Source organism: Lithobates pipiens, unplaced genomic scaffold (assembly GCF_037356315.1).
Source record: "Lithobates pipiens isolate NorthernLeopardFrog02 unplaced genomic scaffold, aLitPip1_a1.2 Scaffold_10, whole genome shotgun sequence".
NCBI classification, from domain to species: domain Eukaryota; kingdom Metazoa; phylum Chordata; class Amphibia; order Anura; family Ranidae; genus Lithobates; species Lithobates pipiens.
This window is the reverse complement of record NW_027507686.1, coordinates 6,276,769-6,348,857: the sequence shown is the minus strand read 5'-3', so window position 1 is coordinate 6,348,857 and position 72,089 is coordinate 6,276,769. Positions and strand designations below refer to the sequence as shown.

The 72,089-nt window shown below is 44.9% G+C and overlaps 1 protein-coding gene across 1 annotated transcript; it reads left to right on the top strand.

Moving 5' to 3' along the window:
- The first annotated feature begins 26,107 nt into the window (after positions 1-26,107).
- Positions 26,108-66,832, top strand: LOC143927235 (arylamine N-acetyltransferase, pineal gland isozyme NAT-10-like). Its single transcript, XM_077451235.1, has 2 exons — positions 26,108-26,379; positions 65,332-66,832. The coding sequence occupies exons 1-2, from the start codon at positions 26,275-26,277 to the stop codon at positions 66,211-66,213; spliced, it is 987 nt and encodes a 328-aa protein (XP_077307361.1). The 5' UTR covers positions 26,108-26,274; the 3' UTR covers positions 66,214-66,832.
- The last annotated feature ends 5,257 nt before the right edge of the window (positions 66,833-72,089 follow it).

The following is a 72,089-nucleotide window of genomic DNA, read 5'->3' as shown; positions in this document are numbered from 1 at the left end:
GAACGGTCCTTACACTTGTGGTCATTGGGAAGAACGGTCCTTACACTTGTGGTCATTGGGAAGAAATATCCTTACACTTGTGGTCATTGGGAAGAATGGTCCTTACACTTGTGGTCATTGGGAAGAACGGTCCTTACACTTGTGGTCATTGGGAAGAATGGTCCTTATACTTGTGGTCATTGGGAAGAACTGTCCTTACACTTGTGGTCATTGGGAAGAACGGTCCTTACACTTGTGGTCATTGGGAAGAACGGTCCTTACACTTGTGGTCATTGGGAAGAATGGTCCTTACACTTGTGGTCATTGGGAAGAATGGTCCTTACACTTGTGGTTATTGGGAAGAATTACCTCCTTACAGAGAGCTAAAAAGATGGATGGTGTGAGTGGGAACTTATCTAAGAGGAAGAAATTGCTCAATGCTGAAGGAACCCCTAGCAACCTCTGGAGGAACCCTAAGGTTCCTCAGAACCCTGGTTGAGAATCGCTGCTATAGACAGTGACAGAACTACCAGGGTGGCACGTGCAACTGGGCCCTGGTCTTTCGCCACCATCGGGAGGGAGGGGGGGGCCTAAGACTGCAGGAAGATGGCCCACTGGAGAACATGTGGAAGGGTCCCGCTACACTGCTGCCGCCCCAAAATTGTCCGACTTGCTTGTGATTTCCTTACAACTTCCTTGTGACTTTTGAGATTTTACCATTCAGTCTATGGCATTCAAATTGCGCCAAAGTTGCAGAAAAGTAGCGCCAGGAACCTTTTTCATCCCTTCAGCTTGAGTCCCATTGATTAAGACAGCACCCATTGAAATGAATGTGTTTTGACATGTTATGCACGAGTTGGGAAGTTGCACGATAATTTACAGCAGTGTGAATCAGGGCTTATAAAGAGGCCCCGCGACTGGAGTAAAGGGCTCTGGAATCAGAGGGGAAGGGCCGCAGGATGAAAGGGAAAGGGCCATGGGCTCAGGGGTAAGGACTCAGAGGGAAGGGCCCTGGGCTCTGCGGGAAGGGCCCTGGGCTGGGAGGGAAAGCCCCTGGGACTGATGGAAAGGGCCCCCTGCAGTCAGGGAGGTTTCTTGCACTGAGGTTCTGGTTACACGTCTGTGTATAGGCCACCAATGGCAGCTGGTAAAACCTGAAGAAAAATACCGGGAGATGGGCTGCTGTGATCTGGGAAATGTCACTCAAAGAGTGCTGGGCTTTGTAGTAAGTCCACGACAGCCGGGGACTAGATTTTAGGGCTTGCCGGCCCACTGTTATTCAAAACAAAAGCAAAGTTCAATGAAATAAAAAAATTGCCCACGCAGGGGTTTTCACCATCTGTACAAATGAGACAAAAGTTATAATTCGCCTCCTGGCTCTCTCTTGCAGCACTGCTGCTCAGACCTCAACTTCAGACCTACGGGTCAGACCCTTAGTGCCAGGACCTGGTGGGTCACCTGCTGGTGGCACTGTGCTTCCCAGAGCAGAAAGTTGTAGTTCCAATGTCCACCAGCGGGTGTCTCTGAGCAGCCAGCAGTTTCTAGTAATCAGTCTCCACCTGATGTTGGTTGCTGGGAGGGTATTTAGGTCCTCCTTTGCTATTACACTGTGCATCAGTGTTTTGCCCTCACTTTGCCTGGCTGCCAGATGCATGCAGGCTGCTTAACCCGAATAGTGTCCGGGCAGTACGGCACAGGCGCATCGAATAGTGTCCGGGCAGTACGGCACAGGCGCATCGAATAGTGTCCGGCCCGTACGGCACAGGCGTATCGCTTGCGCAGTATGGAGGAAAAGGAGACTCCGAAAGTGTCCGAAGAAGAACGGCGCCTGCGCACTGAGTGGACATAGGGTTGCTCATAGTAACAGGGCCCCTCGCGGCCTCACTTCGGGCACGGCCTCGCTTCACTCCACTATTTTTTATTCTAACTCTATGTCCGCTTGGATTGTGGGGCTTGAACCTGGACTCACCGCGCAGGCGCCGTTCATCTTCTGGGATGTTCGGCTTCTCCTTGTCCTCCGTACTGCGCAAGCACAATACAGGGCGGACACTATGTGACGGGGGACACTATATGATACATCACCGGCTCTCTTTGAGATCTTTATAGTAGTAGATAATGTGGGGTCCAGGTATGGCACGTCACCATTGTATGGGGGATATTTCTTCTTTCATGTCAGTTGACTCGTCTTGCGGTGAAGTAGCATTCTCCCTACATCTTTGCTACACCACTACTACATCACTATTACACCACTACTACACCACTACTACATCACTATTACACCACTACTACATCACTATTACACCACTACTACACCACTACTACATCACTATTACACCACTACTACACCACTATTACACCACTACTACATCACTATTACACCACTACTACACCAAAAAAAAAAAAAATAATAATAAAACCACTACCACACCACTATTACAAAACTACTACACCACTACTACACTACTTCTACACCACTATTACACCACTACTACACTACTTCTACACCACTATTACACCACTATTATACTACTATTAGACCACTACTACACCACTATTACGCCACTACTAGACCACTATTACACCACTACAACACCGCTATTACACCACTAATTCTACACCACTATTACACCACTACTACACCACTATTACACCACTACTACACCACTATTACGCCACTACTACACCACTATTACGCCACTACCACACCACTATTACACCACTATTATACCACTAATTACACCACTATTACTATTATACCACTATTATACCACTACTACACTACTATTACACCACTTTTACACCACTACTACACCACTATTACACCACTACTACACCACTATTACACCACTATTATACCACTACACCACTACTTCACTACTATTACACCACTACTACACTACTATTACACCACTTTTACACCACTAATACACCACTATTACACCACTACTACACCACTATTACACCACTATTATACCATTACACCACTATTATACCACTACACCACTATTATACCACTACACCACTACTACACTACTATTACACCACTACTACACTACTTCTACACCACTATTACACCACTATTATACTACTAATACAACACTATTACACCACTACTACACCTTTATTATACCACTACTACGCCACTATTACACCACTACTACACTACTATTACACCACTACTACATCACTACTACAGCACTATTACACCACTATTATACTACTACTACTACACCACTATTACATCACTACTACACCTCTTTATACCACTACTACACCATTATTACTCCACTATTACACAGCTACTACACCACAATTGCACAGCTACTACACCATTATTATATCACTATTAAACTGGAAATTCTGGAGCCACCCTGGAGTGCAAACTGCACCGGGTGGATTACATGCTCTTATCTTTATGCATCTTATGAGTTGCCACTCTGATTTCTAATATACTGCACTTAGTTAGCGCCCTCTGTTGTTTCCTTTATATAGTGGCAGGATCACCAGGCAAAAACAAAAAACTTTGCGGCCGCCACGTCTTGGCTGAAATATATAAAATGTTTCTTCTCGGGTTTCTGCTGGAAAGTCGCACAGAGATTAGTCAGCGGCTCTCACTGCATAATTTACAAGTAGAAGAGTTGGGAATGTGTGTAGAGGGGTTGGCCGGCGGTGAAGATATCGGGCGGCGAGGAACGTCCCGGTGTGAGGAGAGATGTGACTGGAAGCGAATGAACAATGAAGGAATCCGATGAAATCCCGCTGGGACTCCTATGGGAGGAAATGTATGGAGATCCGGATCTTTCCTGTCTCTATTATTTTCACCAACAACAAAATATTATTTTTTATTTGATGTTCCCTTATAAATATTCTATACTTAAAGCAAAACTCCGGCCAAAAATGGGAGCGCATGACGAAGATCAGCCGCTTGTCTGCCGATCCCGACACGTCTCACTTCTCACACGCAGGAAAAACGAGAAAATGACTTCCAACCCCCCCAAACATCGGATCAGAGGGTCTGCAGAGCAAACGTGATGTGCTAAACAAATGTCTACATATAAATGTAATAGGATGAGTCCGGGTGTACCCTGACTGACATCAATGTAATGTCTTCACTGATAAACAGTGCCAAACCATTGCTCACTCGTCCCCACCCCCTTTCCTGACCTGCCGGACTGTGTGCTCGGTTAAGGGTCTGGTATGGATTTTGGGGGGACCCCAACACTGTTTTTTCAGTTCCCCTGAAAATCCACACCAGACTGAAGGGCCGGAATGTTCTTGGAGGGGGAAACCCCTCCCTTGTGTGTGGAGTTCCCCTTCAAGATCCTCAGAGCACAAGTCACATGCCAAGTCGGGTCAGTTAAGAAGGCGACTCGACTTCCATCCGACTTCAGTGATATTCAACGAGCGGCACTTGTGTCCGACCAGGAAAGACGCCCCTCCCCCCCCCATAGGGAAACATTGATTTCCTACACGTCATGTGACATGAGCTCCCAATGTCAGAGCGTTTGTTGAACCCGGCCTCACACTGCTACTACACCATTACTTCATCACTACTACACTAGTACTGCACCACTACTACATCGCTACTACACCACTACTTCATCACTACTACACTAGTACTGCACCACTACTACATCGCTACTACACTAGCACTACACCGCTACTACACCACTACTACACTAGTACTACACCACTGCTACATCGCTACTACACCACTACTACACTAGTACTACACCACTGCTACTACACCACTACTACATCGCTACTACACCACTACTACACTAGTACTACACCAATGCTACATCGCTACTACACTGCTACTACACTAGTACTACACCACTGCTACATCGCTACTACACCACTACTACACTAGTACTACACCACTGCTACACTAGTACTACACCACTGCTAGATCGCTACTACACTGCTACTACACCTCTACTACACTAGTACTACACCACTACTACAGCAGCTACTACATTGCTACTACACAACTACTACACCATAGTACTACACCACTACTACACTAGTACTACACCACTGCTACATCGCTACTACACTGCTACTACACCACTACTACACTAGTACTACACCACTACTACAGCACTACTACACCACTACTACACTAGTACTACACCACTACTACATCACTACTACACCACTACTACACTAGTACTACTACATCGCTACTACACCACTATTACACCAGTACTACACCAATACTACATTGCTACTACACCACTACTACACTGCTATTACACTGCTACTGCACCATTATTACACCACTACTTCCCCCACTATTACACTGCTACTAAACCACTACTTCACCACTGCTACTCTACCACTACTATATCATTACTATACCCCTACTACACTAGTACTACATCACTACTACACTGTTACTACATCGCTACTACACCACTACTGCATCGCTACTACACTGCTACTACACTAGTCCTACACCACTACTACATCACTACTATGCTGTTACTACACTAGTACTACACCAGTACTACAACACTACTACATCACTACTACACCCCATTACACCAGTACTACATTGCTACTACACCACTACTTCACCGCTATTACACTGCTACTGCACCATTATTACACTACTACTTAACCACTACTATACCCCTACTTTCCCACTATTACACTGCTACTAAACCACAATTTCACCACTGCTACTTCACCACTACTACACAGCCACTACACCACTAATGCACCACTGTTATGCTGCTACTACATCACAACTTCACCACCACTACACCGCTAGTCCAATGATCTCTCCACTTGCTCAATGGCCCCACGCCGGGGGGGGCAGCCTGATGCATTCTGAACACAGGAGGTTGATTGTTGCACCTCCTCCAATCAAAGAACGCTTTGCATTCATTCAGAAAATGTGAAGCATTCTCTAAAGGCCGAGCGGCCGACCTCCTGTGTTCACAGTGCAGCAGGGCAGACACTTGGAGCGGAATCCAAAAGCAAGTGGAGATCACTGGAGTAGCGGTGTAGTAGTGGTGTAGTAGAGGTGTAATAGTGGTGTAGTAACAGTGTAGTAGAGGTGTAATAGTGGTGTAGTAAGGGTGCAGTAGCGGTGTAGAAAGTGTGTAGTAGTGGTGTAGTAAGGGTGTAGTAGCGGTGTAGTAAGGATGTAGTAGTGGTGTAGTAGCAGTGTAGTAAGGATGTAGTAGTGGTGTAAGTGTAGTGTCTAATTCAGTGATTTCAGCTTCCAGGAACATGGTATGGTATATACATAGTAATATTGGTCCACGCCTCTCTGCATTGACCACTGTATGATCACTACTATCACTAGTAATGGATTCTGAGTGCCCCCCCCCCCTGCATTTTTCTCGGTAGATAATTTATTAGTAAAAATATAGATTGTGATTAAACTACCAAATCAGGAGCAGTCTGGACTAGGAGTGACCTGCAGAGAAGGCAGCACCCTCTAGTGGACATCATTATACTGCACTTTTCCACATTACATGTTGCTGGCAGTTGAAGAAAAGGAATATTTTTATTATTTTATAATTCTGATGTTTTTTAGGTTTTCAGGACTTTTCTGAGAGCTTTTGGTAAATTCCCGTGCAGATTGTGGGATCGATGGTGGGATCGATGGTGGGATCGATGGTGTAATCGATGGTGGGATCGATGGTGGGATCGATGGTGGGATCGATGGTGTAATCGATGGTGGGATCAATGGTGTAATCGATGGTGTAATCGATGGTGGGATCGATGGTGGGATCGATGGTGGGATCGATGGTGTAATCGATGGTGTAATCGATGGTGGGATCGATGGTGGGATTGATGGTGGGATCGATGGTGTAATCGATGGTGGGATCGATGGTGGGATCGATGGTGGGATCGATGGTGTAATCGATGGTGTGATCGATGGTGGGATCGATGGTGGGATCGGTGGTGAGATCGATGGTGTAATCGATGGTGTGATCGATGGTGGGATCGATGGTAGGATCGGTGGTGAGATCGATGGTGTGATCGGTGGTGGGATCGGTGGTGGGATTGATGGTAGGATCGGTGGTGAGATCGATGATGGGATCGGTGGTGGGATCGATGGAGGGATCGATGGTGGGATCGATGATGGGATCGATGGTGGGATCGCTGGTGGGATCGATGGTGGGATTGATGGTGGGATCGATGGTGGGATTGATGGTGGGATCGATGGTGGGATCGATGGTGAGATCGATGGTGGGATCGATGGTGGGATTGATGGTGAGATCGATGGTGGGATCGGTGGTGGGATTGATGGTGGGATCGATGGTGGGATCGATGGTGAGATCGATGGTGGGATCGATGGTGGGATTGATGGTGGGATCGATGGTGAGATCGATGGTGAGATCGATGGTGGGATCGGTGGTGGGATTGATGGTAGGATCGGTGGTGAGATCGATGATGGGATCGGTGGTGGGATCGATGGAGGGATCGATGGTGGGATCGATGATGGGATCGATGGTGGGATCGCTGGTGGGATCGATGGTGGGATTGATGGTGGGATCGATGGTGGGATTGATGGTGGGATCGATGGTGGGATCGATGGTGAGATCGATGGTGGGATCGATGGTGGGATTGATGGTGGGATCGATGGTGGGATCGATGGTGGGATCGGTGGTGGGATCGATGGTGAGATCGATGGCGGGATCGATGGTGGGATCGATGGTGGGATCGATGGTGGGATCGATGGTGGGATCGGTGGTGGGATCGATGGTGAGATCGATGGTGGGATCGATGGTGGGATTGATGGTGGGATCGTTGGTGGGATCGATGGTGGGATCGGTGGTGGGATCGATGGTGAGATCGATGGCGGGATCGATGATGGGATCGTTGGTGGGATCGATGGTGGGATCGTTGGTGGGATCCATGGTGGGATCGGTGGTGACATTGATGATGGGATCGATGGTGGGATCGATGGTGGGATCGTTGGTGGGATCGGTGGTGGGATCGATGGCGGGATCGATGGCGGGATCGATGGCGGGATCGATGGCGGGATCGATGGCGGGATCGATGGTGGGATCGATGGCGGGATCGGTGGTGGGATCGATGGTGGGATCGATGGCGGGATCGATGGTGGGATCGATGGTGGGATCGATGGTGGGATCGATGGCGGGATCGATGGCGGGATCGATGGCGGGATCGATGGCGGGATCGATGGCGGGATCGATGGTGGGATCGGTGGTGGGATCGATGGTGGGATCGATGGCGGGATCGATGGTGGGATCGATGGCGGGATCGATGGTGGGATCGATGGCGGGATCGATGGCGGGATCGATGGCGGGATCGATGGCGGGATCGATGGCGGGATCGATGGCGGGATCGGTGGTGGGATCGATGGCGGGATCGATGGCGGGATCGATGGTGGGATCGATGGCGGGATCGATGGTGGGATCGGTGGTGGGATCGATGGTGGGATCGATGGTGGGATCGATGGTGGGATCGGTGGTGGGATCGATGGTGGGATCGATGATCCGATGGCTTCATCTGGTGTTTGGGAACACGAGATCATTGAAAATATTCCTGGACACAAGTCACATGGGACACATTCCTGATATGTCACAAAGTATCGCAGCAAAATCATCAGTTGTAACCTTATCATAAAAAAAAGCAAAGCAGTCCTTAACCACTTGCTTACCAGGCACTTTTACCCCCCCCCCCCCCCCGCCCAGGCCAGTTTTCAGCTTTCAGCGCTCTCACACTTTGAATGACAATTGACACACAACACTGACCTCACATGACATTTCTATCATTTTTTTCCACACAGAGGTTTATTTTCGGGGTATTTAATCACCACTGAGGGGTTTATTTTTTTTATTTTTTTTGCTAAACAAACGAAAAAAGGCAGAAAACTTGGAAAAAGAAACAAAACATTTTTCATATTTTGTTATAAAATTTTGCAAACGGGTAATTCTTCTCCTTCACTGATGTGTGTTGTTGAGGTGGCACTGATGATATGGCACTGATAAGGCGGCACTGATAAGGTGGCACTGATGGGCACTGCTGGAGCGGCACTGATGGGCACTGATAGTTGGAACTAATGGGCACTGATAGTAGGTGGCACTAATAGCCGGCACTGAAGGGCACTAATAGGCGGCACCAAAGGGCACTGATAGCTGGCACTGATGGGTACTAATAGGTGGCATGGATGGGCACTGATAGGCAGCCCTGATAGTTGGCACTGATGATGAGGCAGTGATAGGCACTGATAGGTGGCACTGAAGGGCACTGATAGGCAGCACTGAAGGTGAACTGATAGGTGGCACTGATGGGTACTAATAGGTGACACGGAGGGGCACCGATAGACAGTCCTGATAGGTGGCACTGATGATGAGGCAGTGATGGGCATTGGCTGGCAGAACTGATGGGCACTGAAGGGCACTGATAGGCGGCACTGAAGGTGCACTGATAGGTGGCACTGATGGGTACTAATAGGTGGCACTGATGGGCACTGATAGACTGTTCTGATCGGTGGCACTGATAGGTCAGACTGAAGTGGACTGATAGGTGGCACTGATGGGTACTAATAGGTGGCACTGAAGGGCACTGATAGGTGATACTAAAGGGCACTGATAGGCAGCACTGAAGGACACTGATAGGTGGCACTGATGGGCACTAATAGATGGCACTGATAGGTGGCACTGATGGGTACTAATAGATGGCACTGAAGGGCACTGATAGGTGGCACTGATGATGAAGCACTGATGGGCACTAATTAGCAGCATTGGTGGGCAAATGTTGGGACCGATGTCAGAAGCCCGTAATCATCTTTATTCTCTATTCTCACACTATCAGCGTGAGGGAAAAAATAGGCAACATCCGTCTTCTGTCTACATCATGTGATTGGCCCTTTACATTGATCTGCGACCAGCTGAGTCTAGCGGGCTGTGCGGGCACAGTACGACGTCCATGGACACCTTCCCGGCAACTTATGCCCGCGCTGTAGGCGTCTTTCAGCTAAGTGACCTCTCCTTGGCTGATATGATGTTCATTGTAACTTTGTAGAAGGGGAGGGGTCATTTCCTCAGTCTCCCCTCCCCCAGTGATCAGACTGTATATTGTAACTTTGTAGAAGGGGGAGGGGTCCTTTCCTCAGTCTCCCCTCCCCCCAGTGATCAGACTGTAGATTGTAACTTTGTAGAAGGGGAGGAGTCATTTCCTCAGTCTCCCCTCCCCCAGTGATCAGACTGTAGATTGTAACTTTGTAGAAGGGGAGGAGTCATTTCCTCAGTCTCCCCTCCCCCAGTGATCAGACTGTAGATTGTAACTTTGTAGAAGGGGAGGAGTCATTTCCTCAGTCTCCCCTCCCCCAGTGATCAGACTGTATATTGTAACTTTGTAGAAGGGGGAGGGGTCCTTTCCTCAGTCTCCTCCCCCAGTGATCAGACTGTAGATTGTAACTTTGTAGAAGGGGAGGAGTCATTTCCTCAGTCTCCCCTCCCCCAGTGATCAGACTGTAGATTGTAACTTTGTATAAGGGGAAGGAGTCATTTCCTCAGTCTCCCCTCCCCCAGTGATCAGACTGTATATTGTAACTTTGTAGAAGGGGAGGAGTCATTTCCTCAGTCTCCCCTCCCCCAGTGATCAGACTGTAGATTGTAACTTTGTATAAGGGGAAGGAGTCATTTCCTCAGTCTCCCCTCCCCCAGTGATCAGACTGTATATTGTAACTTTGTAGAAGGGGAGGAGTCATTTCCTCAGTCTCCCCTCCCCCAGTGATCAGACTGTATATTGTAACTTTGTAGAAGGGGAGGAGTCATTTCCTCAGTCTCCCCTCCCCCCAGTGAATACCTAATTACATTTTTCTTTCCGGTTTGCCGTCAGTCACACCTCCCGACTTTCTGAGATGGGAACGAGGGATTAGCAAAAGTATGTTGGCACAGGACACGCCCCCTGCCACGCCCCCTCACGGGAGAATTGTACAAAAAAGATGATTGGTTACACCCACCAGTTTTTTTATTTTTTTTACCACCACTATTCCTTTATATTGACTTGTAAAATGTAGGAATGTCGCAGTTTAGGGATCGGATGAAAGGTTTATTTCTGGGAAATTTGCATTTTATACCCAACATGACCAATGAGGAGGAAGGAGGGGCCGAGGGTCGCCCAATCAGGGACAGTTGGGAGCGATGTGGGCGTGGACGTTCTGTGTCAATCATAGAAGGTAGAAGATCGGACGCGGTGTCTTCTCAGGACTCCGAATCATTAACCGCCATCCTGCGCTCTGTGATTCTGATTGGCGAATTCATCTTATCACTGAATGTAGGAATCGGCCAAAGTGCGAAGTCCTAAAACTCAACCACCTGCTGACCGCGACAGCCAAACGCCGGCCACACGGCGCTCAGGTCTGCGAGGGTGTCATAGGACGTCCTCCTCCCAGGACCACGCCCCCGGCACACACATAGTGCGCTCTGTGATTGCCGTGTCTGATCACAGATTGGGGTAAAGAGCCAATCACGTGATCAGTGGTGTCCAATCACTGCTGATCACGATGTAAACGCACCTGCTGGTTATCGGCATTCCTTTCCCCGCGTGCTGCCACAGTGTGAGGAGAGGAGAGCCGGAGACCAGCTATTGTGGAAGGGGACTTCTACACCGATTATCAGTGCAGCTCCAACAGTGCCCATCAGAGATGCCAATTAGTGCCCATCAGTGCTACCAATCAGTGCCCAGTGATGCCAATCAGTGCCCATCAAAGATGCCAATCAGTGCCCACCAGTACTGTCTATTAGTGCCAATCAGTGATGCCTATTAGTGCCCATAAGTGCTGCCTATTAGCGCCCATCAGTGCCCAGTGATGCCAATCAGTGCCCAGCAGTGCTAAAATTCAGTGCCCATTGATGGCCATCAGTGATGCCAATCAGTGCCCATCAGAGATGCCAATCAGTGCCTATTAGTGCCAATCAGTGATGCCTATTAGTGCCCATGAGTGCTGCCTATTAGTGCCCACCAGTGCTACCAGGCAGTGCCCAGTGATGCCAATCAGTGCTACCAATCAGTGCCCAGTGATGCCAATCAGTGCCCATCAGTGGTGCCAATCAATGCCCATCAGAGATGCCAATCAGTGCCCACCAGTGCTGCCTATTAGTGCCAATCAGTGATGCCAATCAGTGCCCATGATTTCTGCCTATTAGTGCCCATCAGTGATACCAATCAGTGCCCAATGATGCCAATCAGTGCCCATCAGTGCTACCAAGCAGTGCCCATCAGAGATGCCAATCAACACCCACCAGTTCTGCCTATTAGTGCCCATCAGTTATACCAATCAGTGCCCATCAGTGCTGCCAATCATTGCTGCCTCATCCATGCCCATCAGTGCTGCCAATCAGTGCCCAGAGATGCCAATCAGCACCCACCAGTGCTGCCTATTAGTGCCCATCAGTGATGCCAATCAGTGCCCATCAGTTTTGCCAATCAGTGGTCATCAGTCCTGCCTATCAGTGCCCTTCATTTCTGCTTATTAGTACCCATCAGTGATGCCAATCAGTGCTGCCAATCTGTGTCCTTCGGTGCTGCCTATTAGTGCCCATCAGTGCTGTCTCATCAGTGCCCATCAGTGCAGCCTCATCAGTGCTCATCAGTCCCGCCTATCATTGCCCTTCAGTGCTGCCTATTATTACCCATCAGTGATGTCAATAAGTGCCCATCAGTGCTGCCAAAAAGTGGCTCCTCATCAGTTCTGCCTATCAGTGCCCTTCAGTGCTGCCTATTAGTGCCCATCGGTAATGCCAATCAGTGCCCATCAGTGCTGCCAATCAGTGCTGCCTATCAGTGCCCTTCAGTGCTGCCTATTAATACCCATCAGTGATGCCAATCAGTGCCCATCATTTCTTCCAATCAGTGCCCATCCGTCCTGCCTATCAGTGCCCTTCAGTGCTGTCTATTAGTGCCCATAAGTGGCACTTATCAGTGCTGCCTACCAGTGGACATTAGTGCTACATATCAGTGCCGTCTCATCAGTGCCCATCAGTGCCTATCAGTGCAGCCTGAAACAGAACAGAAACAGAAACTACGAAAAAATAAAAAAATAAAAAAAATTATAAAAATGTCCTATGGGTACAGTGTTATGTGACCGCACAATTGTCAAATTGTCGAATTTCCTTTATTTTCACCTGGTGATCCTGCCAGTAACCCAGATAGCAAGGATGACTTGCCACACATTTGTGGCCGTGTTGAATTGTAAGTCTGGTAACTTGCTGCACATTCTCACTGGGAAGCCGCACACTTGCAGAGCACTTGAAGCACAAGTTCTAGGTGGCACTTTGCCAATTTGTAGCAAATTTGCATTGGCAAGTCTCTAGCAAGAGCAAAGTTGCAGTGGTGAGTCTACAGCAAGAGCCCTGCAAGTCTACGGCATGAAAATTCAGCCACAGTGCCCCCCTGTGGTGGGATGATTATTGCACAACATAACTGAACCGGAACTTGCAGAATGTTTGTAAAGTTGCTCTGGAGTCATGAAATGCGGATTTGCTGCAATTGTGCATCAAACTTGTAAAGCCCGGCAAGTCCAGCGATCGCTTAGCAAGTCATTTTCAAACTTGTAGCACAATTGATCGCTATGTGGGAAGTCGGGTTTTTTTTTGTTTTTAAATCATCCCTAACATTGCACCATCCAGTGGCGGCTGGTGGTATATTTTTTTTAAAAATGGAGTGCAGTTTAAGTATTTTTTCTTTCCTTTTTTCTTTTTTTTTTCTTTTTTTCTTTTTTTTTTAGTGCTATTATTTCCAAAGTTCCAGTGCAACATCAGCGATTTAACCTAAGTCAAAAGTTTAAACATCTAATTTTTATAATTTCAGGACATTTATAACTGAAAATAAAGTGCAGGTTCACTTAAAAAAAAAAATTCTGTCCTCTTTTTATTATTTTTTCAAGTTCTATAACTTCCAAAGTTCCTGTACAACATTAGCAAATTAATCTAAGTCATAAGAAATAGCACGTTTAAACTATTTATTTTTAATAATTTCAGGACATTATTAATTAAAAATGGAGTGCAGTTTTACTTTAAGTATATTTTTCTTTCCTTTTTTTCTCTTTTTTTAATTTTCTTTTTTAAATTTTTTTTATTTTTTTTTAAGTGCTATTATTTGCAAAGTTCCAGTGCAACATCAGCCATTTCATCTAAGTCATAAAAAATAGCAAGTTTAACCATTTCATTTCTAATAATTTCAGGACATTATTAATTAAAAATGGAGTGCAGTTTTACTTTAAGCATTTTTTCTTTCCTTTTTTTCCCTTTTTTAATGTATTTTTTTTATTTTTTTAGCGCTATTATTTCTAAAGTTCCAGTGCAACATCAGCGATTTAATCCAAGTCATAAAAAATAGCGAGTTTAAACATTTCATTTTTAATAATTTCAGGACATTATTAATTAAAAAAGGAGTGCAGTTTTACTTTAAGCATTTTTTTCTTTCCTTGTTTCCCTTTTTTTTGAAAAAAAAATTTTGTGCTATTATTTCCAAAGTTCCAGTGCAAAATCAGCGATTTAATCTAAGTCATATAAAAAATAGCGAGTTTAAACATTTCATATTTAATAATTTCAGGACATTTATAATTGAAAATAAAGTGCAGGTTCACTTTAAAAAAAAAAAAAAATTCTGTCCTTTTTTCAAGTTCTATTATTTTCAAAGTTCCTGTACAGCATTAGCAAAGTCATAAGAAATAGCACATTTAAACTATTTATTTTTAATAATTTCAGGGCTTTTATCATTAAAAATGGAGTGCAGTTTTATTTTAAGTATATTTTTCTTTCCTTTTTTTCCCTTTTTTAATTTTTAATTTTTAATTTTTTTAGCGCTATTATTTCCAAAGTTCCAGTGCAACATCGGCGATTTAATCCAAGTCATAAAAAATAGTGAGTTTAACCATTTAATTTTTAATCATTTCAGGACATTATTTATTAAAAATGGAGTGTAGTTTTACTTTAAGCATTTTTTCTTTCCTTGTTTCCCTTTTTTTTATATTTTTTTAGTGCTATTATTTCCAAAGTTCCAGTGCAACATCAGCGATTTATTCCAAGTCATAAAAAATAGTGAGTTAAAACATTTAATTTTTAATAATTTCAGGACATTTATAATTAAGAATGGAGTGCAGTTTTACTTTGAGTATATTTTTCTTTCCTTTTTTTCCCTTTTTTCAATTTAAAAAAAATTTTTTTTTAGTGCTATTATTTCCAAAGTTCCAGTGCAACATCAGTGATTTAATCCAAGTCATAAAAAATAGCGAGTTTAACCATTTAATTTTTAATAATTTCAGGACATTATTAGTTAAAAATGGAGTGCAGTTTTAGTTTAAGCATTTTTTCTTTCCTTGTTTCCCTTTTTTTATTTTTTTTTAGTGCTATTATTTCCAAAGTTCCAGTGCAAAATCAGCGATTTAATCCAAGTCATAAAAAATAGCGAGTTTAACCATTTAATTTTTAATAATTTCAGGGTATTATTAATTAAAAATGGAGTGCAGTTTTACTTTAAGCATTTTTTTCTTTCCTTGTTTCCCTTTTTAAATTTTTTTTTTTAGTGCTATTATTTCCAAAGTTCCAGTGCGACATCAGCGATTTAATCCAAGTCATAAAAAATAGCGAGTTTAACCATTTAATTTTTAATAATTTCAGGACATTTATAATTAAAAATGGAGTGCAGTTTTAATTTGAGTATATTTTTCTTTCCTTTTTTTCCCTTTTTTTTTTTTTTTTAGTGCTATTATTTCCAAAGTTCCAGTGCGACATCAGCGATTTAATCTAAGTCATAAAAAAAAATAGTGAGTTCCTCTCATTGAATGACTGAGGAATACAGTGAATAAAACCTAATAATGCCCTTTATGGAGTGACTGAAAAGAGATAACCTTGAACGAGCCGGGCGCATCAACTGAAATTGTGATGCCGCTCTTCAAAAATTTAGGAACACGAACCAAACATTTGCTCTCTGCAAAATTAATTGTACAATAATTTTATTCTCCCGCGGACGCGGAATGTGAACAAGATCCCATAACAACTCGCATTGCAAATTAGAGCTTTATAGCCGCCCGACTATAAAACGGGAAATAAATTTAACAAATAGAGAAATAGTCATTTGCCGTTAAAGTCAAGTTAGTGATTTTCTGTTCCTGGCACAAAAAAAAAGGAGACGTGGATTTGGCGCTTAGTGGGAGACATGCCAGGGTGGTTTGAAGGGTCAGAAAAGGCTAAAACTGGTATATTGAGTTTTGGGTCAATGTTGTAAGGTTCCAGCAGAGGGTTCCTTATATCTCATAGGGGTTCCGTGGGGAATTTCCATCACTGCCAGTCAGGGGCTGACTGGCAACTTTTTTTTTGCCCAGAGGCCAATGGTGCAGCCACTCACCCCCTCCCCCCTCCCCCGCGCTCTTGCTTTTCTGATCCCCATCCCAGGCTGAATCTCCACTCCAGGTACTCTCCACTCACTGGGCCAGTTAGGCTGGAGAGCGCCTGCTGTACCAACTCTGGGTTCCAGAACTGGTTGGCAGGGGGCAGCCGGGGACTGCAGGGGAGAGCCAGGGTGGCTCAGTCAGAGCTGGTTGGGTGGGGGAAGCCTCCGGTGGGGCATGGATCCAGCCTCTGCTCTGACACGACATACACCATCCATACCGGGGGGGGGGGGGGGGGCAAACTGTGCTCTGTCCTCATCCCGCAGTCGTTAGGAAGCCTTTAGGCATGTCTCCGGCAGGAGTGGTGCAGCCATTTTTACAGGGCATCAGAGCGGCCCAGGGGCCAATTACCCCCGCCCAATCCGCCCCCGCTGCCAGTTAGAAAAAGATCCTGGAGATCAGATATCAGTTCTGAAGTTTTCCTGACTATTATTCTGTGTACCGCGGCTCCCATGTAGCCAGTAGGGATGAGTTCAATTGGGAGCCTTCAATTTTGTTAAAATTTGTGTCAGAATTGAATTTCGGTGATATTTTGTTTTTTGGAGAAATACATTGGCACCAAATGGAGAAGACGACATGTAGCCAATAGTTATTGGTGAATTGAGAGGTTTCATTTTCCTGAAATTTCAATGAAAATGTAGATTTCGGTGATATTACATTTTTCGGCAGATACATTGTTGTCAAATGGGGAAGGCAACATGTACCCAAGAGGGATGAGTGAAATTGGAAGCTTTCATTTCCCGAAATTTCTGTGAAAGTTGTTAAATTTCGGTGATATTTCGTTTTTTGGTGAAATACATTGGTGTCAAATGGTGAAGGCAACATGCAGCCAATAGGGATGAGCTAAACTGGGAGCTTTCATTTCCCCTAAACTTCTACGAAAAATTGAGGTTTCGGGATGTTTCATTTTTTTGGGTAAATACATGGGTGTCAAATGGAGAAGCCAGCATGTAACCAATAGGGATGACCGAAATCGGGAGCTTTTATTTCCCCAAAATTTCTGCGAAAGTTGTGAGATTTCGATGATAATTAGTTTTTTGGTGAAATACATTGATGAGCGAAACTGAAAGCTTTAATTTTCCTGAAATTTTAGGAAAAAATTTGATTTCAGTGATAGTCAACTTTTTGGCATCAATGGAGAAGACAACATGTAGCCAATAAGGATGAGCTAAACTGAGAGCTTTCATTTCCCTAAAACTTCTGCGAAAATTTAGGTATCGGTTATGTTTAATTTTTTGGCAAACACATTGGTGTCAAATGGAGAAGCCAACATGTAACCAATAGGGATGAGTGAAATCGGGAGCTTTTATTTCCCCAAAATTTCTGCGAAAGTTATGAGATTTCGATTATAATTTGTTTTTTGGTGAAATACATGGATGAGCGAAACTGAAAGCTTTCATTTCATTTTTTGGTGAATACATTGGCGCCAAATGGAAAACAGGTAATGTGTAGCCAATAGGGCTGAGCGAAATTGGCAGCTTTAATTTTCCTGAAATTTTAGGAAAAATTTTGATTTCAGCAATGAGTCAACTTTTTGACGTCAATGGAGAAGGCAACATGTAGCCAATAGGGATGAGCTAAACCGGGAGCTTTAATTTCCCTTAAACTTTTGCGAAAATTGAGGTTTCTTGATGTTACATTTTTGGACAAATACATTGATGCCAAATGAAGAAGGCAACCTTTTAACCAAAAGGGAGGAGCGAAATTGGGAGCTTGTATTTTTTATTTTATATTAAGTTGTGAGATTTCGTTGTTTTTTTTTTTTATATTTCCTTTTTTTACATTTTGTTTTTTGGGTCGAAATACATTGGTGAGTGAAATTGTGAGCTTTTTTGGTGAATACATTGGTGCCAAATGGAGAAGACAATATGTAGCCAATAGGGCTGCATGAAATTGGGAGCTTTTATTTCCCTGAAAATTTCATCAAAAATTGAGATTTTGTGATGTTTAATTTTTTTTGCCAAATACATTGGTGTGAAATTGAGACTCCAACATGTAAACCAATAGGGACGAGCGAAATCAGGAGCTTTCATTTCCCCCAAATTTCGGCGAAAATTGTGGGATTTCGATGATAATTATTTTTAATGGTGAAATATATTGATGAGCGAAACTGAAATTTTGATTTCAGTGATAGTCAACTTTTTGGCATCAATGAAGAATGCAACATGTAGCCAATAGGGATGAGCTAAACTGAGAGCTTTCATTTCCCTAAAACTTCTGCGAAAATTGAGGTATCGGTTATGTTTAATTTTTTGGCAAACACATTGGTGTCAAATGGAGAAGGCAACCTTTTAAACAATAGGGATGAGTGAAATCGGGAGCTTTTATTTCCCCAAAATTTCTGCGAAAGTTATGAGATTTTGATTATAATTAGTTTTTTTTGGTGTCAAATGGAGAAGTCAACATGTAACCAATAGGGATGAGCAAAATTGGGAGCTTTCATTTCCTCAAAATTTCTGCGAAAGTTGTGAGATTTCGATGATAATTAGTTTTAACAACATGTAGCCAATAGGGATGAGCTAAACTGAGAGCTCTCATTTCCCATTTCTCAATTTTTTTGGCAAGCACATTGGTGTCAAATGGAGATGGCAACCTTTTAACCAATAGGGATGAGCAGAATTGGGAGCTTTTATTTTTTATTTTATATCAAGTTGTGAGATTTTGTTTCTTTTTAAAATTTCCTTGTTTTATTATTTATTTTTTTGGCAAAATACATTGGTGAGTGAAATTGTGAGCTTTGAAATTTTTGGTGAATACATTGGTGCCAAATGGAGAAGACAACATGTAGCCAATAGGGCTGCATGAAATCGTGAGCTTTCATTTCCCTGAAAATTCATTAAAAATTTAGATTTTGGTGATACTTAATTTTTTTTGGCGAACTGCATTGACATCAAATGTAACCAATTAGGGATGAGCGAAATCGGGAGCATTCATCTCCCCAAAGTTTCTATGAAAGTTGTGAGATTTTGATGATAATTAGTTTGTTTTTTTTGGTGAAATACATTGATGAGCGAAACTGAAAGCTTTCATTTCATTTTTTGGTGAATACATTGGTGCCAAATGGAAAACAGGTAATGTGTAGCCAATAGGGCTGAGCGAAATTGGCCGCTTTCATTTTCCTGAAATTTTAGGAAAAATTTTGTTTTAAGTGATAGTCAACTTTTTGGCGTCAATGGAGAAGGCAACATGTAGCCAATAGGGATGAGCTAAACTGGGAGCTCCCATTTCCCTAAAATGTCTGCGAAAATTGAGGTATCGGTTATGTTTAATTTTTTGGCAAACACATTGGTGTCAAATGGAGAAGGCAACCTTTTAAACAATAGGGATGAGTGAAATCGGGAGCTTTTATTTCCTCAAAATTTCTGCGAAAGTTATGAGATTTCGATTATAATTTGTTTTTTTGGTGAAATACATGGATGAGCGAAACTGAAAGCTTTCATTTAATTTTTTGGTGAATACATTGGTGACAAATGGAAAACAGGTAATGAGTGAAATTGGCAGCTTTAATTTTCTTGAAATTTTAGGAAAAATTATGATTTCAGTGATAGTCAACTTTTTGATGTCAATGGAGAAGGCAACATGTAGCCAATAGGGATGAGCTAAACTGGGAGCTTTCATTTCCCTTAAACTTTTGCGAAAAATCGAGGTTTCATGATGTTACATTTTTTGACAAATACATTGGTGTAAAATGAAGAAGGCAACCTTTTAACCAATAGGGAGGAGCGAAATTGGGAGCTTCCATTTCCCTAGAACTTGTGGTTTTTGTGATGTTTAATTTTTTTGGCAAATACATGGGTGTCAAATGGAGAAGTCAACATGTTACCAATAGGGATGAGCAAAATTGGGAGCTTTCATTTCCCCAAAATTTCTGCGAAAGTTGTGAGATTTCGATGATAATTCGTTTTAACAACATGTAGCCAATAGGGATGAGCTAAACTGAGAGCTCTCATTTCCCTAAAATGTCTGCGAAAATTGAGGTATCGGTGATGTTTAATTTTTTTGGCAAGCACATTGGTGTCAAATGGAGATGGCAACCTTTTAACCAATAGGGATGAGCGAAATTGGGAGCTTTTATTTTTTATTTTATATTAAGTTGTGAGATTTTGTTTCTTTTTAAAATTTCCTTATTATATTATTTGGTTTTTTGGCAAAATACATTGGTGTCAAATGAAGAAGGCAACCTTTTAACCAATAGGGAGGAGCAAAATTGGTAGCTTGTATTTTTTTATTTTATATGAAGTTGTAAGATTTCTTTTTTTTATTTTTTTTTCTATTTCCTTTTTTTACATTTTGTTTTTTGGGCGAAACACATTGGTGAGTGAAATTGTGAGTTTTGAAATTTTTGGTGAATACCAAATGGAGAAGACAACATGTATCCAATAGGGCTGCATGAAATTGGGAGCTTTCATTTCCCAGAAAATTTCAGCAAAAACTGAGATTTCGGTGATATTTTTCGTTTTTTTAGCGAGATACATTGGTGAGAGAAACTGGGAGTTTTCAGTTCCCTGGAAATTTCAGCAACAATTTAGATTTTGGTGATACTTCGTCAAATGGCGAAAGCAACACGTAGCCAATAGGGATGAGCGAAATTGGGAGTTTTAATTTCCCTAAAGTTTCAGCGAGAATTGAGATTTTGGTGATATTTTTTGGACAAATCTGTTGGCGTTAAATTGAAGAAGGCGCATTAATCTGGCTTTTGGTGTATATAATGGGCTTTAAGGGGCAGTTCACAGCAATGGGTGAGCTTTATTCTTCCTTATAATCCGTGCCCGCTGGTGTGCGTTGTGTAGGGTGGTTTGATACGTTGATATAATGCATTGCTACTTGTTTCTTTTTTACTTTATTGAAATGTTACAAAGTTATATTTCATTTGTTGAGTTGCCCCACGGTGAGTTTCCATACGGTGGTGTGTGATGTGCTGCATTTTTGCACAATGCACACCGCTGCCCTTGTATGGTGTGACCCGAGGGGCTCCATTGTTTTCTATGTGCCCACGAATTTAGCTTGCATTTATCAATGCGGGCTCAATTCACCTGGTGTGAACGTGCCCTGGAGACCTGGTCACCTTGGCCATTGAGGGTAACGTGGCAGTGGTACCCATCCCCTTATCCACCTAGGCCTTGTACTCACCCAGTGCATACCCCAATACCCCATACCCCCTTCCTCCGGCCCCTTCAGTTGCCCCTGCTATTTATGGGTGAGAATGTGACCTAATCCTCTGTGATTGGTCTAGCAGCCAATCTCAAAGCCTGAGCGCTGTCACATAACCGAGGGAGTGACATCACTGCTCCCCATAGGGCCTAACACCTGCTGACACTGCACATTTTAATACTGGCTGTGATGAAGGAATAAGCGGCAGGAAAATGCCTCCAAATGCAAACCGCTTTGGTGGAAAGCTTTTCAGATGGGCGGTAGGGACCGCCGCCGGTGGGAACCTAGCCTCAGAGCTCTCCAATCAGCAGGGAGCATACGCTTTGGCGATCGGAGAGCTCTAGGTCTGACTCTAAGTATTGGTTGTGTTGGACCTCTGCAGAGAGACCACTGCTTCCACACCGAGAGACAGGCTTTTCTACTCAGGCTGTGGCTGCTTTCCAAAGAAAAAAAAAAGATATAAAGCTTTGCACTCCTTTTTTTATTTTAAGTGGTAAACCCCAAATCAAAAATGTTATATATTGTACCTTACCAGTTATTCGACGTGGCGGCTGCATTCATTTTCTTTTTTTAGGCTTTTTTGCTTGTTTTTACCTGGCGGTCTGGCCAGTAACACCCCTCCTGTATTAGAGCCCACTCTGGGTGAAGGAGCACAAGAGGCACAGCAGACAGCAGCATTGTCAGTCTGGGGGGAGGGGGAGTGTTACTTTGATGTCCAAAGTGGCATGACAAATGGCACAAGTGTGAGCGGAGCCTTCATTTTCCTAGAATTTATCAGATTTAAAGGAAATTTCAGCTGGGCTTTAAGTGAAGTGGCAATGAAGGCGTTAAAACGATGATTTGTGTGTATGTGTGTGCGATTGTTTGTGCAGCGAGTCGCTGTGTGTCAGTTGGAGTTCTAGCATGGATTCCTGGGCACCGAGCTCCCGGGGGTGACAGACAAGCAACTCAATGCAAATGATTGACAGCCTGTAATTAGACTTTGTTCTATTCGTATGGCAGCTACCTTCAACAAAGTCAATGTTGTTCTCTTTGTTCTGATTCCCTCCCGTCTCCCGATTCTGGAGTTAATCCATCAGCCCGCTGCAATGAAAGTTCACCGACGCCCTGCTCTTCTGTATCACCCCATGGCATTGCGCCATGGGGTGAAGATTGGTTGTGTTTTCAATATATACCGTGTATTTTAAGTAATTATTGGAATTTTGGGCACTGATGAGGCAGAACTGATAAGCGGCACTCATGGCCATGGATAGGCAGCACTGATGGGAACTAATAGATGGCACTGATTGGTAGCACTGATGGGCAATAATTGGTAGTACTGATGTGGTGACACTGATGGGCAGCACAGATGGGTACTGATGAGGCTGAACTGATAGGGTGCACTGATGGGCACTAATAGGCATCACTGATAGGAACTGATAGGAGGCACTGATGGGAACTAATAGACGGCACTGATTGGTAGCACTAATGGGCAACAATTGGTAGCACTGATGAGGCAGCACTGATAGGCTGCACTGATGGCCACTGATAGGCAGCATGGGTGGTAACTGATAGGAGGCACTGATTGGTAGCACTGATGAGGCGGCACAGATGGGTACTGATAGACGGCACTGATTGGTAGCACTGATGAGGCGACACAGATGGGCACTGATAAGGCTGAACTGATAGGCTGCACTGATGGCCACTTATAGGTGGCACTGATAGGCAGCATGGATGGGAACTGATAGATGGTACCGATGGGCACTAATAGGCAGCAATGATGGGAACTGCTAGGAGGCACTGATGGGAACTAATAGACGGCACTGATTGGTAGCACTAATGGGCAACAATTGGTAGCACTGATGAGGCAGCACTGATGGACAGCACAGATGGGTACTGAGGAGGCTGAACTGATAGGCTGCACTGATGGCCACTGATAGGTGGCACTGATAGGCAACATGGATGGGAACTGATAGATGGTACCGATGGGCACTAATAGGCAGCAATGATGGGAACTGATAGATGGCACTGATGGGCAATTATGCAGGAATGATGGGCACTAGTAGGCGGCACTGATTGGTAGCACTGATGGCAATGATTGGCAGAATTGATGGGCACTGATGAGGCCAAACCGATATGCGGCACTGATGGGCTCTAATAGGCAACACTGATGGGCACTGATAGACGGCACTAATAAGAAGACACTGATGGGCACTCATGGCATCACTGATTGGCAGCACTAATGGGCACTGATCAACAGCACTGATTGGCACTGTTGGGCTGCACTGATAATCCTGATACTGATGATCACTGCCCTGATTATCAGTGTAGATGTCGCTCCTTTCACACTTCATTGTGACAGAGCATGAGGAAAGGAATGCCGATAGGAACGCCAGCAAGTGTGTTTACATGTGATCAGTTGTGATTAGACACAGCTGATCACATGGTAAAGGGCCGCTGTGATTGGCCCTTTACCCTAATCTGTGATCAGCTGTGTCCGAAGGAACAGATGGGGGGGGTGGCGACAAAATGCTTCAAAAAACCCTGGCCGCTGTAATCCAGGCACCCGGTGCCCTGAAAGGGGCCAAATGCATGAATGTTTGGTATAATGCGGTTGGTATAGGTGCAGTCTAGGTTTGGAATAAGTGCCTTATTATAGGGTGTGGTATGGATTGGGTACACTTGGTTGGGTCCTGATCTGGGCGGCTCGGTCCTTGCTAGCAGTATCCGCAATGGGAGAATAGCCCTCTCACCAGTCCCTAGGATGCTGCGGTGACCTCTCAGTGTAGAAGGGGGGCCCCCTCGGTCTCTCTCTGAATGCCTCTGGTGATCAGTAGTGGGAAGCAGAGGGTGAGCGGACGCTCCAGTCTCCCTGCAGGTGCTGTGATGTGGGCCATGCTGTGCTGCCCCTGGCTTTTCTTACTCCCAGGTTCAGATCACCGCTGGTATGGTCTCCAGCTGGCAGAAGAATATCCACATAGGGGTGCTCTCCCTCTAACTCCCTTGGTGCCAAAAGGAAGAACTTTCCTGGGCAATTTAATAAAACTCCTCTCTCCACTCCTCCTACTGCACAGTGCAAATTGGGATCTGTAGTGTAGCCATTATATGGCTGCCGTCTCAAACTACAACTCCCAGCATTCTCAGTGTTTTGCCTAGGACTCTATGGGCTTGCTTGGCTTTAGCTGTCCCCCTGCTGGCTGGAGCGGGATAGTGCACCATAACGTAAATATCACAGCAAAAGGAGAGAGGCAAATAAAGAGCAATGTCTCCTTCTCCATGTTGTTGGAGCCTAGCACCTGGCTACATACCCCTTACTGCATTCAGCAGACAGTACCTCTTCTGAATGTGACCTATTGGACTCATCATTCCCTAGTCGTTTGCCAACCTCCCTCTGAAAAGTGACCCACTGCAGATTGCTTCTCAGAGGGCAGCAAGGGCTGCTGCAAGTGTGAACGAGTCCTAAATCTTAGCTCAGAGCCAGAGCGCTCGGTGGAGTGACCATTAAAGTTTTTTCCCATTTGGAATATCACATTTCTTAATGTGCTTCTCTGATTGCTTCATATCAAACCTCATTGCCGCTGTGAAAAATGGACTTTGCTTTAGTCTGTAACTCAGTAATAGACAGTTTGTTCAGCTATTGAAGGACAATTACATTGTCAAAATAATAGTGTCAAAAAATAGCTTTGGTGTCTGGGGAAAAAAAAAAAAAAAAAGAAAAGAGAAGAGGAAAAGAAAAAAGAAAAGAAAAAGAAAAAGAAAAAAAAAAGTAAAGAAAAAAGAAATGAGTAGTAAATGAAATAAAAAGCAGAAAAATAAAGGAAGAAAGATAAAGAGAGAAGAAAAGAAAAAAAAAGTAAAGAAAAAAGAAAATAGTAAATGAAAAAAAAAGGAGAAAAAGAAAAGAAGAGAAGAAAAGAACAGAAGAAAAAAAAGTAGAGAAAAAAGAAAAGAGTAGTAAATGAAAAAAAAAAAAAAAGGAGAGGAAGAAAAGAAGAGAAGAAAAAGAAGTAGAGAAAAAAGAAAAGAGTAGTAAATGAAAAAAAAAGGAGAGAAAGAAAAGAAGAGAAGAAAAAGAAAAAAAGAAAAAAAAAACAAGTTAAAAAAGGAAAGAGTAGTAAATGAAAAAAAGGAGAAAAAGAAAAGAAGAGAAGAAAAAGAAAAGAAAAAAAGTAAAAAAAGAGGAAAGAGTAGTAAAAGAAAAAAAAAGGAGAAAAAGAAAAGGAAAAAAAAGAAAAGAGAAAAAAAAAAGAAAAGAGAAAAGAAAAAGAAAAAGAAAAAAGAAAAAAGTAGTAAATGGAAAAAAAAAGGAGAAAAAGAAAAGAAGAGGAGGAAAAGAAAAGAGAAAATAAAAGAGTAAAGAAAAAAATAAAGAAAAAAGAAAAGAGTTCTAAATAAAAAAAAGGAGAAAAGAAAAGAAGAGGAGGAAAAGAAAAATGAAAAGAGAAAGGGAAAAGAAAAAAGAAGCAAAGAAAAAAAAGAAAAGAGTGGTAAAAGAAAAAGAAAAGAAGAGAAGGAAAAGAAAAAAAAGAATAGAATAGTAAAAGAATAAAGAAAAGAAACAAAGAAAAAAGAAGAGAAGGAAAAGAAAAAAGAAAAGTAAAAGAAAAAAAAAGAAAGAGAAAAAAATTGTATACATCATTTTTTATAGGCACTAGAACATATTCTTTATGCACATAAAATCCCAATGAGATCCGCCTCCAACTTGCTATTTATTGTTGTTCATTATGTTTTAACCACATTGCCTCAGTTAATAGGTCGTCGAGACTTGGCGGCTAATGCGGTGCCTTGTGCCAAGTCCTCCAGGTAATCCGCGGGTGGAAGAATTTGCAGCACACCGAGCACAGCCAGGCACCGAGCAACAAATCAGGAGCGACAACCAGGTACATAAACCTATACAGCATTGCTAGGCATTGATTAACAATAATCATCATCATTGCTTGATATGACACATGCCAATCTCATTTCTTTAATAATATTATTAAAATAATAACAACAAATAAAATAATTCTGAAAATTGACAAACATACAATTATTAAATGAAATATTCATTTAAATATAATTATTAAATAAATAAATCTTATGCTATATATTTGGAAAAATGTAACTTTAGAATAAAACTATTATTCATAGAAGACAGTCATGTTTAATCGGATCGCCTCACACGGGCAAAGGTTCCACTTTTTATAGGTGTAATTAGAGAGGACAACAGGACAATTAATATCATTCATGAGGTCCATGTACCGAGCCAAAACCTTTTTTTTTGTTTAATCTCCCACAAATATTTGATAAAAATGAAGGAAGCATCCTTAGATGCAAGGCCGGGGAAGGGGATCACACAAGGTGGGGGGGGGGGGGACACACTTCTCAGGGTCAGAGAAGGCAAATAGCCGACCGCGTGTACAAGGGCTTAGGGTGAAAATTCTGAACAGCGTGAGAGCATAAAACAGCCATCAGTAGGTGGCATACATCAAAAAGAAATGCTATTGGGGAAGGAGTGACACCCAAAGCTCCATTTAAGAGATGTACCCTCATTTCCTGTTCTGGTGACAACAGACATACAGAACATGAAGGGAAATCTGTAACAGGGACCCGACCCTTGGGGAACCTACCTTCAGGATATAATGGGGTGGGCACGTTACCTGCATAAGACCCTGGGATCCTAAAACTGGAGTAGGTGCAGGATGAAAGCTTGGGGTGTAACGCTCTAGGGGTATCAAACTTCTGTTCCTGGTTAATAATTTTTATAGATTTTAGCCTTTTGCTAATGACATTTGGCTTGTACCCAAAGAATACCGTTCTAGGCCCAGTAGAAGGTTTCCAAACTATCAGTCCGCGGTAGACGACTCCACAGAGTCTACTGCCTAAAATATTACTGAGATGCCACCCAGACTATTACTCCAATAAGATACTGCCCAATGTATTACTCCAGTGAGATACTTCCCAATGTATTACTCCAGTGAGATATTATCCAATGTATTACTCCAGTGAGATATTATCCAATGTATTACTCCAGTGAGATACTTCCCAATGTATTACTCCAGTGAGATACAGCCCAATTTATTACTCCAGGGAGATACTGTCCAATGTATTACTCCAAAAAGATACCGTCCAATGTATCACTCCAAGGAGATACTGCCCAATGTATTACCCCAGAGAGATACTGCCCAATTTATTACTCCACCGAGATACCCTCCAATGTATTACTCCCGTGAGATACTGTCCAATGTATTACTCCAGAGAGATACTGTCCAATGTATTACTTCAGTGAGATACTGTCCAATGTATTACTCCAGAGAGATACTGCCCAATGTATTACCCCAGAGATATACTGCCCAATGTATTACCCCAGAGATATACTGCCCAATGTATTACCCCAGAGAGATACTGCCCAATGTATTACTCCAGTGAGATACTGTCCAATGTATTACTCCAGTGAGATACTGTCCAATGTATTACTCCAGGGAGATACTATCCAATGTATTACTCCAAAAAGATACCATCCAATGTATTACTCCAAGGAGATACTGTCCAATGTATTACTCCAGAGAGATACTGCCCAATGTATTACCCCAGAGATATACTGCCCAATGTATTACCCCAGAGAGATACTGCCCAATTTATTACTCCAGTGAGATACCCTCCAATGTATTACTCCCGTGAGATACTGTCCAATGTATTACTCCAGAGATATACTGTCCAATGTATTACCCCAGAGAGATACTGCCCAATGTATTACTCCAGAGATATACTGTCCAATGTATTACCCCAGAGAGATACTGCCCAATGTATTACTCCCGAGAGATACTGTCCAATGAATTACTCCAGTGAGATACTGTCCAGTGTATTACTCCAGTGAGATACTGCCCAATGTATTACCCCAGTGAGATACTGCCCAATGTATTACCCCAGAGAGCTACTGTCCAATGTATTACTCCAGTGAGATACTGCCCAATGTATTACTCCAGTGAGATACTGCCCAATGTATTACCCCAGAGATATACTGCCCAATGTATTACCCCAGAGAGATACTGCCCAATTTATTACTCCAGTGAGATACCCTCCAATGTATTACTCCCGTGAGATACTGTCCAATGTATTACTCCAGAGATATACTGTCCAATGTATTACCCCAGAGAGATACTGCCCAATGCATTACTCCAGTGAGATACTGCCCAATATATTACTCCAGTGAGATACTGTCCAATGAATTACTCCAGTGAGATACTGTCCAGTGTATTACTCCCGTGAGATACTGCCCAGTGTATTACTCCAGTGAGATACTGCCCAATGTATTACCCCAGTGAGATACTGCCCAATGTATTACCCCAGAGAGATACTGTCCAATGTATTACTCCAGTGAGATACTGCCCAATGTATTACCCCAGAGAGATACTGTCCAATGTATTACTCCAGTGAGATACTGCCCAATGTATTACCCCAGAGATATACTGCCCAATGTATTACCCCAGAGAGATACTGCCCAATTTATTACTCCAGTGAGATACCCTCCAATGTATTACTCCCGTGAGATACTGTCCAATGTATTACTCCAGAGATATACTGTCCAATGTATTACCCCAGAGAGATACTGCCCAGTGTATTACTCCAGTGAGATACTGTCCAATGTATTACTCCAGTGAGATACTGTCCAATGTATTACTCCAGTGAGATACTGCCCAATGTATTACTCCAGTGAGATACTGCCCAATTTGTTACTCCAGTGAGACACTGCCCAATGTATTACTCCAGTGAGATACTGTCCAATGAATTACTCCTGTGAGATACTGCCCAGTGTATTACTCCAGTGAGATACTGTCCAATGTATTACTCCCGAGAGATACTGTCCAATGTATTACTCCAGTGAGATACTGTCCAATGTATTACTCCCGAGAGATACTGTCCAATGTATTACTCCAGTGAGATACTGTCCAATGTATTACTCCAGTGAGATACTGCCCAATGTATTACCCCAGAGAGATACTGCCCAATGTATTACTCCAGTGAGATACTGCCCAATTTATTACTCCAGTGAGATACTGCCCAATGAATTACTCCAGAGAGATACTGTCCAATGTATTACTCCAGTGAGATACTGTCCAATGTATTACTCCAGTGAGATACTGCCCAATGTATTACCCCAGAGAGATACTGTCCAATGTATTACTCCAGTGAGATACTGTCCAATGAATTACTCCAGAGAGATACTGTCCAATGTATTACTCCAGTGAGATACTGTCCAGTGTATTACTGCAGGGAGATACTGCCCAATGTATTACTCCAGTGAGATATTGTCCAATGTATTACTCCAGTGAGATACTGCCCAATGTATTACTCCAGTGAGAGACTGCCCAGTGTATTACTCCAGTGAGATAGTGTCCAATGTATTACTCCAGTGAGATACGGTCCAATGTATTACTCCCGAGAGATACTGTACAATGTATTACTCCAGTGAGATACTGCCCAATGTATTACCCCAGAGAGATACTGTCCAATGTATTACTCCAGTGAGATACTGCCCAATGTATTACCCCAGAGATATACTGCCCAATGTATTACCCCAGAGAGATACTGCCCAATTTATTACTCCAGTGAGATACCCTCCAATGTATTACTCCCGTGAGATACTGTCCAATGTATTACTCCAGAGATATACTGTCCAATGTATTACCCCAGTGAGATACTGCCCAATATATTACTCCAGTGAGATACTGTCCAATGAATTACTCCAGTGAGATACTGTCCAGTGTATTACTCCCGTGAGATACTGCCCAGTGTATTACTCCAGTGAGATACTGCCCAATGTATTACCCCAGTGAGATACTGCCCAATGTATTACTCCAGAGAGATACTGTCCAACGTATTACTCCAGTGAGATACTGCCCAATGTATTACCCCAGAGAGATACTGTCCAATGTATTACTCCAGTGAGATACTGCCCAATGTATTACCCCAGAGAGATACTGTCCAATGTATTACTCCAGTGAGATACTGCCCAATGTATTACCCCAGAGATATACTGCCCAATGTATTACCCCAGAGAGATACTGCCCAATTTATTACTCCAGTGAGATACCCTCCAATGTATTACTCCCGTGAGATACTGTCCAATGTATTACTCCAGAGATATACTGTCCAATGTATTACCCCAGAGAGATACTGCCCAGTGTATTACTCCAGTGAGATACTGTCCAATGTATTACTCCAGTGAGATACTGCCCAATTTGTTACTCCAGTGAGACACTGCCCAATGTATTACTCCAGTGAGATATTGTCCAGTGTATTACTCCAGTGAGATATTGTCCAGTGTATTACTCCAGTGAGATACTGCCCAATTTATTACTCCAGTGAGATATTGTCCAGTGTATTACTCCGGTGAGATACTGTCCAGTGTATTACTCCCGTGAGATACTGCCCAGTGTATTACTCCGGTGAGATACTGTACAGTGTATTACTCCGGTGAGATACTGCCCAACATATTACTCCAGAGAGATACTGCCCAGTGTATTACTCCAGTGAGATGCCATCCAATGTATTACTCTAGTGAGATACTGTCCAGTGTATTACTCCAGGGAGATACTGCCCAATGTATTACTCCAGTGAGATACTGTCCAATGTATTACTCCAAGAAGATACTGCCCAGTGTATTACTCCAGTAAGATACTGTCCAGTGTATTACTCCAGTGAGATACTGTCCAGTGTATTACTCCAGTGAGATACTGCCCAGTGTATTACTCCAGAGAGATACTGCCCAATGTATTACTCTAGAGAGATACTGTCCAGTGTATTACTCCAAGGAGATACTGCCCAGTGTATTACCCCAGAGAGATACTGCCCAATTTATTACTCCAGTGAGATACTGTCCAGTGTATTACTCCAGAGAGATACTGTCCAGTGTATTACTCCAGAGAGATACTGTCCAGTGTATTACTCCAGAGAGATACTGCCCAATGTATTACTCCAGTGAGATACTGTCCAATGAATTACTCCAGAGAGATACTGCCCAATTTATTACTCCAATGAGATACTGCCCAATATATTACTCCAGTGAGATACTGCCCAATGTATTACTCCAGTGAGATACTGCCCAATTTATTACTCCAGTGAGATACTGTCCAATGTATTACTCCAGTGAGATACTGCCCAATTTATTACTCCAGTGAGATACTGTCCAATGAATTACTCCAGAGAGATACTGTCCAATGTATTACTCCAGTGAGATACGGTCCAGTGTATTACTCCAGTGAGATACTGTCCAATGTATTACTCCGGTGAGATACTGCCCAACATATTACTCCAGGGAGATACTGCCCAATGTATTACTCCAGTGAGATACTGTCCAATGTATTACTCCAGAGAGATACTGTCCAGTTTATTACTCCAGTGAGATACTGTCCAATGTATTACTCCAGTGAGATACTGTCCAGTGTATTACTCCGGTGAGATACTGTCCAGTGTATTACTCCCGTGAGATACTGCCCAGTGTATTACTCCAGTGAGATACTGTCCAGTGTATTACTCCGGTGAGATACTGCCCAACATATTACTCCAGAGAGATACTGCCCAGTGTATTACTCCAGTGAGATACCATCCAATGTATTACTCTAGTGAGATACTGTCCAGTGTATTACTCCAGGGAGAATGCCCAATGTATTACTCCAGTGAGATACTGTCCAATGAATTACTCCAGAGAGATACTGTCCAGTGTATTACTCCAGTGAGATACTGTCCAGTGTATTACTCCAGTGAGATACTGTCCAGTGTATTACTCCAGAGAGATACTGCCCAATGTATTACTCTAGAGAGATACTGTCCAGTGTATTACTCCAAGGAGATACTGCCCAGTGTATTACCCCAGAGAGATACTGCCCAATTTATTACTCCAGTGAGATACTGTCCAGTGTATTACTCCAGAGAGATACTGCCCAATGTATTACTCCAGTGAGATACTGTCCAGTGTATTACTCCAAGAAGATATTGCCCAAAGTATTACTCCAGTGAGATACTGTCCAGTGTATTACTCCGGTGAGATACTGCCCAACATATTACTCCAGAGAGATACTGCCCAGTGTATTACTCCAGTGAGATACCATCCAATGTATTACTCTAGTGAGATACTGTCCAGTGTATTACTCCAGGGAGAATGCCCAATGTATTACTCCAGTGAGATACTGTCCAATGAATTACTCCAGAGAGATACTGTCCAGTGTATTACTCCAGTGAGATACTGTCCAGTGTATTACTCCAGTGAGATACTGTCCAGTGTATTACTCCAGAGAGATACTGCCCAATGTATTACTCTAGAGAGATACTGTCCAGTGTATTACTCCAAGGAGATACTGCCCAGTGTATTACCCCAGAGAGATACTGCCCAATTTATTACTCCAGTGAGATACTGTCCAGTGTATTACTCCAGAGAGATACTGCCCAATGTATTACTCCAGTGAGATACTGTCCAGTGTATTACTCCAAGAAGATATTGCCCAAAGTATTACTCCAGTGAGATACTGTCCAGTGTATTACTCTGGTGAGATACTGCCCAACATATTACTCCAGAGAGATACTGCCCAGTGTATTACTCCAGTGAGATACCATCCAATGTATTACTCTAGTGAGATACTATATGTATAACTGGGGGGTGGGTTGCGCTATGGATCCTTAAGAGTGAATGTAGAAAGGAAAAGAAAAGAAAAGTTAAAAGGTAAGAGCAGCCTCTATTGATTTCCACCCACGGGTGGAACGATGCAAAGACAAAGGGGGGTAATAGATATGGCGCTTATACCTATATGTGGGGACTAGTAGTGTGTTGGTGTATAAAAATGTATTGTATTGTATAGGTCAATTTTCACATGTGTGGCAATATGTAATTCTTAAAGTGCTGACTAATTTTGGGCCAAAGTGTATATAATATATATTTTCCAGCGTGCTGGTTCAAAACCCAAAATTTTAAAATTAAATGAAAATTAAATAAAAATACAATAAACTCAAAGTGCACGCCAATGGCAACAGGTTACAATGTAGCAAACCATATAACTTATTAATCTAAATAGCAATATGCAGTTATTAAAGTATTAATCTAAATGGCAATATGCAGTTATTAAAGTGCGCGTGCAAATAAATTCTTACAGACCTATAGGTGAAGACTAATTGTGATAGCTGGTGGATTAGTCGTGAAAAAAGAATATTAAAGTATATTACGTATACTGTGGTGCCAAACTATAATAAATAAACATATATGAAATATCACGGTGGTAGCATAAACTGGTCTGATAGTGATGCTTTACATAAATTAGTATAAAATTAATGAAAATTAAAAATTAAAATACCATCTACATGAAGCATAAATGTGCTAAAATGATAAAACACAGAAAAATTAAATAAAATTAAAAAATCCAAAAAAAAAAAAAAAAAAACGTGCAAAATTAGTGCAAGAAAATGTGCAAACAATGCAGGCAAATTTTAAACATTGGACGTGATGGAGCAAGTCTCTATTGGGTGGCGGAAAAAACCGCAGGTGCAGAAAAGGAGGGGGGTGATGTTTTCCAACTGTGTTCTTCACATTCGGTGGCTTAAAAGGGTGTTAAAATTATTATGCTCTCACCAGAAGGAGGACCCCATCCGGGGTGGATCAACATTCACAATATTAGCTATTGTGCGGCTCTCTGGCTTCCTTCCACTTTAAAGATTAGGGATCCCTCGTTCCTCCGTGAGTAGCAATAAGCCCCGTTTATATGGAGTAGAGAAGAGGCACAACCATAGTGTGATACCGTTTTTAAAGAATTTTATTGCAGAAAATAGTTAAAAAATTACTCACAAACAACTGGTTTAAAAGTGCGGTGTGTACAGCTTTTAAAATTCCCGCTGTTGCAATCTCCGTCTGAGCTCGAGGTGTACGCTGCCTGGCCACGCCCTACGCGTTTCGTCACATGGACGTCATCTGGAGCGGCCATTTTCGTACACCTTTCCTGTTTTATAGGGTGTATTGTGCCTGTTGCGCATGCGCGATCAATCGGCGCCATTTTAAGTGAGGGAAATGCCCTCTTACACATGTACTGCTCGACAAGCACTATACGCCAGGGGAATGGAGACGCTGCAACGAAAACAATATCGGACGTATATCGAACCTTATACATAATAAAATAAACTACAGATATATACTGACATTTGTACCGGCATATAAAATAAAGAAAGCGGATGGTATTAGATGTGAAGGAAGCAGATGGTATTAAATATGTGTAGTTTCAAAATAGAAGTGGGGAAGGTTAGGTATGTTATACTTGTTCATAGTGAGTGTACACACTGTAAAGCTGTACACACCGCACTTTTAAACCAGTTGTTTGTGAGTAATTTTTTAACTATTTTCTGCAATAAAATTCTTTAAAAACGGTATCACACTATGGTTGTGCCTCTTCTCTACTCCATATAAACGGGGCTTATTGCTACTCACGGAGGAACGAGGGATCCCTAATCTTTAAAGTGGAAGGAAGCCAGAGAGCCGCACAATAGCTAATATTGTGAATGTTGATCCACCCCGGATGGGGTCCTCCTTCTGGTGAGAGCATAATAATTTTAACACCCTTTTAAGCCACCGAATGTGAAGAACACAGTTGGAAAACATCACCCCCCTCCTAGTGAGATACTGTCCAGTGTATTACTCCAGGGAGAATGCCCAATGTATTACTCCAGTGAGATACTGTCCAATGAATTACTCCAGAGAGATACTGTCCAGTGTATTACTCCAGTGAGATACTGTCCAGTGTATTACTCCAGTGAGATACTGTCCAGTGTATTACTCCAGAGAGATACTGCCCAATGTATTACTCTAGAGAGATACTGTCCAGTGTATTACTCCAAGGAGATACTGCCCAGTGTATTACCCCAGAGAGATACTGCCCAATTTATTACTCCAGTGAGATACTGTCCAGTGTATTACTCCAGAGAGATACTGCCCAATGTATTACTCCAGTGAGATACTGTCCAGTGTATTACTCCAAGAAGATATTGCCCAAAGTATTACTCCAGTGAGAGAATGCCCAATTTATCACTCCAGTGAGACACCTTCCAAATTATTACTCCAGAGAGATGCTACCCAATGAATTAGTTCAGGAAGATATTGCCCAGTATATTACTTCGGGAGATACTACCCAGTGTACTACTGCCCAATGCACTACTCCCATGGTTCTCTTATGAAAGATACAAACAAGGATAAAACCCCCATGTCCTCTAAACTCAAAGCACATAGTACTTGGCAGCATTTGTGGATAAAGTCATGGGGTCAAATCAGGTCACCGACCTAGACAAACTGTCCAGACTAGCTCCCCTGGAGCTCTGTCTTTGTTGAGTGGAGCTCTATCCTTACCGAATCCGGCACAGCACCAGGAAATCCGGCCGAGTTGGTGAGGTGGATGTAGTGATAAGCTGGAAGGCATCCAATGTCATTTATTTATAAAGCTGGGAAGGTGAACTCCCTGTACAGTGAGATTATATGTACGGTACGAAGATCCATGAGAGCAGCTCAGGTCAGAATTACACAGCTATTCATGCTTTAGGTTTATCCTTTCAGTTTAGTTTATTGTTTGGGGTCCTCAGATGGAAACTATCTATAATTTTAAAAGTTCAAATCCTTTTAGGTTTATAACTCTAAAAATGCTTTTTTTATTTTTATTTTTTATCATAATACAGATATGTGATTATCGTATTATGGTGTTGTTGGTGTTTGATTGGTTTCGTTTCCATGTATAGTCTATAATTATACTCTGTATGTAGATGAGGTCAGCCCTACTTGGTCTTTACTAAGTACCAATATAGGAAGGGCCAGATAATTACTAACAATGCTCCCAATTTCAAGCTTCACTTGCAATTATAGACGTCCAAATTTGCAACAACAAGCGGCTCCATCTGAGATTCTCATTATCACACAGGGACATTTTCCAAATAGTTCAGCTGGATGATCAACAGACCGGATGTGCACCATGGGGACCTCCATTGGTCTGGTGTCCTCTTTTGAAGATCTGTAGGTATCTCAGATTTAGGGTCACGGTAATGAACAAAGCAGCAAACCTTGTTCCTGGAGGAAAAGCGCTTTACCCTTTTTTAGGGTACCGCTATGTTTTCACTGAGGTAGGAAAGTTATGTGCCTCCATGATGGTAAATGGCAATTCGAATGTGAGCATAGCAGTATGTATATGACCATACTAACATGTATGGAAGCATAGCAATATTATGTGAGCTTTCCAGTATGTATATGTATAAAAGAACTGACACAGGAGCTCCAGTCCTTCCACTGATCACTGATATAGGATTACCATTCCCTCCACTGACCACTGATTTAGGAGTGCATTTCCTCCTACTGACCACTGATATAGGAATACCATTTCTTTCATTGACCACTGATATAGGATTACCATTCCTTTTACTGACCACTGATATAGGATTACCATTCCTTTTACTGACCACTGATATAGGAGTACCGTTCCACCAACTGACCATTGATATGGGAGAACCATTCCTCCCACTGACCACTTATATAGGAGTACTATTCCAGCCACTGACCATTGATATAGGAGTACCATTCCTTTCATTGACCACTGATATGGAATTACCATTCCTCCCACTAACCACTGATATGGAATTACCATTCTTCCCACTGACCACTGATATGAGATTACCATTCCTCCCACTGACCACTGATATAGGAGTGCCATTCCTCCCACTGACCACTGATATAGGAGTGCCATTCCTCCCACTGACCACTGATATAGGAGTACCATTCCTCCCACTGACATAGGAGTACCATTCCTCCCACTGACCACTGATATAGAAGTACCATTCCTCCCACTGACCACTGATATAGGAGTACCATTCCTCCCACTGACCACTGATATGGGATTACAATTCCTCCCACTGACCACTGATATAGGAGTACCATTCCTTCTACTGACCATTGATATAGAAGTACCATTCCTCCCACTGACCACTGATATGGGATTGCCATTCCTCCCACTAACCATTGATATAGAACAGGGGTCTCAAACTGGTGGCCCTCCAGCTGTTTCCGAACTACAATTCCCAGAAGGCATTGCAAGGCTGACAGTTCCAAGCATGACTCCCATAGGCAGAGGCATGATGGGACTTGTAGTTCCGCAACAGCTGGAGGGCTACCAGTTTGAGACCTCTGATATAGAAGTACCATTCCTCCCACTGACCACTGATATAGGATTACCATTCCTTCTACTGACCACTGATATAGGATTACCATTCCTCCCACTGACCACTGATATGGGATTACTGACCATTGATATAGATGTAGCGGATATAGATGACACGCATTGTAAATTTAGTTTTTGTCTCAGAACAATAAAGGTTCTGAGCATTCATTATGTAGGTGAGCCTTAACACCAGTCTGGTCAGGCTGTGTTTGAAAGTTCTGCCTGGTCATGTGGAGGGTGAGGTGCACATGACAGGCCGGAACCAGGTCTGGTTGGATGTTTGGGTATCGGCCTTCTCTGAGCCAATCAGTGGGAGTGCCAGGGCCCGCTGAGGAGTCTGGGAAGGGGTATTTAAGGGGGTGTGGGTCACGTGTTCAGGGTTCCGGAGTTGTTCGAGAGACCCGTGTGGTCTGTTCTGGTTCCAGGACTGGGGTAGCCCCATGAGGGGTCCCGGTCATGGGGTGTTCGACATCCCACAGCATGTTCCTGTCAGTGGCCCCTGATAGACCTGCCTGGTCTGGGGTAAGGATTCGCCTGTTCCTGAGTCTCGGAACCGGCTGGTCCGTGGCGCAGTAACTGAGGGAGGATTCACAGTGTCTGAATGAATGAATGAATGAAATACTTGTATAGCGCACAATGCGAACTGAATCGCCTCTAGGCTCTGTGGCGAGCTTTGATCATCTGCTAAAAGAGGAAGGTCTTGAGTTTTTTCCTAAAAGCCAGGTGATTTTCTTCCTGGCGGATGTTGATTGGTAGAGCATTCCATAGCCGAGGCCCTTGGACAGCGAATCTCCGATCCCCCTTGGATTTATACCGGGCTTTGGGCACGAGGAGGAGGTTTTTGTTGGCTGATCGAAGACTGCGGTTTGGTGTGTAAGGATTTATTTTCGCCATTAGGTATTGCGGAGCTTCTCTATGCACGCATTTGTGGGTGAGGCAAAGGGTCTTGAACGTGATCCGATTTTTTACGGTTAGCCAATGTAAGCTCCTCAGTGAAGGAGAGATGGATTCCCAGGGTTTTTTTCCTGTTATCAGCCTTGCCGCCGTGTTTTGGATCAGTTGTAATCGCGCAAGTTGATATTGTGGTAATCCTATGTAAAGCGAGTTTGCGTAGTCCAGTCGTGAATTAATGATTGTTCCAACTACCACTGCTTTGTCATTCTTTGGGATAAAAGGGATGAGTCTGCGAAGCATGCGCAGCAGATGGTGAGATTGACTGACTACAGATCCTATTTGCGCATCCATTGACATTTGTGTGTCTAAAATAACCCCGAGACTCTTGGCTTTGGTCTTTGGGGAGATAGTCTGCCCAAAGACGGTTGGTGGAGACCAGGAGGTTTTGGTTGCAGGCTTATGATTTGGGTGTAAGATAAGAAGCTCTGTCTTTGATTGGTTCAGCTGGAGGGAGTTGGTGGTCATCCAGTCCTCTATTGATTTGAGGCAGTTTTCAAGTTGTTGTTGGTGATCTTTTTTTCCATTGATCCAGAAATAAAGTTGCGTGTCGTCAGCGTAAGAGTGGAAGCAGAGATCTGAGCATCTGATGATTTGAAGGAGTGGGCGAATGTAAATGTTGAAGAGAACAGGTGACAACGGAGAGCCTTGAGGGACTCCGCAGGTGACTGCCCGAGTTTCCGAGAGGAATTTTCCTAGTTTCACTGTCTGTGACCGATTTCCTAGGAAGGACGCGAACCAATGGAGATCTATGTCTTGGACTCCGGCTACTTCTGTGAGGCGGACGAGTAGAGTATTGTGATCTACTGTATCAAACGCTGCACTTAGGTCTAGCAGTACGAGGAGACACGGCTCTCCGTCATCTGCTGCTTCGAGGGCGTCATCCCAAATCTTGAGGAGAGCTGTTTCTGTTCCATGACCCGGGCGGAAGCCTGATTGCAGCGGGTCCAGGAGTTTGTGAGTATCCAGGTGAAGTTGTAGCTGATGTACTACAGCTTTCTCCATGATCTTAGAAATGGTGTTGAGGCTTGTAATCGGCCTACGGTTGTTTGGATCCTGAGGGTCCAGGTTTGGTTTCTTGAGTAGAGGTTTGACGATGCCTTGTTTGAGGATGCTGGGAACAATCCCTTTGTGGAATGATCGGTTTATGAGGTGGGTTATGGTTGGAGCCACGATGTCGGAGCATTCTTTCAGTAGTTTTGTGGGGATGATGTCAATAGGTGAGGTACTGTCACGCAGTTTATTAATGATGTTTTTTGCGGTGTCTACGGTAATTGGGGATAGTGAAAATTTTGGCAGTTGCGGTATGTTGGTGCGGACATCCTCTTTATGTATTTGCTGGCTGAGGTTGGATGTTTTCTTCTGACAAATTGTTTTCCTGATGGTTTTGACTTTATCGATGAAAAAATCCGACAGTTTGTCACAGTAATCCTGGGATTCGCTTTCTGGGGGTTCTAGGCACACCGGATTCATTGATTGATTAACCAGTTTAAAAAGTTCCCGTGGTTGGTTTGCGGCCGTTGAGATTGTATATGAGAAGTGGTCCTTTTTGGCATTGAAGATTGCTTTCCGATAATTCTCTGTGAGACCTTTGTAGTTAAATAGGTTTTCCTCGGTGGGATTTATTCTCCATGTTCTTTCCGCTCTTCTGCGTTCTTGCTTTAGTACGGAGAGGGAGCTATTAAACCATCCAGCATTTTTCTTCCTGATGAGAGCCCTGCATTTTGGTGCTACCGAGTCTGCTGATTGCAGCAATGCCTTGTTCAGGGAGTTGAGTGTTTCCTCCGTAGAGTGGTTTAAGGTTATTGTAGATATCTTTTTGGACAGAGTGGTTTTGAAGGATTCGGAGTACAGTTTTTTATGCGATCTGGTCCAGTGCGTTGTTACAGGTTTCCTTTTTGCGTTGGTGATGTTGGTAGTGATTTTGAATTTGATGGCGTGGTGATCCGTCCATGGCAGAGTTATGTTGTCGCATATGTTGACGTCGATGTTCTGTTTGAAAATGAGGTCCAGGGTGTGTCCTGACCCATGCGTGGGAGTCTTTATCAGTTGCTGTAGACCCAGTTCTTCTAGTTGATTGATGCAGGCAGTCGCGATGGGGTCTTTAGGCTCGTTTGCCCAAAGGTTGAAATCTCCGAGTGCCAGGAAATTCTTGAATTTTAGGGTGTGCATTGCAAAGGATTCCGTGAGGGGTGAAAGAAGATTGGACTTTGGTCCCGGTGGTCTGTAGCACAGTAGAATATGAGTGGTGTCATGGGGTGTTGGTTGAAAATGTAGCGTCAGGGTTTCCATAAAAGACACTGGGTTCTGAGATGATGGTTTAGTGAGATCAAGGTGACCTTTAAAGATCACTGCTAGGCCTCCTCCTTTTTTCCCTATCCGGTGTTCGGTTAGGATCCTGTAGTTTTCCGGCACCAATTCGGTGAGGATGGTGTTGCAGTCAGAGGTTAACCAGCTTTCGGTGATGAAGAGGCAGTCTACATTGTTCTCGATGATGAAGTCGTGTACTTCCAGTCTATGTTTGACTGCAGACCTGGCGTTAATCAAGGCGCAATCTAATTGTAGTGGTCGAGTAGATGTCTTCCTGTGGTTGGGAGCTGCTTGTCGTCCGGTTTTTAATAGTTGTTCTCTTTGAAGTATTTTTTGTATGGAAGATGGCAATGTGGTGTTGATGTTCCTTAGTCTGTGCAGAACTTCAGCTGAGTATTTGAAGTAGCACATGGTTTGTGGATGCTGTTGATGGTACTATGGGCCTAAGATGATGATCCTGATCAGGGTATTGATCCTGAGGTGAGGCTATGTATCAGACTTGCCGCCGTGCTTGAGGCTATTAGCGCGCAAGTTGATCAGGGGATGCCTATATGGATGCGGAAGGAGTTGTTGTATTCGGTTGCTGGCTGTTCCAGCTACCTTTACTTAAGGTGAAGGTCTCCGCTCAGAAAAGAAGTCTGGCTGTGATCTTGAGTAGTCGTCCTAGGATAGCGTAAAAAATGGAAAGGAGGCCGGAGGTAGGGGTATGCTAACCTATGGTTGTTCCTGATTGTTCCAGAGGAAGGCGAAAAACCCCCTGACAGTAGCAGCCAAACGCACCAGTGGGGCAAAAATTCTTTCCTGACCCCCGTAGGCGGTCGGATGGAGTCCCTGGAACAATCACTGGGGGGGGGAGTGAAGGTGCGAGCTTACCTGGCTGCGGTGGTCCCCGTTAAACACTCTAGTTCCGGTGAATCTGGCTTGCTGTCAGCCTGACGTTTCTGGAAAGCTGTCTGGTTGCCCCTTGCAGTGGGATCTTTAAAATGGAGGGGAGGATGGATGTAGGATAGAGGTTAGAGACTCCTGTCTTAACTCCTGTTTTCAACTCCTGGTTGTTAACTCTCCACTTTAGTTCAAAAAATCCACTTGTGTTCACAAAATCCACATGCAAGACACCATCAGTGTCTGGGTGTGCTCTCGGCTTGGAGGGGCACCACGGCTCCGTGGAAGTGATCGGGGGAGGACTCTTCGGAGGAGGGCCAGCAAGTGGCATCCTGGGAAGTGCCTGGTTACTGAGTTGGGAAGGACATTGACGAATTCACACTTTTTTTTGAGGAAGCCGGAAACGTTCCAGGTACGGCGGAAAAAGGTTCCTGTTCACCCTTTGTTGATTGTTCAAGTTTTGAGTCAACGTGCTGATTGCCATGATCTCTGGCTAGAGACCTGTTCAGCTTTTAAGTGCCTAGCTGCGAGTGGCTACTCTCTGGGCGGAAATAGAGACTTTGTTAGACCTGCAGTTCAAGGTGCCTGAGTTCTTCACCTGTGCCCTCTGTTCCCACAGAGACTGTGTTATTTGAAAGTTCTACTGCAAAATAAACCTTTTTAAAAGGACTTCATCTGTGTCAGTGTACAAGTCTTGGGTATAAACCCTGGGAACCCCTAGACGAGGAGGAGCAGGCCAAGAGAAGGTAACTGGTAAGCCCATCAAGTCAAGGTCGGCCTGCAACGGGTTATGGCCGCTACATAGAAGTACCATTCCTCCCACTGACCACTGAGATAGGAGTACCATTCCTTCTACTTACCACTGATATAGAAGTACCATTCCTCCCACTGACCTCTGATATAGGAGTACCATTCCTTCTACTTACCACTGATATAGGAGTACCATTCCTTCTACTTACCACTGATATAGAAGTACCATTCCTCCCACTGACCTCTGATATAGGAGTACCATTCCTTCTACTTACCACTGATATAGGAGTACCACTCCTTCTACTTTCCACTGATATAAGAGTACCACTGCTTCTACTGACCGCTGATATGCGATTACCATTCCTCCCACTGACCACTGATATGGGATTACCATTCCTCCCACTGACCTCTGATATAGGAGTACCATTCCTTCTACTTACCACTGATATAGGCGTACCACTCCTTCTACTGACCGCTGATATAGGAGTACCACTCCTCCCACTGACCACTGATATAGGATTACCATTCCTCCCACTGACCACTGATATAGGATTACCATTACTCCCACTGACCACTGATATGGGATTACCATTCCTTCTACTTACCACTGATATAGGAGTACCACTCCTTCTACTGACCGCTGATATGCGATTACCATTCCTCCCACTGACCACTGATATGGGATTACCATTCCTCCCACTGACCACTGATATAGGAGTACCATTCCTCCCACTGACCACTGATATAGGAGTACCATTCCTCCCACTGACCACTGATATAGGAGTACCATTCCTTCTACTGACCACAGGAGCTTCAGCCCCTCCACTGACCACTGAAATAGAAGCATCATTCCTCCCACTGACCCATGACACACAGTTACATAATTAGTCAGGTGGAAAAAAGACACAAGTCCATCCAGTTCAAGCAAAAAAAATAATTAATACAATCCCATATACACAATCCTTCACCCACAGTTGATCCAGAGGAAGGTGAAAAACCCCAGCAGAGCCATGATCCAATTTGCTACAGCAGGGGAAAAATTTCCTTCCCGATCCCCCGAGAGGCAATCGGATTTTCCCCAGATCAACTTTACCTATAAATGTCAGTACCCCGTTATATTCTGTACATTTAGGAAATAATCCAGGCCTTTTTTAAAGCAATCTACTGATCTGGCCAGAACCAGCTCTGCAGGGAGTCTATTCCACATTTTCACAGCTCTTACTGTGAAGAAACCTTTCCGTATTTGAAGATGAAATCCCTTTTCCTCTAGACGTAAAGAGAGTCCCCTTGTCTTCTGTGATGACCTTAACTGCTTGCCGGCCAACCACCACAGTTTTACTGCGGCAGAATGGCACAGCTGGACGAAACGACGTTACCTTATGTCGCTTAACCTTTTGGCCACTAGGGGCACAGGCAAAGGACCTCATTGTGTGCCCAGAGCCAATGCGAGTGCCCGGCGGGCGCGATAGACAGTCCCACCCCCCTAGAGTTAGAACACGCCTAGGGAACACAGTTAACCCCTTGCTCGCCCCCTAGTGTTATCCCCTTCCCTGGCAGTGATATTTATACAGTAATCAGTGCATTTTTATAGCACTGATCGCTGTATAATTGTCAATGGCCCCAAAAATGTGTCAAAAGTATTCAATTTGTCTGCCGCAATATCGCAGTCCCGATAAGAAAAGCAAGTCGCTGCCATTACTAGTAAAAAAATAAATAATAATAATAAAAATGCCATAAATCTGTCCCCTATTTTGTAGACGCTATAAATTTTGCGCAAACCAATCAATGTACACTTATTGCGATTTTTTTTTACCAAAAATATGTAGAAGAATACGTATCGGAATAAACTGAGGAAAAAATAAAAATTTAGAAAAAAAAAAATGTAGGATATTTATTATAGCAAAAAGTACAAAATATTGTGTTTTTTTCAAAATTGTCGCTCTTCTTTTGTTTAGTAGCACAAAAAATAAAAACCGCAGAGATGATCAAATACCACCAAAAGAAAGCTCTATTTGTTGGAAAAAAAGGACGTCAAATTTGTTTGGGTACAGTGTCGCACGACCGCGCAATTGTCAGTTAAATCGACGCAGTGCCGAATCGCATAAAGTGCTCCGGTCATTGAGCAGCCAAATCTTCCAGAGCTGAAGAGGTTAGGAAGTGAATAACTCAACACCAAGTTCACCATATGGACCACTTATATATTTATATATGTGATCATATCCCCCCTAAGGGCCGGTTCACACTGGGGGCGATGCGAGGCGACACGACTTGCCTCGCCGCGACCTGCCGCGACCTCAGCGGCGACTTGCAAATGACTTCTGTATAGAAGTCAATGCAAGTCGCCCCGAGGTCGCCCAAAAGTAGTACAGGAACCTTTTTTCTAAGACGGAGCGACTCGAGTCGCTCCTCTTAGAACGGTTCCATTGTACAGAACGGGGGCGACTTGTCAGGTCGCGGCGAGGCAAGTTGTGTCGCCTCGTGTCGCCCCCTGTGTGAACCGGCCCTTAATCTCCTCTTATCAAGAATTTATTCATTCAGATTCTCTAATCGTTCCTCATAGCTGAGCTCCTCCATGTCTCTTATCAGTTTGGTTGCCCTTCTCTGCACTTTCTCCAGTTCCCCGATATCCTTTTTGAGAACTGGAGCCCAAAACTGAACTCCATATTCCAGATGAGGTCTTACTAATGATTTGTACAGATGATATCTCTCTCTCTGGAGTCCATACCTCTTCTAATACAAGAAAGGACTTTCCTCGCTTTGCAAACCGCAGCTTGGCATTGCATGTTATTATTGAGCTTATGAACTACCAAAGCCCCCAGATCCTTCTCCACCATTGATTCCCCCAGATCCTTCTCCACCACTGACTCCCCCAGATCCTTCTCCACCATTGACTCCCCCAGATCCTTCTCCACCATTGACTCCCCCAGATCCTTCTCCACCATTGATTCCCCCAGATCCTTCTCCACCATTGATTCCCCCAGATCCTTCTCCACCATTGACTCCCCCAGATCCTTCTCCACCACTGACTCCCCCAGATCCTTCTCCACTATGGATCCCCCCAGATCCTTCCACACCATTGACTCCCCCAGATCCTTCTCCACCACTGACTCCCCCAGATCCTTCTCCACTATGGATCCCCCCAGAACCTTCTCCACCATTGACTCCCCCAGATCCTTCTCCACCACTGACTCCCCCAGATCCTTCTCCACCACTGACTCCCCCAGATCTTTCTCCACCACTGACTCCCCCAGATCCTTCTCCACCATTGACTCCCCCAGATCCTTCTCCACCATTGACTCCCCCAGATCCTTCTCCACCATTGATTCCCCCAGATCCTTCTCCACCATTGATTCCCCCAGATCCTTCTCCACCATTGACTCCCCCAGATCCTTCTCCACCACTGACTCCCCCAGATCCTTCTCCACTATGGATCCCCCCAGATCCTTCCACACCATTGACTCCCCCAGATCCTTCTCCACCACTGACTCCCCCAGATCCTTCTCCACTATGGATCCCCCCAGAACCTTCTCCACCATTGACTCCCCCAGATCCTTCTCCACCACTGACTCCCCCAGATCCTTCTCCACCACTGACTCCCCCAGATCTTTCTCCACCACTGACTCCCCCAGATCCTTCTCCACCATTGACTCCCCCAGATCTTTCTCCACCACTGACTCCCCCAGATCCTTCTCCACCATTGACTCCCCCAGATCTTTCTCCACCATTGACTCCCCCAGATCCTTCTCCACCATGGACTCCCCCAGATCCTACTCCACCATTGACTCCCCCAGACCCTTCTCCACCATGGATCCCCCCAGTTGTACTCCCTCTAACATGTATGATGCATATTCTTAGACCCCACGTGCAGAACTTTACATTTATTAAACATTAAACCTCATCTGCCACTTAGTTGCCCAATCAGACAGAGCATTGAGGTCAGGTTGTAAATTGGAGACATCCTGTAAGGACGTTATTTCACTGCACAGCTTGGTGTCATCTGCATAGGAGCTCAATTCCTTCCACTGACCACTGATATATTAGTACCGTTCCTCCCACTGACCACAGAAGTGCCATTCCTCCCACTGACCACAGAAGTGCCGTTCCTCCCACTGACCACAGAAGTACCATCCCTCCCACTGACCACAGGAGCACCGTTCCCCCCACTGACCACAGGAGCACCGTTCCTCCCACTGACCACAGAAGAACTGTTCCTCCCACTGACCACAGATGTGCTGTTCCTCCCACTGACCACAGGAGCACCATTCCTCCCACTGACCACAGGAGCACCGTTCCTCCCACTGACCACAGGAGCACCGTACCTCCCACTGACCACAGAAGTACCGTTCCTCCCACTGACCACAGAAGTGCCTTTCTCCCACTGACCACAGGAGCACCGTTCCTCCCACTGACCACAGAAGTACCATTGCTCCCACTGAACACAGGAGTACCATTCCTCCCACTGACCACAGAAGTACCATTCCTCCCACTGACCACAGAAGTACCGTTCCTCCCACTGACCACAGAAGTACCGTTCCTCCCACTGACCAAAGGAGCACCGTTCCTCCCACTGACCAAAGGAGCACCGTTCCTCCCACTGACCACAGAAGTACCATTCCTCCCACTGACCACAGAAGCTCCGTTCCTCCCACTGACCACAGAAGCACCGTTCCTCCCACTGACCACAGAAGTACCATTCCTCCCACTGACCACAGGAGCACCGTTCCTCCCACTGACCACAGGAGCACCATTCCTCCCATTGACCATAGAAGTACCGTTCCTCCCACTGGCCACAGAAGTACCATTGCTCCCACTGACCACAGGAGTACTGTTATTCCCACTGACCACAGATGTACCATTGCTCCCACTGACCACAGGAGCACCATTCCTCCCATTGACCATAGAAGTACCGTTCCTCCCACTGACCACAGAAGTACCATTGCTCCCACTGACCACAGGAGTACCGTTCCTCCCACTGACCACAGATGTACCATTGTTCCCACTGACCACAGGAGCACCGTTCCTCCCATTGACCATAGAAGTACCATTGCTCCCACTGACCACAGGAGTAGTGTTCCTCCCACTGACCACAGGAGTACCATTCCTCCCATTGACCATAGAAGTACCATTGCTCCCACTGACCACAGGAGTACCATTCCTCCCACTGACCACAGAAGTACCATTGCTCCCACTGACCACAGGAGTATCGTTCCTCCCACTGACCACAGATGTACCATTGCTCCCACTGACCACAGGAGCACCGTTCCTCCCACTGACCACAGAAGTACCGTTCCTCCCTCTGACCACAGAAGTGCCGTTCCTCCCACTAACCACAGAAGTACCATTCCTCCCACTGACCACAGAAGTGCCGTTCCTCCCACTGACCACAGAAGTACCGTTCCTCCCATTGACCACAGGAGCACCGTTCCTCCCACTGACCACAGGAGCACCGTTCCTCCCACTGACTACAGAAGTACCATTCCTCCCACTCACCACAGGAGCACCGTTCCTCCCACTGACTACAGAAGTACCATTCCTCCCACTCACCACAGGAGCACCGTTCCTCCCACTGACCACAGGAGTAGCGTTCCTCCCACTGTGGGAGGAATGGTGACATGATAACATCACACAGTTGCTGCAGATTTGTCGGCTGCACATCCATCCGGCTGCACATCCACATTCAGCAAGTCATCTTCACCACGTCTAGATGCCTAAATGCATTGAGTTGCTGCCGTGAGATTGGCTGATTAGCAATTTGTGTTACCAAGTAAATAAAGTGTCCGGGTGAGTGTGCACGCCGGGTCTTCGGGTGGTTAAACAATGACAAATATTTACTGAATGGATAATAGGCCCGTAACAGGAATGTAGAGGTTGCTCGGGTCCACCAGGGGTGTGAGAGGTGAAGCGGTTAATCTCCTGCGCAGGACAATGGTAAATATTCCTGTCGGTATTTCGGATCTGTGCCCCGCCCCCCTCCCCCCAGCTAAAAAATGTCCCCAGTGCTGTAATAATAAAAGCTGCCGTGTGAAAACAGTTTATCTCTGAATTCTCCTTGACATCAGTGTGACGGAATCTCAATCCCGACGCTTTATACTGTTTTTATTGTAAAAAGCTTATTGTTTAAAGCGGTTATTAAATCCAAAAGCCAACATTTCTTATATTACAGCTTAACAATTCTTAGATGCGACGGCTGCATTAGTTTTCTTTTTTAGATTTTCTTTCCTTCATCGCTTACATTGTTCTCAGTTCTACCTGTGGACTACAGAACACCTCCCCCCATGTGAAGAAGATGAGTTGGGGGGTGGGGCTGTTTTGTAGTCCTGACACATTAAGGGACCTCTTTATAAAACATTCACCGGATGAATGTCAGAGACATAACGTTCAAACTGGGTGAATCCTCCCCCTATTTCCTTTACTAGAGTAATTCCTTTCCATCGTCAGCTCCATCTAGTGGCCAACATGTGGTATATGTTCTGACTGAAGTATTTCAGAAGACTATACTGCACTTTGGCCACTAGATGGCACCGAGAATCATAGGAATTATTCTACGACTTGCAGAAAACACAGCGACTGTCCAGCCTGCAGAAAAGTAGAACATTCGTCCAACAAATTACTACTAGTATTATTCATATTATACAGGATTTATAAAGCGGCAACAGTTTGCGCAGCGCTTTACAATGTTTTAAAAATAGACTCCTTGAGCAAGTCACAGATGATGCAATTTTTCTTTCTTGCAAACGCGGGTTGAAGGTAAGAAAATTGCTCGGTTCCCCCGATTAACACAGTCGGGAGAATCCCCCCCACAGTGCCAATGTGTTCTGCCAGCGGGGGGAGCCTTCCTTGACGGCAGAACACAATGATTATTGCTGATGGCTAAAGTCGCCGGCAGTGATCGCAGCATGATAAAATAATCGGACAGGCTGGTTGTACTGGGATTGATTGATGGATCGACTTCAGTACAACCAGCCTGCCCATAGATGGATGGAATCTCAACAAGTTCAGCAGAGACCCGCAGAGGTTCCATCCATCTATTGCTGGCTTAAGGCTTCACTCACACGAGTGCGACTCCAATGTCACGGGATTTTCAGTGCAACTTTACACCCCCTGGCACTCAAGTCACAAGGGTCCTCATTATAGACCCCATCAGAGTCTCCCCTTAAATCAAGAGGCCAATCAGCATCCTTCTTACATCAGTCAGGATCCCAATCAGCATCCTTTTTGCATCAGAGTTCCCCCTTACATCAGGATTTCAATCAGCATCCTTTTTGCATCAGAGTGCGCCCTTACATCAGGATCCCAATCAGCATTATTCTTGCATCAGAGTTCCCCCTTACATCAGGATCCCAATCAGCATTATTCTTGCATCAGAGTTCCCCCTTACATCAGGATCCCAATCAGCATCCTTTTTGCATCAGAGTGCGCCCTTACATCAGGATCCCAATCAGCATTATTCTTGCATCAGAGTTCCCCCTTACATCAGGATTCAAATCAGCATCCTTTTTACATCAGAGTTCCCCCTTACATCAGGATTCCAATTAGCATCCTTTTTGCATCAGAGTTCCCCCTTACATCAGGACCCCAATGAGCATCATTCTTGTATCAGAGTTCCCCCTTTCATCAGGATCCCAATCAGCATCATTCTTGCATCAGAGTGCCCCCTTTCATCAGGATCCCAATCAGCATCATTCTTGCATCAGAGTGCCCCCTTACATCAGGATCCCAATCAGCATCCTTTTTACATCAGAGTTCCCCCTTACATCAGGATCCCAATCAGCATCATTCTTGCATCAGAGTTCCCCCTTACATCAGGATCCCAATCAGCATCATTCTTGCATCAGATTTCCCCCTTTCATCAGGATCCCAATCAGCATCATTCTTGCATCAGAGTTCCCCCTTACATCAGGATCCCAATCAGCATCATTCTTGCATCAGATTTCCCCCTTTCATCAGGATCCCAATCAGCATCATTCTTGTATCAGAGTTCCCCCTTACATCAGGATCCCAATCAGCATCATTCTTGCATCAGAGTTCCCCCTTACATCAGGATCCCAATCAGCATCATTCTTGTATCAGAGCGCCCCCTTACATCAGGATCCCAATCAGCATCCTTTTTACATCAGAGTTCCCCCTTACATCAGTATCCCAATCAGCATAATTCTTGCATCAGAGTGCCCCCTTACATCAGGATCCCAATCAGCATCCTTTTTACATCAGAGTTCCCCCTTCATCAGGATCCCAATCAGCATCATTCTTGCATCAGAGTTCCCCCTTACATCAGGATCCCAATCAGCATCCTTTTTACATCAGAGTTCCCCCTTACATCAGGATCCCAATCAGCATCCTTTTTACATCAGAGTTCCCCCTTACATCAGGATCCCAATCAGCATCCTTTTTACATCAGAGTTCCCCCTTACATCAGGACCCCAATGAGCATCATTCTTGCATCAGAGTGCCCCCTTACATCAGGACCCCAATGAGCATCATTCTTGCATCAGAGTTCCCCCTTACATCAGGATCCCAATCAGCATCCTTTTTACATCAGAGTTCCCCCTTACATCAGGACCCCAATGAGCATCATTCTTGCATCAGAGTTCCCCCTTACATCAGGATCCCAATCAGCATCCTTTTTGCATCAGAGTTCCCCCTTACATCAGGATCCCAATCAGCATCCTTTTTACATCAGAGTTCCCCCTAACATCAGGATCCCAATCAGCATCCTTTTTACATAAGAGTTCCCCCTTACATCAGGATCCCAATCAGCATCCTTTTTGCATCAGAGTTCCCCCTTACATCAGGATCCCAATCAGCATCCTTTTTACATCAGAGTTCCCCCTTACATCAGGATCCCAATCAGCATCCTTTTTACATCAGAGTTCCCCCTTACATCAGGATCCCAATCAGCATCCTTTTTACATCAGAGTTCCCCCTTACATCAGGACCCCAATGAGCATCATTCTTGCATCAGAGTGCCCCCTTACATCAGGACCCCAATGAGCATCATTCTTGCATCAGAGTTCCCCCTTACATCAGGATCCCAATCAGCATCCTTTTTACATAAGAGTTCCCCCTTACATCAGGATCCCAATCAGCATCCTTTTTGCATCAGAGTTCCCCCTAACATCAGGATCCCAATCAGCATCCTTTTTGCATCAGAGTTCCCCCTTACATCAGGATCCCAATCAGCATCATTCTTGCATCAGAGTTCCCCCTTACATCAGGATCCCAATCAGCATCATTCTTGCATCAGAGTTCCCCCTTTCATCAGGATCCCAATCAGCATCATTCTTGCATCAGAGTTCCCCCTTACATCAGGATCCCAATCAGCATCATTCTTGCATCAGAGTTCCCCCTTACATCAGGACCCCAATCAGCATCATTCTTGTATCAGAGCGCCCCCTTACATCAGGATCCCAATCAGCATCCTTTTTACATCAGAGTTCCCCCTTACATCAGTATCCCAATCAGCATAATTCTTGCATCAGAGTGCCCCCTTACATCAGGATCCCAATCAGCATCCTTTTTACATCAGAGTTCCCCCTTCATCAGGATCCCAATCAGCATCATTCTTGCATCAGAGTTCCCCCTTACATCAGGATCCCAATCAGCATCCTTTTTACATCAGAGTTCCCCCTTACATCAGGATCCCAATCAGCATCCTTTTTACATCAGAGTTCCCCCTTACATCAGGATCCCAATCAGCATCCTTTTTACATCAGAGTTCCCCCTTACATCAGGACCCCAATGAGCATCATTCTTGCATCAGAGTTCCCCCTTACATCAGGATCCCAATCAGCATCCTTTTTGCATCAGAGTTCCCCCTTACATCAGGATCCCAATCAGCATCCTTTTTACATCAGAGTTCCCCCTTACATCAGGATCCCAATCAGCATCCTTTTTACATCAGAGTTCCCCCTTACATCAGGATCCCAATCAGCATCCTTTTTACATCAGAGTTCCCCCTTACATCAGGACCCCAATGAGCATCATTCTTGCATCAGAGTGCCCCCTTACATCAGGACCCCAATGAGCATCATTCTTGCATCAGAGTTCCCCCTTACATCAGGATCCCAATCAGCATCCTTTTTACATCAGAGTTCCCCCTTACATCAGGACCCCAATGAGCATCATTCTTGCATCAGAGTTCCCCCTTACATCAGGATCCCAATCAGCATCCTTTTTGCATCAGAGTTCCCCCTTACATCAGGATCCCAATCAGCATCCTTTTTACATCAGAGTTCCCCCTAACATCAGGATCCCAATCAGCATCCTTTTTACATAAGAGTTCCCCCTTACATCAGGATCCCAATCAGCATCCTTTTTGCATCAGAGTTCCCCCTTACATCAGGATCCCAATCAGCATCCTTTTTACATCAGAGTTCCCCCTTACATCAGGATCCCAATCAGCATCCTTTTTATATCAGAGTTCCCCCTTACATCAGGATCCCAATCAGCATCCTTTTTACATCAGAGTTCCCCCTTACATCAGGACCCCAATGAGCATCATTCTTGCATCAGAGTTCCCCCTTACATCAGGACCCCAATGAGCATCATTCTTGCATCAGAGTTCCCCCTTACATCAGGATCCCAATCAGCATCCTTTTTACATCAGAGTTCCCCCTTACATCAGGACCCCAATGAGCATCATTCTTGCATCAGAGTTCCCCCTTACATCAGGACCCCAATGAGCATCATTCTTGCATCAGAGTTCCCCCTTACATCAGGATCCCAATCAGCATCCTTTTTGCATCAGAGTTCCCCCTTACATCAGGACCCCAATGAGCATCATTCTTGCATCAGAGTTCCCCCTTACATCAGGATCCCAATCAGCATCCTTTTTACATCAGAGTTCCCCCTTACATCAGGACCCCAATGAGCATCATTCTTGCATCAGAGTTCCCCCTTACATCAGGATCCCAATCAGCATCCTTTTTGCATCAGAGTTCCCCCTTACATCAGGATCCCAATCAGCATCCTTTTTACATCAGAGTTCCCCCTAACATCAGGATCCCAATCAGCATCCTTTTTACATCAGAGTTCCCCCTAACATCAGGATCCCAATCAGCATCCTTTTTACATAAGAGTTCCCCCTTACATCAGGATCCCAATCAGCATCCTTTTTACATCAGAGTTCCCCCTAACATCAGGATCCCAATCAGCATCCTTTTTACATAAGAGTTCCCCCTTACATCAGGATCCCAATCAGCATCCTTTTTGCATCAGAGTTCCCCCTTACATCAGGATCCCAATCAGCATCCTTTTTACATCAGAGTTCCCCCTTACATCAGGATCCCAATCAGCATCCTTTTTACATCAGAGTTCCCCCTTACATCAGGATCCCAATCAGCATCCTTTTTACATCAGAGTTCCCCCTTACATCAGGACCCCAATGAGCATCATTCTTGCATCAGAGTGCCCCCTTACATCAGGACCCCAATGAGCATCATTCTTGCATCAGAGTTCCCCCTTACATCAGGATCCCAATCAGCATCCTTTTTACATAAGAGTTCCCCCTTACATCAGGATCCCAATCAGCATCCTTTTTGCATCAGAGTTCCCCCTAACATCAGGATCCCAATCAGCATCCTTTTTGCATCAGAGTTCCCCCTTACATCAGGATCCCAATCAGCATCATTCTTGCATCAGAGTTCCCCCTTACATCAGGATCCCAATCAGCATCATTCTTGCATCAGAGTTCCCCCTTTCATCAGGATCCCAATCAGCATCATTCTTGCATCAGAGTTCCCCCTTACATCAGGATCCCAATCAGCATCATTCTTGCATCAGAGTTCCCCCTTACATCAGGATCCCAATCAGCATCATTCTTGTATCAGAGCGCCCCCTTACATCAGGATCCCAATCAGCATCCTTTTTACATCAGAGTTCCCCCTTACATCAGTATCCCAATCAGCATAATTCTTGCATCAGAGTGCCCCCTTACATCAGGATCCCAATCAGCATCCTTTTTACATCAGAGTTCCCCCTTCATCAGGATCCCAATCAGCATCATTCTTGCATCAGAGTTCCCCCTTACATCAGGATCCCAATCAGCATCCTTTTTACATCAGAGTTCCCCCTTACATCAGGATCCCAATCAGCATCCTTTTTACATCAGAGTTCCCCCTTACATCAGGATCCCAATCAGCATCCTTTTTACATCAGAGTTCCCCCTTACATCAGGACCCCAATGAGCATCATTCTTGCATCAGAGTTCCCCCTTACATCAGGACCCCAATGAGCATCATTCTTGCATCAGAGTTCCCCCTTACATCAGGATCCCAATCAGCATCCTTTTTACATCAGAGTTCCCCCTTACATCAGGACCCCAATGAGCATCATTCTTGCATCAGAGTTCCCCCTTACATCAGGACCCCAATGAGCATCATTCTTGCATCAGAGTTCCCCCTTACATCAGGATCCCAATCAGCATCCTTTTTGCATCAGAGTTCCCCCTTACATCAGGACCCCAATGAGCATCATTCTTGCATCAGAGTTCCCCCTTACATCAGGATCCCAATCAGCATCCTTTTTACATCAGAGTTCCCCCTTACATCAGGACCCCAATGAGCATCATTCTTGCATCAGAGTTCCCCCTTACATCAGGATCCCAATCAGCATCCTTTTTGCATCAGAGTTCCCCCTTACATCAGGATCCCAATCAGCATCCTTTTTACATCAGAGTTCCCCCTAACATCAGGATCCCAATCAGCATCCTTTTTACATAAGAGTTCCCCCTTACATCAGGATCCCAATCAGCATCCTTTTTGCATCAGAGTTCCCCCTTACATCAGGATCCCAATCAGCATCCTTTTTACATCAGAGTTCCCCCTTACATCAGGATCCCAATCAGCATCCTTTTTACATCAGAGTTCCCCCTTACATCAGGATCCCAATCAGCATCCTTTTTACATCAGAGTTCCCCCTTACATCAGGACCCCAATGAGCATCATTCTTGCATCAGAGTGCCCCCTTACATCAGGACCCCAATGAGCATCATTCTTGCATCAGAGTTCCCCCTTACATCAGGATCCCAATCAGCATCCTTTTTACATAAGAGTTCCCCCTTACATCAGGATCCCAATCAGCATCCTTTTTGCATCAGAGTTCCCCCTAACATCAGGATCCCAATCAGCATCCTTTTTGCATCAGAGTTCCCCCTTACATCAGGATCCCAATCAGCATCATTCTTGCATCAGAGTTCCCCCTTACATCAGGATCCCAATCAGCATCATTCTTGCATCAGAGTTCCCCCTTTCATCAGGATCCCAATCAGCATCATTCTTGCATCAGAGTTCCCCCTTACATCAGGATCCCAATCAGCATCATTCTTGCATCAGAGTTCCCCCTTACATCAGGATCCCAATCAGCATCATTCTTGTATCAGAGCGCCCCCTTACATCAGGATCCCAATCAGCATCCTTTTTACATCAGAGTTCCCCCTTACATCAGTATCCCAATCAGCATAATTCTTGCATCAGAGTGCCCCCTTACATCAGGATCCCAATCAGCATCCTTTTTACATCAGAGTTCCCCCTTCATCAGGATCCCAATCAGCATCATTCTTGCATCAGAGTTCCCCCTAACATCAGGATCCCAATCAGCATCCTTTTTACATCAGAGTTCCCCCTTACATCAGGATCCCAATCAGCATCCTTTTTACATCAGAGTTCCCCCTTACATCAGGATCCCAATCAGCATCCTTTTTGCATCAGAGTTCCCCCTTACATCAGGATCCCAATCAGCATCCTTTTTACATCAGAGTTCCCCCTTACATCAGGATCCCAATCAGCATCCTTTTTACATCAGAGTTCCCCCTTACATCAGGATCCCAATCAGCATCCTTTTTACATCAGAGTTCCCCCTTACATCAGGATCCCAATCAGCATCCTTTTTGCATCAGAGTTCCCCCTTACATCAGGATCCCAATCAGCATCCTTTTTACATCAGAGTTCCCCCTTACATCAGGATCCCAATCAGCATCCTTTTTACATCAGAGTTCCCCCTTACATCAGGACCCCAATGAGCATCATTCTTGCATCAGAGTTCCCCCTTACATCAGGATCCCAATCAGCATCCTTTTTGCATCAGAGTTCCCCCTTACATCAGGATCCCAATCAGCATCCTTTTTGCATCAGAGTGCCCCCTTACATCAGGATCCCAATCAGCATCCTTTTTGCATCAGAGTTCCCCCTAACATCAGGATCCCAATCAGCATCCTTTTTACATCAGAGTTCCCCCTTACATCAGGGTCCTTATCATAGCCCCCCTTACATCTGAGACCCCATCAGAATCCCTCATAAATCGGGGTCCTCCTCAGAGTCCCTCTTATATCAGGTCCATGGCTGTGGTGGTTTGCGGTGACGTCCCATTGACTTGACTTGGTGGGTTAAAATTGCCATTCCTGGAATGGAAGCATTTCCGGCACCTTTTCAAAGTCACTGCGACTTTAAGTTGCATAGATTTGAAGGGGCTCCATTGAAATCAATGGCGTGCGACTTTGTGTCCAAAGTCACATGACAAGTCGCACTGCTGTGAGCAAAGTGTCCTTCGGTGACAAGGCTGCTTCTTTATAGTACAGAACAGTAAGTGTTAAATTGAATGTATATATATATATTTTTGGTTTGGATAGACTTTAATCCTCTACACGGTAGCACTAAAATTGGGAGAGGGCGGAGCGGTACAAAGAGCCAATCAGGATCTTCCTGGATAGGAACACGCTGATAGGAGGAGAGAGCTGAGAGAGCCCAGCAATGATTCACCAGTGAACTCAGTGGGCGTGTCCTGCACCACACCGTACTGCCGCAACAGGTCCAGACATCCCAACAGGTTGCAGAAAACCGGCGTAGGACCTGTGTGCGTTGTCCGGCAGAGGTACCTGGATCACAAGACTGGCTGAACAGAGTCCCAACTCCTCTGGTGACAGTTCAGGTTCAGTACATAGATCATTCCCGCCGCTTTACTGAACTCCCTCTAAATGGCGCCACTCCGGGTGAAATATCTCCGGGAGCATTAAACGTCTCGCACTTTTAATAAATCTGCAGATTGGCGGCGATTGCGGCTCCATCGCCTTCGTAATGACAAACTACGAATACATCCGCCGCCACCTTCTACCACTTTATTACTTCCAGCGCCGATCCATTATCACCGAGCGGCGAAGTCATTCCCGCGCTCTATCTTTCCATCGGTCGCTCTGCTGTGACTCGGCGGCTCGATCCCGCCAATGACATCATTGTAGCCAACGCACAGGATATTAAAAACTTTCCCCGACTGCTTCATGAATCACAGCGGATGAGATCGGAAAAAACAAAACTCCTCGGGGGGGGGCGGGGGAGGGGAGAGAAACGTTCCATCGATTTACTGATTTCACTTTCCTGTTCTTTTTACTAAAATCCCATCGTGAAGGAGAAGGAGGCGAATCGCAGCAAAGACACCGCAGAACCTTCAGCGGGATGACGTTCATGAATTCATCTTGACCCCCCGATCACATGATCTGCCCCCCCCCCGATAGCTCTGTGCCCCCCAATGTGTATGTTTTATACATTATGTACCCCCAAACCCCCCTCCTCCCTCTAGAGCAGGGGGGCTCCAAATGTTTTTGGTACAGGGGCCACATAATATCATTGATGAATATTTGTGTTCTAAAAAAAAATTGTTTTATAAATAAATGAGTCCCCCTTTACATAGGGGGCCCCATCAAAGACCCCCTCTTACGTTAGAGGATCCCCATTACATTAGGATCCCCATTAGAGTCTCCACTCCCAATCTACATCCTTCTTACATCAGCGTTCCCCTTTACATCAGGGTCCTCATCATAGTACCTATCAAAGTGCCCCCTTACACCAGGGTCCTCATCATAGTACCTATCAAAGTGCCCCCTTACATCAGGGTCCTCATCATAGTCCCTATCACAGTGCCCCTTTACATCAGGGTCCTCATCATAGTCCCTATCACAGTGCCCCTTTACATCAGGGTCCTCATCATAGTCCCTATCACAGTGCCCCTTTACATCAGGGTCCTCATCATAGTCCCTATCACAGTGCCCCTTTACATCAGGGTCCTCATCAGAGTCCCCCCTACATCAGGATCCCAATCAGCATCCTTCTTACATCAGAGTGCCCCCTTACATTAGGGTCTCCATCAGAGTTCACATCAGTGTTCCCCCTTACATAAGGGTACTCATTATAGTCCCTATCATAGTGTCCCCTTACATCAGGGTCCTAATCAGCATCCTTTTTACATCAGAGTGCCCCTATACCTCAGGGTCCTCATCATAGTCCCTATCACAGTGCCCCTTTACATCAGGGTTTCCATCAGAGTCCCCTCTTACATCAGTATCCCAATCAGCATCCTTCTTACATCAGAGTGCCCCCTTACATCAGGGTCCTCATCATAGTCCCTATCACAGTGCCCCTTTACACCAAGGTCTCCATCAGAGTTCCCCTATACATCAGGGTCCTCATCAGAGTCCCCCCTACATCAGAATCTCAATCGGCATCCTTACATCAGGGTCTCCATCAGAGTTCACATCAGAGTTCCCCCTTACATAAGGGTCCTCATTATAGTCCCTATTATAGCGCCCCCTTACATTAGAATCCAAATCATCATCCTTCTTACATCAGAGTGCCCCCTTATATCAGGGTCTCCATCAGAGTTCAACATAAGGGTCCTCATCATAGTCCCCATCAGAGTTCCTGCTTACATCACAACCCCAATCAGCATCCTTCTTACATCAGGGTGCCCCCTATCACCAGGGTCCCCATCATTCCTCCTTACATCAGAGACCCCATCAGAATCCCCCTCCCCCCTTAAATCAGGGTCCTCCTCAGAGTCCTTCTTATATCAGATCAATGGCTATGGTGGTTGGAGTGACGTCCCATTGACATTGGTGAGTTTGACATGTTGAGTTAAAATTGCCATTCCTCATTTGGAAGCATTGCAGGCAAAGTGATATGTACTCACCCCTCTGGCTGCTATGCTAATTTGGAGATGGGTGATCAGGGGGCAGTGAAAACAAGGATCAACCATGTGTTTTTACTGCCCCTCTGCTGCCAGTGTGAACTTAGCCTAAAGCTGACCATCTGGCCCTTTTTTCTCAGAGAATGAGTCAAGCCTTGTCTCCGCCCCCTTACCCACCTTCGAGCCCCACCCCTTGTCTCCGCCCCCTTACCCACCTTCGAGCCTCACCCCTTGTCTCCGCCCCTACCCACCTTCGAGCACCATCCCTTGTCTCCACCCCCATACTCACCTTCGAGCCCCACACCTTGCCTCTGCCCCTACCCACCTTCGAGCACCATCCCTTGTCTCCACCCCCGTACTCACCTTCGAGCCCCACACCTTGCCTCTGCCCCTACCCACCTTCGAGCACCAGCCCTTGTCTCAGCCCCCTACCCACTTTCAAGCACCGTCCCTTGTCTCCACCCCCTACCCACCTTCGAAACCATCCCTTGTCTCCGCCCCCTTACCCACCTTCGAGCACCACCCCTTGTTTCCGGCCCCCTACCCACCTTCGAGCACCGTCCCTTGTCTCCACCCCCTACCCACCTTCGAGCCCCACCCCTTGTCTCCGCCCATACCCACCTTCGAGCACCATCCCTTGTCTCCGTCCCCTTACCCACCTTCGAGCACCATCCCTTGTCTCCGCCCCCTTACCCACCTTCGAGCACCATCCCTTGTCTCTGACCCTTACCCAGTACCGCCCCAGCAACAATAATCCTTCCCAACACTAAATCACCCCCAACAACAATAGATCCCCAACCAGCAATATAGACCCCCCCACAAAATAGACCAGCCGTAACAGTAGATCCCCCAGTAACAATAGACCCCCCCCAACTACAGCCCAGCTACAATAGATACTAGTCCGCTGCTGACTGTACTCACTATGAAGGCTTGAAAATAAATATGCTTGATAGTATGGAGTTGCCGGCTGCTTTTATTCGATGACCGTTTGTCTATTGGTGTGTGGGAGGACACCTCGGCTTGGACACCCTGACTGCAAACTTCCAAAGTAAGACTTTGTTTCCCACTGCTCTGAGCCATACAATCTTTGATCAAATGGTGGTGGGAGTGTCATGGTCTGGGGCTGCATGAGTGCTGCCGGCACTGGGGGGCTACAGATCATTGAGGGGACCATGAATGCCAACATGTACTGTGACATACTGAAGCAGAGCATGATCCCCTCCCTTCAGAGACTGGACCGCAGGGCAGTATTCCAACATGATAACCACCCCAAACACTCCAAGACCACCACTGCCTTGCTAAAGAAGCTGAGGGTAAAGGTGATGGACTGGCCAAGCATGTCTCCAGACCTAAACCCTATTGATCATCTGTGGGGGATCCTCAAATAGAAGGTGGAGGAGGGGAAGGTCTCCAACATGCACCAGCTCTGTGCTGTCATCATGGGGGAGGGGAAGAGGACTCCAGTGGTGACCTGTGAAGCTCTGTTGACCTCCATGCCCAAGAGGGTGAAGGCAGTGCTGGGAAATAATGGCGGCCACACAAAATATTGACACTTTGGGCCCAATTTGGACATTTTCACTTAAGGGGTGTACTGACTTTTGTTGCCAGCGGTTTAGACATTAATGGCTGTGTGTTGAGTTATTTTGAGGGGACAGGAAATTTACACTGTTATACAAGCTGTACACTCACTACTTTACATTGTAGACAAGTGTCATTTCTTCAGTGTTGTCACATGAAAAAGAGAGAAGAAAAGATTTACACAAATGTGAGGGGTGTACTAACTTTTCTGAGATACATATACCGTATTTTTCGGACTATAAGGCGCACCGGATTATAAGGCGCACTAGCAACGACCGGCTGATAAAATGGATATTTCCATATATAAGGCGCATCGGACTATAAGGCGCACCGGATTATAAGGCGCACTAGCAACGACCGGCTGATAAAATGGATATTTCCATATATATAAGGCACATCGGACTATAAGGCGCACGGTCGATTTTGTGAGAAAATTTAGGCTTTTACGTGCGCCTTATAGTCCGAAGGTTAACGTCAAGAGACCGGGTGGCTTTTTCCACGAATCTCCAGCGATGTCAACAGGTCATATATAAGGCGCACCGGATTATAAGGCGCACGGTTGTTTTTGGGAGAAAATTTAGGCTTTTACGTGCGCCTTATAGTCCGAAAAATACGGTATATATAAAATTATGGAAAATATTTAAATATAAAATTGTAAAAAAGTAATAAAATAAAATGGTAAAATATATATATATATATATATATATATATATATATATATACATACATATATATATATATATATATATATATATATATATATATATATATATATATACATATACATACATACATATATACACACACATACATATATATATACACACACATACACATACATATATATATATATATATATATATATATATACATACATATATATATATATACATACATACATACATACATATATATACATACATATATATACATACATATACATATATACATACATATACATACATATATACATACATACATATACATACATATATATATATAATTTTTTTTACCATTTTATTTTATTACTTTTTTACTATTTTATATTTAAATATTTTTCATAATCTTTTAGGAGACCAGTTGAGGGGGCTTTGGTGAAATATCAGCAATCTAAACAGTCCCCTGACGTTTCACCTTTGAGACAGAGAAAGGAGTTTGAGGTCACGGCCCCCGATCTCCATCTCTGCAGCCTCAGCTGCACAGAATTTAATGAACAGGAAAAGCTCTGTAGAAGCTTCCTGTTCATTCACAAACCGAAGCATAGGACACACGATTTAATATGCTTCAGTTATGAATGGACACAGGAGCGACTTGGTACTGATCACTCACTGCATCCATTCAGAAAGGAAAGAGGTGACGGGAAGTGGTTTGAATGATGCAGGCCACGGCTGGACCTTGGTGGGATGAGTCGGTGGGGGACTATGTCAAAGAGGAGGCGAGCTGCTCCTTTTTATTCCTATTTCGGAACTCGCTCTCCTAAACATGAAAAAAAAAGGCAAAATGGGAGCTCTGCCATTGCGTTCCTCTAAGCCCTCGTACTCACGGTTGGACATTCCGACGGAAAATGTCAGATCGGACCGTGTTGTCATGTGTGGGCTCCATCGGACTGTTTCTGTCGGAATATCCGAACAGCAAAGTTTTAGAGCCGGGCTATAAAACTTTCCGACAACATGATCCAATGGGACTTTGTCCGATTGGAATTCTCTACAAACGATCGGACAAAGTCCCATCGGATCATGATCAAGTTGTCGGAAAATCCGATCGTTCGTAACGTGATGACGTTATTTCGTTAGGACGGGACTACGTTCAGGCTAGTAGCCAATAGCTTTGGTCTAGGAGTTTGACCTGAGCATGCGTGGCACTTTGTCCGATTGGAATTCTCTACAAACGATCGGACAAAGTGCCACGCATGCTCAGATCAAATCCCCAGACCAAAGCTATTGGCTACTAGCCTGAACGTAGTCCAGTCGTATCGAAATAACGTCATCACGTTACGAACGATCGGATTTTCTGACATCTTTGTCCGACCGTGTGTATACAACACCAGTTTCGGACAAAATCTGTCGGACAAAATCTGACAGATTTTGTTGTTGGAATGTCCGACCCGTGTGTACAAGGGCTAACACATTTATAGAGGGAGTTCACAAAGCACAAGAGCCCACCTAGAAGCCCGAAACAAAATAAAACTGATTGAATTGCGTGTATTGTCTAATGTTCGCACAAGTGAAGCGATTTGATAATGTGGCTTTTAGTCATGAATATAAATATTCTTCCCCAATAGACTTGGAAGACTGGAGTAAGGCCTGGAGAATGGTAGCCAAATGCTCGTTCAATACAAATACCCTAGAAGGTTCTATTCCGCTGGTACTGGGCAACGGCCCGCACAGCTCAGGCCTTCCCTGGAAGTTCTGACAGATGCTTTTCGCAACTGTGGGCAGCGGGGTGATGCTTTACACACATGGTGGTCCTGCCCAAGGCTGGCGGGGTTCTGGTCTAAGGTTTTTGGTTTGCTGTAGACACTCTTCGCTCTTGTACACACGGGTCGAACATTCTGACAACCAAATCCGTCGGATTTTGTCCGAAACTGTTGCATACACACGGTCGGACAAAGTTGTCAGAAAATCCGATGACGCTATTTCGTTAGGACGGGACTACGTTCAGACTAGTAGCCAATAGCTTTGGTCTAGGAATTTGATCTGAGCATGCGTGGCACTTTGTCCGATGGGAATTCTCTACACATGATCGGACAAAGTCCGATCGGATCATGTTGTCGGAAAATTTTATAGCCCAGCTGGAAAACTTGGTCCGTCGGATACTCCGATGGAAACAGTCCGATGGAGGCCCACACACTGTCGGATTATCCGACAACACGGTCCGATCGGACATTGTCCATCGGAATATCCGGCCGTGTGTACAAGGGCTTCCATCTAACAGTCCGAAGGGAACGCCAGGCTAGCTCTACTACATTGTCTCGATACCTGGTTTGCGAGGTCCTCAGCAAAAGCTGGCCACTTACCTCTTTATAGCTGCCAAGCGGACCCTTGCCCAAGCCTGGAAGACCCAGCAGGTAGATTTCCAAGGGGTGAAGACACGTATGACTGCTATGCTACTTCAGGAAACGCAGGTCCAGCGTTGTGCACGATTCACACGCTAAACTTCTCAAAATCTGGGAGCCGTGGATCTCTTATGAGTTCCCTACACTCCAAGCAGCATGCCTAGGCCTGGTCTGACTCCCCTCGGTGGGGTGTCCGTGTCTGAGTTCCCCCCCCCTCCCCCCACTCCTACCTCTGACCTTCTTTCTCCTGCCTCTTAGATTTTCACACTTTTCTTTATAGTCTTTCACTTTTCTAGTAATTACTGCTGCCCCCCCATGGAAGGGGGTAGCAGGAGAAGGGATTCCCCTTTAGAGACGACAAGGGGGATAGGGTACCCTTACACTGTAGCCAGTTTCGATACCATCCCCTGCTTGCATTATGCTATATGTTAAAGAGGAAGTAAAGGCAAAAAAAAAAACACACCCTGAAAGGCAAAGGCATAATGAGCTAGTATGCATAGCATACTAGCTCATTATGAATAACTTACCTGAGAACGAAGCCCTCGAAGCGGTCCTCCGTCTTCGCCCTTGTACACACGGTCAGAGATTCCGACGGAATGTGTCCTATCGGACCGTTTTGTCGGATATTCCGACTGTGTGCGGTCTGGATCGGACTGTTTCCGTCGGAATATCCGACGGACCAAGTTTTCCAACTTGTTGGTAAAATTTTCCCACAAAACGCTCCGATCGGACATACTCCGATCATGTGTAGCCTACTCCGACAGACAAAGTGCCACGCATGCTCAGATCAAATTCCTAGACCAAAGCTATTGGCTACTAGCCTGAACGTAGTCCCGTCGTAACGAAATAACGTCATTGCGCCGCGATCTGCGGCCTGCCCAATGCGCCTGCGCGCCGCTGTCTTCGGGTAAATATCTCCTAAACCGTATAGGTTTAGGAGATATTTCTTGGACCTACAGGTAAGCCTTAATCTAGGCTTACCTGTAGGTCAAAGTGGTGTGGTTTTATGTTTTGTAGCCCCCTGCGAGGGCATTTAACAAGCATATTATTTTTTCTTGTTTACTCAAATTTCCAATAAACATATTGAAACAGGATATAAATATTCTAACGATACAACTGGTAAGAAGTATATTTTTTTTTGTGTGTTTTAGGGTACAAGAATGGACATCGACAAATACCTGTCCCGGCTGGGATACAAGGGTTCCTGTAAACTGGCCAACAAGGAAACCCTCTCTGAGATAATGCACCACCACGTCATGGCGATACCATTTGAAAACCTGAGCGCGCATTGCGGAGAACCCATCTCTCTCGACATAGAAAGCACTTTTCAAAAGCTTGTGATGAAGCCAAGAGGCGGTTGGTGTTCCGAACAAAACCACCTCCTCTTCTGGGCTCTGAAGACGATCGGCTACGACGTGGCCATGCTTTCAGCCAACGTTTACCAGCCCCATCTGGACGAATACAACCCAATCGCCACCCATCTTCTTCTCAAGGTGACAATAGATAGCAAGACGTACATTGCCGACACTGGCTACGGATCTTCCCTTCAGCTTTGGCGGCCTCTAGAGCTAACCAGTGGGGTGGACCAGCCGCAGACCCCCGGCATATTTCGTCTCACGGAAAGCGAGGGAAAGTGGTACTTGGACAAGATAAGAAGAACGCAGATGGTTTCTGACGGATCGTTTTCAGAAACTGAACTGCTCGATAAATCGAGTTATAGGAAGATCCATTATTTTACTCTGCAGGAGAGGACTATAGACGACTTTATCGAGTCCTGCAAGTTCCACCAAACATCTCCAAAATCTGCTTTCTTCAACAAGTCCGTGTGTTCCCTCCAATGTAGCCACGGTGTCCGGACACTCGTCGGCTGGACATACACGGAAACCAAATACAACTATCGAAAGGGCGTGGATCTGGTGGAACTCAAAACGCTACAAAACGATGAAGTGGAAAAAGTTTTAGAAGAGAAGTTTGGCATCGTTTTAGAGTCTCGGCTTGTTGTAGTTAATAACTCTGGCAGTTACACAATTTAAAGGCAAAAGGATACTTGCCAGTCACCGAACATCAACCGTAGATAGTAATTAGTAGGGAAGGGTCATCACACCCCTAAATTCCATCCAATCACACCATTTAGATATGATTGTGCCATTTGGACCAATCAGGAATCCCTCAATGACAGTGAATGGGAGGACCTAGTATATTAATGGGAAAGAAGACCTTGACTGGAGGAGAGACCACATCCGACCGGAGAGGCATCTGGAGGGTCACTTGGGCAGGCACATAGAGGGGACCCGAGAAATCCACTATTGTTAGTCCCCCGGACATCCCTAATATTTTATACACTTTTGACTAGTTAGCCAGTCTGTGAGTGTTTAAACTAATTGTCTTGGGTTGTATGTTTCTTTGTCCTCTATGCTTCATTTTTTACTCGTTTATTGTATCTCTGTAGATCTTTGTCTTTGGTTTTTACGCCTCCAGAGTATTGTTTTATGTAATATGTCCTTATCAATAACTGAACTGTTCACGTTAATTCTTTATACAGAAATGGGTGGCCTCACTGAAACATAATAAATAATGTTGAAACCAAAAGATACAGAATGTACCATCATCCAATTTAATTAGAATAGAGGTTTGGGAGTTCCGGTCCCTATTCCAGGCCCTCCGAGAAAGAGGAGCATGGCGGAGTATTCTGGTACACATTAAGAATTGTATATAAACGAATATATAAGCAAATATAAAAATTTGAACGATTCATTTATTAAGACAAAAAAATATATATATTTCTAAAATTACAGATGATACGGCATTTCAACTAGTTTCGCGGAGTGACTGCTTCATCAGGAAATACAGGAAATACATCTGAAAAACATACAGAACATGGCATAATATAATAATAAAAGGACCGTAGACATTACAATCATGGGCGTCCGCAGGTAGGGGCAAGGGGGGTCATGTGCCCCCCCCCCCGGAATCAGGGATCAGATCTTAAATTCAGCACAGTTGCATCGATATCGGGGTGCGGGCAGCCCCTACCATCAGTGTAATGTATGTGACTGTGGGCTCTTTTCCCTGCTCAGTCTAGCCGAGAAATCAGCATCGCTGTGACAGGAGAAAGGCAAGCTGCGGGCTATCAAAGGTTTCCCCCACTCGCCCCCCCCCCCCGCTTTCTCCTGTCATGGACAAGAGACAGCGGCTCTCACAGAGGTTCCATGCCCAGCTTCCTGCCGCTCCGTTCCTTCCCTATTGGCCATAACTGAGGGCCAATCAAAGGAGACTAGGAGAAAAGAGCATCATGGGACATGTAGTCCCAAAGATTGACGACCCCATTTTTCACAGGGAGGTGGCTACAGCTCAATCGAAAGAGAGATTGAGAGACTGTAGCATGGAAAAAAGCTGAGGGAGAATGTGCTACAGGAAAAAGAATGAGGAGTGTGCTGGACAGAAGCCAGAGAGCGAGCCACGCTGCCCAGCACCACCGGAGCGAGAGACATGATGCCCAGCGCCACCAGAGCGAGAGACACGCTACCCAGCACCACCAGAGCGAGAGACACGCTACCCAGCGCCACCAGAGAGCCACGCTGCTCATCGCCACCAGAGAGAGAGCCATGCTGCCCAGCACCACCAGAGAGAGAGCCACGATGCCCAGCGGCACCAGAGCGAGAGACACGCTGCCCAGCACCACCAGAGCGAGAGACACGCTGCCCAGCGCCACCAGAGAGAGAGAGAGCCACCATGCCCAGCACCACCAGAGAGAGAGCCACGATGCCCAGCGGCACCAGAGCGAGAGACACGCTGCCCAGCACCACCAGAGAGAGCCACGATGCCCAGCGCCACCAGAGAGAGAGAGCCACCATGCCCAGCGCCACCAGAGCGAGAGACATGCTGCCCAGCGCCACCAGAGCAAGAGACATGCTGTCCAGCACCACCAGAGAGAGAGCCACACTGCCCAGCGCCAGAGAGAGCCTCGATGCCCAGCGCCACCAGAGAGCGAGCCACGATGCCCAGCGCCACCAGAGCGAGAGACATGCTGCCCAGCACCACCAGAGCGAGAGACACGCTGCCCAGCACCACCAGAGAGAGAAAAACTGAGCCACTACCAGGGTACAGACATGCTACACTACTGACCAGAGTCGCCCCCGGGGAACCCAGAGTGAGCGATCGTCCAGCCAGAAAGGATCACTGCTGTAGTTTTGCTGGGTCTGGTAAGAGGGCCTGTTGGCCATTATCCATTACTTATCCTAGGGATTGTACTATGCCTGCTGTCTCCGACCATGACAATGTGATCATGACAGTGTCGAAAAGGGGAGGTGCATGGGTGACCCTAAAATGATGCCCCTCCCTGAAAAAAGTTCTGCGGCCGCCCATGATTACAATGCTGGTATATATGGGGGGGATTGGGGATAAAGAAGTAAAAAAGTTTGCAAATGCTTACCCATAAACCAGTACCAACAAGGCATGGATAGCTACCCGGTCAGGCCTCCCACGGCAACTGGGGGAGGCAGTTTGTGCAAAGCCAAGAGGGCTATAGTGTAGGTGCAATAGATAAAATTGCAAAAATACTAGTGATGAATTAAGCCAATATAGGAGAAAGGATCACAGGATAAATCGTGACCAAGCGCCCTTCTGATTCTCGTTTATTTGTTTCTTTCCCTTTTTTTTCCTCCTCTCCATCCCCCTTTTTTTTTTTTCTTTTGTTGATGTCCTGGCACAATCACCACATTCTTCTTCTTTAATTATATTTTTAACACGGTTCGGTGTTCACTTTGGGACCCCCTTTTTGCACCTTCTTTTTTTCACTTGGTCACGATTTATCCTGTGATCTCTTCTCCTTTTTTGCACAAACTGCCTCCCCCCAGTCGCCGTGGGAGGCCTGACCAGGTGGCTATCCATGCCTTGATGGGACTGGTTTATGGGTAAGCATTTGCTCTTTTTGTTTTCACTTCTTTATCCCCAATTCCCCCCATATATACCAGCATTGTAATGTCTATGGTAGTTTTATTTTATTCTTATATTATGCAATGTTTTGTATGTTTTTCAGATGTACTTCCTGATGAAGCGGTCACTCCGCGAAACTAGTTGAAATGCCGTACCATCTGTAATTTTAAAAACTGTTTGTTTTTTTTGTATTAATAAATATATTGTTGAAATTTTTAAATTTGCTGTCATGGCAGAGATCACTGCTCTCTGTCATTGAGAGCAGCGATCGCTGACATGTGACTTGAAGCCCACCCCCCCCAACACGGTTCGGTGTTCACTTTGGGACCCCCTTTTTGCACCTTCTTTTTTTCACTTGGTCATGATTTATCCTGTGATCTCTTCTCCTTTTTTGTACAAACTGCCTCCCCCCCCAGTCGCCGTGGGAGGCCTGACCTGGGTGGCTATCCATGCCTTGATGGGACTGGTTTATGGGTAAGCATTTGCTAATTTTTTTACTTCTTTATCCCCAATCCCCCTATATATACCAGCACTGTAATGTCTATGGCAGTTTTATTTTATTATTATATTATGCAATGTTTTGTATGTTTTTCAGATGTACTTCCTGATGAAGCGGTCACTCCGCGAAACTAGTTGAAATACCGTACCTTCTGTAATTTTAGAAACTGTTTGTTTTTTTGTATTAATAAATACATTGTTCAAATTGTTATATTTGCTGTCAAGGCAGAGATCACTGCTCTCTGTCATTGAGAGCAGCGATCGCTGACATGTGACTTGAAGCCCCCCCCCCCCCCACAGTTAGAATCACTTCCTAGGACACACTTAACCCCTTCATCGCCCCGTAGCATTTAACCCCTTCCCTGCCAGTGTAATTTACACAGTAATCAGTGCATTAATATAGCACTGATCGCTGTATAAATGCAGATGGTCCCAAAATAGTGTCAAAAGTGTCCGCCGTAATGTCGCAGTCCCGATAAAAATCGCAGATAAAAAAAAAATGCCATAAATCTATCCCCTATTTTGTAGACGCTATAACCAATCAATATACGCTTATTGTGATTTTTTTTTTTTTTTTTTAACAAAAATATGTAGAAGAATACGTATCGGCCTAAACTGTGGAATTTTTTTTTATATATATATTTTTGGGGGATATTTATTATAGTAAAAACTAATGCTTTTTTTTTCACAATTGTCGCTCTTTTTTTTGTTTACAGAACAAAAAAAACGCAGAGGCGATCAACTACCACCAAAAGAAAGCTCTATTTGTGGGGTAAAAACGATGCTAATTGTGTTTGGGTGCCACGTCGCACGACCGAGCAATTGTCACTTAAAGCGACGCAGTGCCGAAACGCAAAAAGTGCTCTGCTCAGGAAGGGGGGTAAATCCTTCCGGGGCTGAAGCGGTTAATTAATGATGTTTTTTGTTTTTTTTAGACTCATTTAGTAAAGGTTTAGGAATCGAAGTCACCATTCTTAAAGGATTAGGATTTCACAGGCTCACTAGAGAAAGGTTAATACACGTATAAATCCCATAATAGTTTTTTAAATTTAATTTGTGTTAGTTTTGTGCCTGATGTCCGCGTACACACGGCCGGAATTCTCGTCAGGGACGAAGCTCTGATGGTTTCCAAGGGGATTCCGCTCTTGCTTACACACGGTCACACCAAATTTCCGACCGCCAAGAACGCGGCGACGTACAACGCGTACGACGGGGCTAGAAAAAGGAAGTTCAATACCCGGCAGCCCAATCACTTCCGTCTCACAGTTGAATCTGAGCACGCGTGAGTTTTTGGCGCGTCGGAAATTGCGTACACACGCGATCGGAAATTTCCGATAGAAAGTTTTTCCCCGTCGGGGGAAAATAGAGAACCTGCTCTCAAGTTCCGGCTGGTGGGAATTCGGACAGCTAAATTCCGATGGAGCGTACACACGGTGGCATTTTCCCCCCCGATAAAAAGCTCTCATCGGTCTTTTTCTGGCCGGAAATTTTCCGAACGCGCGTACGCGGCATCGGCGTTCAAAAGCAACCAAATGCCGGACGAACGAATCATATGGTGGAAACGAAGGATAGTAATCAACTGTTTCTGTAAATGAAAATAAAGGGTGCTTGGGGCTTTAAGAAAAACGCTCGAATGCGGATACTTGTTAGCGAAGCGGCACTTTATGGCGGATCGGTAAAAGTTTGGAACTCTCTCTCTAGTCTCGGGAGGTCCTCGGGGGTCTTCAGGACGTTTTATTTATAGTTTTCAATTGAGGATCGCTGCCAAACGTCTACTAACCTGCTGGATTGTTGTCTTGTTGATTTGACCTTTTTTTTGGAAGGTATCGGACTCAGGAGACGCTCCTCTCGCTCCTCTAATAGGCTCTCTTATGATTCGTACTTTGTGTATCTCTTAGAAATAAACTCCGGAGGGGGAAATACAAGAGAACGCAAGTCAGGCGCTTCTCTCCGAGAACAAAAGCTACAAGATGCCGATCCTTTCCATGGAAATTTAAAGGGACTGTAAAGGTAACATCTTTTTTTTTTTTTTATACTTACTTGCTCTGTGTAATGGTTTTGCACTGAGCAGCCCCAGATCCTTCTCTTCTGTGGTCCCCCTCCCCCCCCCCCTCTGCCAGGGCTCCGGCTCCTCCCCCATGCCGAGTGCCCCCAGAACCACTTACCCACTGGTGTGGGCTCACTCCCGAGCCACGCTCCCTGCGTCCATTACACAAAAGGTGTGGCTTGGCCAATGAATCACTTGAGACAACATATAAAAAAAAATGTAGTTTTACAGTATATTAGAATTAACCACTTCAGCCCCCGGACCATTTTGCTGGCCAAAGACCACAGCACTTTTTGCGATTTGGCACGGGCGCCGCTTTAACTGACAATTGCGCGGTCGTTGCGACGTGGCTCCCAAACAAAATTGACGTCCTTTTCTTCCCACAAATAGAGCGTTCTTTTGGTGGTATTTGATCACCCTTGCGGTTTT

Bases quoted from the DNA above. Each gene is read 5' to 3' on its own strand.
- LOC143927235 (XM_077451235.1), top strand. From the start codon at position 26,275: ATGCGGTGCCTTGTGCCAAGTCCTCCAGGTAATCCGCGGGTGGAAGAA. The intron at 26,380-65,331 runs GTACATAAACCT...TGTGTGTTTTAG, and splicing joins AAATCAGGAGCGACAACCAG to GGTACAAGAATGGACATCGA.